Source organism: Triticum aestivum, chromosome 6B (assembly GCF_018294505.1).
Source record: "Triticum aestivum cultivar Chinese Spring chromosome 6B, IWGSC CS RefSeq v2.1, whole genome shotgun sequence".
Taxonomy (NCBI): Eukaryota; Viridiplantae; Streptophyta; class Magnoliopsida; order Poales; family Poaceae; genus Triticum; species Triticum aestivum.
In genome coordinates, this window is record NC_057810.1 from 485,618,546 (window position 1) to 485,690,634 (window position 72,089).

Genomic DNA, 72,089 nt, shown 5'->3' on the forward strand with positions numbered 1-72,089 from the left:
ATTTAGTTTATTTTATAATAATCAGGAAATTCCAGAAAATTGTATAAACTTCAATAAATCATAGAAAATTAACCGTAACTCCAAATTAAATGTTTTATATATGAAAAATTATCAGAAAAATTCAAGGAATCCATCTGTACCATTTTCATGCATGTTTGATCAATGTTTGTCCTCTGATTTGGACAAAACAAATAAAGGGCATTTAAATAATCATATATGGAGTTGGAATTTGAATCATGTATTCAAACCAACTTCATTTAAATCATAGCTAGGTGCATTAGCCCAAAACACATTCATATTGCCATGTCATAGCATGCATCATATTGTGCATTGCATTGATCGTGTTTCTTCTGTGTTTGCCGGTGATTGCCCCTTTCGATAGACGTGATACCGACGATGTGATCGATGACACCGATGAAGAGCTATATTATCTTCAGAAGTGCCAGGCAAGCAAACCCCCCTTGTTCATTCCGATAAAATCCCACTCTCTCGCTCCTGCTCTCTATTACTGCATTAGGACAACAACGATTCAACTGTTACTTGCTGCGGTAGCTGAACCCCTTTATCCTTTGCATGACCTGTCATTCCACAGTAAATAGATGAAAACCACTAGCATGAGTAGGAGTTGTTTGAGCCTTGTTGTCCCTACTCATTCATGTTTGTTTGTCATGCCTGCTACTGCTTAGAGTTGAGTCAGGTCTGATTCATCGGGGATGTATCAGAGGCGTGTGAACATGTCCTACTGTGTGTGAGCTAAGTGTGTGAACACGATTTGGTAAAGGTAGCGGTGAGAGGCCATGTAGGAGTACATGGCGGGTTGTCTCATTGCAGCCGTCCTCAGGAACTGAGTTCTGTGTTTGTGATCCATGACCGGCTACTACCACACATTGGAATGCTTAAGTGCCCCTCTCGACTTATTAATCAACATGATCTCTGTCCAGGAGTTGCAACTAGTTTCTGGTGTTTGTAGGTAGTGTTAGTAGTCTACCAAGTGGCACCCGGTACAGGTGGGCTTGGGACAGACTAGGCACAGTGGCCCGGTGTACCAAGTGGCACCCGGTTGGTGGGCTTGGGAACCCTGCACACATCGTTTGGGGCCGTAAGCGACACCCCGGCCGGATCTCCTTGCGGATGGAACCCGAATAGGCGATAAACCTGGACTAGAGACTTGTTCGGTTAGTCAGTTCGTAGCCGACTCCCTCGCCCGGTTTCCGCTTGAAGGTTGCCGAGGTACATGACGTGTACAGGGCGGTAAGTGGCGAGAGCGTGTGTGAAGAAGTACACCCCTGCAGGGTTAACATCATCTATTCGAATAGCCGGATTCCTCGGATATGGAAACTTGGACCCCTTGCATAGTTCATAGACAAGTGAAAGTGGATACTCTAAAATACGCAAGATAATCATGAGTGCTATGGATGGCGTTCTCGTAGGGAGACGGGAGCGGATCCATAGTGGTGTATTGATATGGCGAATATGTGGACTCGTGTGCGCCACGTCAAAAGAGTTACTTGCAGTCGTAGTTCAGGTTAGCCACCGAGTCAAAGCTGGCTTGCTGCAGTTAAACTCCACCACCCCCTTTGTTGATAATGATGCATATGTAGATAGATCCGATGTAAGTCTTGCTGGGTACATTTGTACTCACGTTTGGCTATTTTATGTTTTTGCAGAGAGACTTCAGTCTCACTAGTAGTTCCACGTGGACTTTGACGTTTAGCTTGTTACCTCAGCTACGATCTTGTGCCCTCGGCAGGATCTGGTAGATAGTCAGGCTTTCAGCCTTTTCATTTATAGATGTCTGTACTCAAACATGATAGCTTCCGCTTGCGCTTTGATTTGTATGCTCTGAGTGTTGGGTCATGAGACCCATGTTTGTAATATCTCGCTCCTCGGAGCCTAATGAATAAATACTTGAGTCGTAGAGTCATGTTGTGATGCCATGTTGTGTTTGCACATATCGAGCATATTGTGTGTATGTTATTGAAATGCTTGGTATGTGTGGGATCTGACTATCTAGTTGTTTATCCTTAGTAGCCTCTCTTACCGGGAAATGTCTCCTAGTGTTTCCACTGAGCCATGGTAGCTTGCTACTGCTCCGGAACACTTAGGCTGGCCGGCATGTGTCCTTCTTCGTTCCTGTGTCTGTCCCTTCGGGGAAATGCCACGCGATGAATACCGGAGTCCTGTTAGCCCGCTACAGCCCGGTTCACCGGAGTCCTGCTAGCCCAGTGCTACAGCCTGGATTCACTCGCTGATGACCGACACGTTCGATGCTGGGTCATGGATGCCTGTCCCTGTAAGTTAGTGCCACTTTGGGTTTACAACTAGCCATGTCAGCCCGGGTTCTTTGTCATATGGATGCTAGCGACACTATCATATACGTGAGCCAAAAGGCGCAAACGGTCCCGGGCCAGGTAAGGTGGCACCCGTGGGAATACCGTGCGTGAGGCCGCAAAGTGATATGATGTGTTACATGCTAGATCGGTGTGGCATTGAGTCGGGGTCCTGACAGTTTATGGCTCAATTTCAAAATCTCTCCACCCGAGGTAGACGGTGAGTGGTGGAATTAATTTCATAGTTTGCACAAGTAATTAGTACGCTCGTTTTTCTCAAGAAGTTATGTTTACCGAGGCATTAATTAGAATGAATGCATGCATGACCACTTAATTTCCATGAACTTTTACATGCATTGGTGAGTTTTCTCTTGAAACTGCTTGCATCGGGGATTTAACGTACCTCGAAATCCAACATGTGATGGTACTACTACTACTAGTAGAATTGAGACTTATAAAATGGAAGAATGATTTTTTTAGATGAGCCCTATAAACCGGAAAGGAGGGAGTAGTAAGTAGTACTACCTCCATAGTGGGTACGTACTCTATAAAATTAGATTTTCCCAAAACTAAGTCACTAAACCTTTATCTGCTTGTTACCCTTCCTGCCTCCTTGCCTCGAACAGACTATGCCAAACCCCCCTGCCTGCCGCATGGGAAAAGACCCGCCCTCGCCATTTTAGTCCGGGTTTGTATCGATGGATGGTGCAAAGCAGCAAAAACCAAGCTGTGTCTTGTACTCCTCCGTCGACGCTCGCTTTCATGAATTCTATACTTCCTCTCGCCGACATGTGGGACATATAGCAATCGGGTCGACGTGTCATGCACCAAATAACAGTGCAGAACAGTAGGGGGGACGCACCCCAGTCGTACCACCCCAGTAGTAGTAATGAGCAATGAGACGTCAAATCACAATGCCGCACCTTCCCAGACGGACGAAGCAACCATTATTTCACACTTTGCTTCACCATCATTTCCTTCAAGAAAACCACGTAGTATTGCATCTGCATTGTTCTGCCTCAAGAGGGACACGTGCATCGCCTTGGTACATCATGACATGTGGGACCGCATGACAGGCCATGCTCCCCCGCCCATCACTCGGTAAAATAACCTCATTTTTACTACTTCCTCCATATCGGTTTACAGGGCATGCACGTCGTTCTAGGTTGAGAATTTAACTGGCTATATATGTGATGAATAGTATATGTTTAGAAACTATATCCGCTCAAGAATCCAATGATATACTTTTTGTGACATAGTAACTCATATTTAGTTAGTCAAATGGATGACCTAGAACTAGATGCACGCCCTATAAACCGAGACGGAGAGGGTAGTACAGTACGTATCTTTTTAGATCAATATAGTCGGGATTCACCAAGGAGCAAAACCAAGTGGTAGGCTTCTCCTGTCGTGTTGGCGTAGCAACTCAAGCAGCGCCAGTCCGCACACGAAATGGCGACACACTTAACAGGACCCCTTTGGCCGACTTGTGGCTCATCCACCATCTTGTTCCACGTGCGATGCACCAAATTATAGTTTGGAGCAGCGGTTGGACTTGGAGGCACCCCGGTCGTAGTGCCGCAGTAGTAGTAAATGAGTGATGAGGCGTCAAATCACAAAGCCCCACCTTTTCCGCATTAAGCTCGATGGACGAAGCAACCATCATTTCACTCTAGGGCACAAGAGCATAAAGAAAAGAGAAAACCAATGATGCGTGCAGCAGCTACCTAGGGTACCCTAGGGTAGGGGCCTCCACTACAAATCCTTTTTTTGAAAGCACCTCCACTACAAATCCGCTTCTCCCTCGTCCTCTTGAAGAAAACCAATGATGCATGCGGCGGTAGGGTTTGTAGGAGTACTACGACATGTGGGTCCGTGTCGTAGTAAATGGTAGAGGGATTGAGTTCGAGTCGACGCCTTAATATGTGTGGGCCGCTTGGTTTTACAGGAACGAGGCAACATTTTGGGTTTGGGGACCAGTGGAGATATACGTACAAAAAATTGTGGACGTAGGTTCGACCGAAAGGCAATGATGCATGGGCCCTGCATTTTGATATACCCGCGGCCGCGTGAAATTTGCTACTCTACTCAAAACTAGTAAGGTACACATGCATTGAACGCATGAGATTTGGAAACCAAATTATGAATAAATACACACTATAGCATGTAAAGGTTTGAGTCATATATGCATGATGTAGATGTTCATTTGGTTCTTTTAGTTCATCTCATTCAAAATCAATTAGTTTTATAAAAATGTTAAGATTCATGGGGTTGTGCATTGTAAAGCATAAAGTAAAAAACAAATAATGGCAATTCATTTAGAAAAAAAGTTTGGGCAATTATGATATGGAAGATTCTAGAACAAAGGAGAAGTGCTTGTGTTTTGAGGTTTGTGCATTATGCTTAAGTTCAACCATGGAGTCTTCTAAATTGTACATGTGGCAGAATCTGGTGGAATGTTGATGATATCCAATGGCCAGTAGTGCTCGAATTTTCCATCTCTGCACTGTCAGATTAGCTTCATCCAGCGACCATCTTTCAAAGTTATTCACACACTATATAGGGGTATAGATAATGCAACAAAGTTCCTCCAAAAACATCTATAACTAAAGAGAAAAAATGAATTGAAGTTAAAAGAATGACATTTCTAACAAAAATGTGAATGTGAACTACATATGTGTGCAGGTGACCAGCACATACATTGCCAATACAAAATTTAATGCAAGAAATAACTTATGAGTAACATGCATGAATTGATGATGTGGTGCTTGCATGCATAGAGTACAAAAACAACGTGATTTATGACTTGCATGCATGACATGTTCTTGTGCCATAGTTGCATGTCTTGGAAAAAAGCTACTAGTGGGTTGTACTAGCTATTTAGGAATAGAAGATGTATATATGGAAGGTGTAAGGAAAGAGATGACATGGAGTATCTCCATTCCTATGAGTAGGGATTGGAAAAGAGATGTCATTCGTTCACATCATAGGAACTTTTCTATTGAATCTAGAGATGACATGTATCTCAATTCCTATGAGGAGGGATTATAAAAGAGATGTCATTTGGTTCACATCATAGGAACTTTTCTATTGAATATACGCTAATGTTTATTTTCCTTTGAAATTATGGGAGTATAGAAATCCATTCATATGAACCAAGTGGCTCTAAAGCTACAAAAATGATATCATGTTTATTTCCTTTGAAATGTGGAGTATATGATTCTATTCCTATGAACCAATTGGCTCTAAAGGAAAAAAATCCTATAAAAATCATATCATATAGAGTTCCTATGATATTCCTCCGCACCAAAGGATGGTTGAAATTGCTGCAGGTGTTACGATGGTCGTTCTTTGTAGATTCCTCCCCCATCTTTATAGTTACCTCTCAAATATGGATGAAATGATATATACTGGGTATTCTATATGTGCAATTTGGTACACGAAAACTCGGTAAAGTTTGCGAGGTTCGAATTTTCAATAAAGTCATATGCACTGCATTTTGGAATGGAGGGAGGAGCATACGACAGTTGCTAACACTCACATGGATGATTTGTGTGTAGGAGGAGTGGCTATTCTGTTAAATGACATGGCAAAGCTAACACTGTCGGATGCCGATCTAACGGTTCTTACGTCGTTCGTTAGGAAAAGGCTTGTGGCGAACGTTTGTCGGATAATGATTTATGGACATGTGCATTGCATTGATACGTACCCCCTCTCTCTCATGCACACACGCACCCTCACGAGTCATGACTCTCCCGAGTCCTCTCGCACCCACCCTCTATTTGCAGGTAGACGTCACACACATATGTGCTCTTCACACCCTGCCCTCAAAACTTCTAAAAAACAAAAGACGTCGCGCACATTTTATTTTAGCTCACATGTCACACACTTATACTACTACTCTTGTGGAGAATGTTCTTCATAGTATATTGTACTCTCACGAAGAGAAGTAGTGCATGCACGCACTAGTTTTCTCACACCCACTCGCGGGTACACGTGGGAGCGCATTTTTTTGAAGCTAGTACAACAAAATCACTCCACTATATATATAAGCAGGAGCCTTAGCGCTTGCTTTACTAGGGTTCCTCTTTTTCACTCTCTCATGCTCTCCAGATCAGAGCAAAACATAGGTGGACACACTCTCTTTGCTCATGGCTGGTCACATGCCGGACCACCTCGACAGGGGCAGGGGTGTAGGTGCATCGTTCACGTTGTCGTCAGCGGCGAGGGAGGAGACCAATGGCTGCCCATGCGCCCCGATCGGCGGCCATGACGTTCTCTCCGAGAGAGCGCTGGCTCGGGAGGGCCTCCGACCCCTTCTTCCTCCCTGCGGTATTATGGCCAAGATGCGGCCTCCCGACGTCGTCTTTGCCACATGCCGACGACCCTCAGGTATATATTCCTTTGAAACCTGCCTTGCTCTATTGCCCCAACTCCCCACTTGGCTACGTGTGGGTATTTTTCTACTTTCGTTGGCTATTCCAAAGCCACCTAGACTTTTACTATTATTATAGGTAAAGCTAGTTCATATAGTCGACTCTAAGAGTTGGTTCAAACAGGGAAGAAAGTGGGAAAGCTGTAGCATGAATCTAGGACTTGGTTCTAAGAGGAAACGGGGGAAAGTAGTAGATACTGGCTACCCAACCGGTCTCTTGGTTGAAAAGGCGAAGAAAGCATGGTGGATGGCGAAGGGTGGGGGGAAGTGGACCTGTCTCTTGGTTGAAAAAGGAAAGAAAGTGAGGGGTGTTGGGGGACAACGCAAATGAGAATGAGCAGGTCTAGATTTCCTGTGCTCACATAGGAAAATGTCTCCGAGGAGATAAAAAATGGGATAAATGCAGACATGCTGCCTGAGTGTTTGCCGCTCTCGGCAACCGCATCTGCCTCACCACTTTATGCCCCTGTTTTCCCTACGCCCATATCGCTACCGTTAATGTAAAATCACATTAAGCATTAAGCAATGCCACCTAATATCACTATAAGCAATGGTCTAGTGCTACTGATAAAGTGAAGCAATGCCACCACCATTTTATGAAGTGCTTCCGTCTTGCTTTATTTCCCATGAATTGTGTTTTTGTAGTTACACTTAAATCTAACACCGCGAACATTGCTTCATCCCAATGGAACTGCACAAATTTGATTGCACATTTACTTACCATGTGCTACTCTCATAACAGTAATACTAATGCTATTGTTCTACATGTTAATCTCGTGGTAGTGTTGATGTGATGTGATGCTACTTACTTAAGGGCACTTTCATACTGTCAATCTAGTGCCAATTATAACATAATAGATGCTGCTGTTAATCATACGCCACTGCAAATATCTGTCACTGTTTAAATAACCGTATTTCGTATTTGCGCAAACAAGGATGTCTATATCCATATCGTTTTTCTGTGCAATAAATAGTACACACCTCAGTTTTAGTACAACTGCACAAAATGAGATGGCTATTCCTAGCTGTCGTACTCTAACCACCAGTGTTCCAGGTATTCCTACATTGGTAGTAAATAGGTAGAATGACCAACACAATCTAAAAGAAGATGATTCGTACATTTTACTAACTGATTGTAGTGCAAGGACGAGCGAAAACAACTGCATCCTAGTTCGGAATGCACTTTCTACCAGTTCATCCATGGACCAGGGACTAGCTAGCACGGTTGCATGGTGGTTTTTGGGACAGGTGCGCAGACAAGAGGCATTGTGGTCTTCTTATTTCTGCAAATAGCAGTGCTTAAATTTAGTGGAATGCACAAGAATTTCAGCTGGTCAGTACACTGCATGGTTCAGTTCAGCATTCCAGCTAAGAACACAATTATAATTGGTTATTCTGGAATGAGAGAACCTAACCCTGGATGGTGGCAACAAGAAAAAACCAGAGTGGACTCCAGGAAATTTAAGCCTGCCAGGAGGCCCTTTGCTCAGAGAAGCCTTGCTTGTTTTTTCCTGATTTGTAAATCTTCTCACAACTTTGTCTTTTTCTGTGAACTGGTATATGTTTATTATGTTCTATGAATCATTGAGATGTATAAAATTTCTTAACTGATGCTTTTCATGTTTTATGAAGCCGAGTTTAATGTGAGTGTTCCACATGAACGCTGGACTAGCATGTGAATGTTTGGAATTTAAATTGTGGCCTTAGTTAACTGCATGAACCACTGTAACAAGATACATAGTTGCTTATATGTCAGACAACAGATTGTTGATTGTTAGATGGTCGATAGCTTAGTGTTGAAGCAAGCTGAGCCAATGTGCCTGTTTTGCACAATTGCTTACAAGTGGGGTAGCACCAATAGTGTTGACAAGTACTTGTGTATACATCAACACACAGTTCTTGAACGAGTACTCTATTTCATCAAACACACACTACTTGTATGATAAACCGTGACAAATTATATCTTACCATGCCATATTCATGAAAAAACTAGTGAGGATGCATCTGTTTTGGCAACAATTATGATGGTTCTCACATGATTCACGGGCACACAAAAGTAGCAGCAGTTCCCATAGATGGATTTAAATAGAGTAGTAGCCCTAGAGGGCTCGATAACAGGCAAGGTTCGGATAATTAGACACAATCCAAACTACTATTAAACACTAGCTGGGGCAACTATTTCATGCCTCGATCTAATTTGGGCTGGACACAAGACAAACCTTGCCATGAACATCATCGAGGACGTCCGGCAGCAGCTCAATCCGGTGAACCTTCATGAAGATAACCTTGTGGCCTTGCCACTCATAAACTTGTTTGTGGAGGCATGCCACGTCATCTTCCTGCGTAAGCTTGACAAGAACAGTATGCCTCACAAACGAACGTGTAGCTTTGAACTTCTTGTGCTTCAGTACACCGTGGACAACACGCCTGACAACAGTGAGGCTAGAATACAACTCGACATAGGTATAAGCACAAATGACTTCCAGGATCGAACAACCTAAGAACTCTGTTTTCCTAGTGCATATATTCAGGTCATCCGCCTCATAGCGAGTGACATGTACAACCACACAACCTTTGTCTGCATCAGGGCTCTAATTGAAACAGAAATAGATTCCGGATTACTTTCCAGTATAAGAAACACAAGTTATTTAAACCACTATGTATAGCATGGCATCGAAGCTAATAAAATTTTGCATTATTCATCACCACATACTTAGATGAAAACCACAATCGAGATCGGCAAAGAAGAAAATCACCTTGGACAGCTCAGTGGGGGGGGGGACACATCCTCGAAGGGGGAAAACTGCTCCTGCAGTGCCATGAGGGCTGTAACCTCAAACGGGGCATTGACCATCTCAGTAGTGGCCCTGAGCGTATCTGGGGTCGGCTCGGTGGCTGCCTCCATCTTCTTGGAGCTCTCTGTCTCTGGGGATCAGCCTCCCGCGTCTGCTCCAATATCGGTAGATCTTTGTCGGGTTCTCCTTGGTCCATCATGAAACTGACGAATACTAGGAGACCACTGAAAGGAAAACACAATCGCAATGACAATGGAACAAAAAAGAGAGTGAGGATCAGTTACTGTTTGCAAAATTTCTTTCTTTTTCCTGAACGAAGATATACCAACATCACGGATCCGCTTACCTTCCCTTCATTGGGAGAGAAGAACAGTGGCAGATGCAAGTGTTGGCTTTCTTGAAGATGGTGAGGGAGAAGGGGATTAGTGAAGAGTGAAAATATGGTTGCTTCGCCCGTCAAACTTAGACTGTGGGGAGGTGGGGTTTTGTGATACGATGACTCGTTACTGCTGCGCTATGACCGGGGTGACTCTCCGCCTCCATACTGCCTTTTAATTTGGTGGATGGCATTAGGGCCCGCGAGCTGCATGGCCCGCATGTCTGTCAGGACCCCGACTCAATGCCACATCGATCTAGCATGTAACACCTCATATCACTTTGTGGCCTCACGCACGGTATTCCCACGGGTGTCGCCTTACCTTTGCCCGGGACCGTTTGCGCCTTTTGGCACACGTATATGACAGTGTCGCTAGCATCCATATGATAAGGAGCCCGGGCTGACATGGCTAGTCGTAAACCCAAAGTGGCACAAAGTTACAGGGACAGGCATCCATGACCCAACATCGAACGTGTCGGTCATTAGCGAGTGAATCCAGGCTGTAGCACTGGGCTAGCAGGACTCCGGTGAACCGGGCTGTAGCGGGCTAACAGGACTCCGGTATTCATCGCGTGACATTTCCCCGAAGGGACAGACACAGGAACGAAGAAGGACACATGCCGGCCAGCCTAAGTGTTCCGGAGCAGTAGCAAGCTACCATGGCTCGGTGGAAACACTAGGAGACATTTCCCGGTAAGAGAGGCTACTAAGGGTAAACAACTAGATAGTCAGATCCCACACATACTAAGCATTTCAATAACATACACACAATATGCTCGATATGTGCAAACACAACATGGCATCACAACATGACTCTACGACTCAAGTATTTATTCAATAGGCTCTGAGGAGCGAGATATTACAAACAGGGGTCTCATGACCCAATATTCAGAGCATACAAATCAAAGCACAAACGGAAGCTATCATGTCTGAGTACAGACATCTATAAATGAAAAAGGCTGAGAAGCCTGACTATCTATCAGATCCTGCCGAGGGCACAAGATCGTAGCTGAGGTATCACGCTAAACGTCGAAGTCCACGCGAAACTACTAGTGAGACCGAAGTCTCTCTGCAAAACATAAAATGGGCAAACGTGAGTACAAATGTACCCAGCAAGACTTACATCAGAACTAACTACATATGCATCATTATCAACAAAGGGGTGGTGGGGTTTAACTGCAGCAAGCCAGCTTTGACTCGGTGGCTATCCTAAACTACGACTGCAAGCGACTCTTTTGAGGTGGCGCACACGAGTCCACATATTCACCATATCAATACACCACTATGGATCCGCTCCCGTCTCCCTACGAGAACGCCATCCATAGCACTCACGCTTATCTTACGTATTTTAGAGTATCCACTTTCACTTGTCTATGAACTGATATAAGCAACCCAGAAGTCCTTTTCCGCGGACACGGCTATTCGAATAGATGATGTTAACCCTGCAGGGGTGTACTTCTTCACACACGCTCTCACCACTTACCGCCGTTTACACGACATGTACTCGGCAACCTTCAAGCGGAAGCCCAACGTGGGTGTCGGCCGCGGCCTGCCTAAACACTCAAGTCTCTAGTCCAGGTTTATCGCCTATTCGGGTTCCATCCATGAGGAGATCCGGCCGGAGTTTCGCTCACAGCCCCAAACGATGTGAACAAGGTTCCGTGACACCAAACGGGCGCCCGGTTTACCCGGCCACGTGCCTACCGCATCACAGCCCACCCCTACAGTCAGCGCTGCGCACGGCCTCCAGCATACTACAAACACCAGAAACTACTTGCAACTCCTGGACAGAGGACAAGGGTGATTAAGAAGCCGAGAGGGTCCATTGGTTTCGGGCCCAATGCGTGGTAGTAGCTGAATCATGGATCACAAACACAGAACTCAGTTCCTAAGGACGGCTTCAATGAGACAACCCACCATGTACTCCTACATGGCCTCTCACCGACACCTTTTACCAAATCGTGTTCACACACTTAGCTCACACACAGTAGGACATGTTCACACACCTCTGATTCATCCCGGATAAATCAGACCCGACTCGACTCTAAGCAGTAGCAAGCATGACAAACAAGCATGAATGAGTAGGCACAACAGGGCTCAGACAACTCCTACTCATGCTAGTGGGTTTCATCTATTTACTGTGGCAATGACAGGTCATGCAAAGGATAAAGGGGTTCAGCTACCGCAGCAAGTAACAGATGAATCGATGTTGTCCTAATGCAGTAAAAGAGAGCAGGAGCGAGAGAGTAGGATTGTATCGGAATGAACAAGGGGGTTTTGCTTGCCTGGCACTTCTGAAGATAGCATTGAGTTTTCATCAGTGTCAACGATCACATCATCGGTATCACGTCTATCGAGAGGGGACAAATACCGGCAACATAGAAGGGAACACAATCAATGCAATGCACAATATGATGCATGATCATGACATGGCAAAATGAATGTGTTTTGGGCTAATGCAACTAGCAACAGATTAAATGAAGTTGGTTTGAATACAAGATTCAAATTCAAACTCCATATGTGATTATTCAAATGCCATTTAAATGATTTGTGCTAAACAGCATCTATAAGTTGTTCTAACATGCATGAAAATGGTACAGATGGATTCCTTGAATTTTTCTGATAATTTTTCATATATAATTTATTTAATTTGGAGTTACGGTTGAATTTCTATGATTTATTGAAGTTTAGGACATTTTCTGAAATTAATAAATCATTTCTGATTTATTTAAAAACTCCAGAAAACAATTACTGCATCAGCCTGACGTCATGATGACGTCAGCAGGTCAACTGGACTGGCTCGGGTCAAACCTGACGTGTGGGGGCCACACGTCAGTGACACAGGACCTAATCCCGGTCAAACCCAGCGCTGACTGGGGTTTGACCAGGGGTGGGGGCCCACTGTCAGTGGCTGTGGGTTTAATAGTTGGGTCATTAACACTAATTAAGCGTGCCACGTCGGCAGTCGCCGGAGTTTCGCCGGCGACGACCCAAAACGCGGCGGAGACGCACCGGGGTGGCTCGGGTTTCGTCTATACTGCACCGTTCGGTGCGCCCTTTGGCTCTACGGAGAGCTGGCGCGATGGCGCGTCGGATGGTCGTGGTCTCCGGGCCTGGGGTGGCCGGAGTCGACGGCGGCGAGCTCGCTTGCGGCCGCCGGAGCTCGGGTGAGACACGGGCGACCACTAGGGGGCACGAGAGGGCGAGCTGCGGCAGGCAACGGGCTCGTGGAGACGTTCTGAGCACGATGGTGCACTCAGGTGGGAGCTCCAGTGGCTCTGGCCATGACGGCGATGAGGCACGGCGGCGGCGAGCTTCGGCCGTGGTGGAAGATGGAGCTAGGGGACGAAATCAAGTGCGCGGAGTGAGGGGAAGAGAAGAGGAGCTCACGGGGAGTCGGACGAGACGCTAAGTGGGCTTGGGGACGTCCTGTCGGCGGCGAATTGAACGGCGGCGATTGCCGGCCGTGGCGATGGAGATGGCGGTGATGGCGTGGCTACAGGGCACCCGGCGTCGCATGCGTCGTGGGGGAGCTTCATGGGGTCGGGACGGAGCTCCTGAGCTCATCGGAAGGGCGAGGGGTGGCCGGTGGCTATGGATGCGACGGCGGCGCCCTCCGGTGGCTCTCGGTGGTGCTCCAAATCGAGAGAGGGAGAGAGCCAGAGCGAGCAGAGAGAGGGATAGCGGTCGGGGACGACTCCGTGGCATCGTTAGAGGGCTCGGGGAGGAAGCAGGAGGTGGCCAGGGGAAGCAGGAGGTGGCGCGCGCGGCGGCGTCGCGGTGTCTGTCCTCCTGGCAGGGAGGAAGACGACAGGGGGGGTGGAGATGGGCTGGGCTGGCCAGGTGGGCCTGGTGGGCTGCAGAGGTAAGTCCAGGTAAGGTTTCTCTCCTCTGTCTTTTATTTCTGTTTTGTTTTATTTAATTTATTTTGCCACTGTTTTGAATTTAAAATAATTCAAACAATGCCAAAAACTCCTCTGAATATTTTATATTGCTAGATGGACTCTTCCAAAAGCTTATAAAATATTTCAGGGGTATTTGAAATTATATTCTAATTATATGAATATAATTCAAATTCAAATAGCTAATGAATTAAATCCAAAGTCCGAAAAATAATTCCTTAAAAATGTTCAATATTTTGGTTGGGACCAGAACCCTTACCAAAAATTATCAAACATTTAAGAAGAGCATTTTGGAGCAATGAATGAGATTTCTAGGGTTTTTGCCCCTCCTTTATTTAAGTTTTTGAGGCTTCCAAAATTCCTCAGTTCAAGTTTCGAAAATATAGACATGATGCACACATGAAGCTAGCCTGCTAGGGATGTGACAACTCACCCCCACTAAACAAGAATCTCGTCTCGAGATTCAAGCGTAGGGTAAGGTGAAGGGTAAACGCAACTAGTATAATCTTCACGATCCAGGGTGCACTTCAGTTGAACATTGATTCATTCACCATCATTGTCTTGATGTCTTGCTTTGAGAAATCCTGCCAACATGACATGGAGGGAAGAAGGAGACTCTAGAAGGGTCGATCTTCTCGAAGATCGAACAACTCACGGAATGAGACATAGGACCATCTCTCGGGTTGAGACACGAGATACACATCAAGAGGGGTGGAAAGAAACGGATGACGAAGGTTCACTAGGTAGACAACAATTTCACGCTTAAGAAGGTGGTAATCGATTGTCAACGTAGCGAGGAGTTGAGTTGCCATGAAACCACAACGAGACACCTTCGGAACCGTGACTCGTAGATATCTCCCCTTAAGTGGCAAAAAGAATTACCTTTGATTCAGAGATCATTGAAACTCTTTAAACCAGCCTAAGACAATTCTCGAGCGATCGTTTGGAGGGGGTCGGTAGAATGGCATACTCAAACTTGGATGATGTGGATTACCTTGTTGAAGACAACGTAATGGATGATTTTGCTTATCACCGGAAATGGAAGAGACCCATGGTAGAATGGCACATTGGTGGTGCAAACTGGGAACAAAATGCAAATGATGGGAATGATTCTAGTAACTGGGGAGAGGCTCAACAATAGAGAGTTATCCCACTATTGGAATGGTTATAGCATAACCGAGGAAACTGAGAGCGCTATACAGTTAATGCCGACGATCAAACCTAGCACTTGCGCGTGCTCTCAAGAACTTGAGCAATTCCATAATCATCAAGGTTTTACCAACATCCGTGTCAAGGGTCCGGTAACACAACTTACTACCATGATGAATGGTGATGGAGGATGCAGATGCAAAGGAAGATAACACCTTCTCAGATTTCACCCTTGGCGGGGCCAAGGAAATAAAATCTGGATGATCGTCCGAGAGACATTTAGCACTCCGCTTCTAATGTTCTCCTTGATGTGCTAGTGTAACCCATTCATAGATATGGTTTGATATCTAGAACATCAAGTAAAAGGGTCGGACTTCGGAACACAGAAATCCATAGGGGCAACTAGGGAGTAATCCTACGAAATCCCTATGGGGAGGTGGCCAACTTCCTCAAACAAGATACTATAATAATAGGTCTACCGGATGGGTGTGTTGGCCACGACATCCACCTTGCCGGTTATTGAGAGACCAATATTATAATTCTTGGGAAATGTTCCAACCATCACATCTGCCTGAGATTCAGATCTGGTTGGTGTCAGGATATCCCAGACTCATCAAGTCTAGAAAGAAAAATGAAAGTTTGCAACACAAATCGATGAGATAATGTTGCGGGATTCTCGGGGAGTGAGCTACGATAGTAAGCTCCAAAACATTAGCTGGTTCTGCTACAAACATGCGAACACGTTGTCCCAGACAAGCATGGCCACGTAGCAGTCTTATAATTAAACACTACCGAGTTCAGGTGGAGAACCATCATCGAGGATATCGAAGTCTTTACGCAAGTCCATGGATTAGATCCCAAGCATAGACTTCTTTTCCTTGAACAAGTCAATCAGTGGCTTAGTGTGCTAGGGACACATATAGAATGAAGGTTGCAAGTCTCCAGACTACAGAATACTTCGCACGTCTGCATGACTGATTTGGGATGATTCCAAAGGAAACAAAACAATCTTTCTCAAATTCACGGCGGCAACTTTCACCAAATGCACGTGTATAAGAGGAAGTCACTCCTTTCATCAAACAAATACTTCATGAGCTAGCATGAAGAAAATGCTTTCAAAAGTTTCCAACACTAGCTTAATGTTCAACAACATCATGGAGGAGATAAGGATGTTGCCAATGGGCTCAACAACAATTCATCTAGGTTTCCTTTTAAAAGGAATTCCATAGTTAAGTGAACACGGTGATAGCATTGGTCAGACCAAAGATGTAATGGTGCATGCTCGAGGGATCAACCACGAATAAGACAACATTACGAGCATCGTTGGTACTGATTTGATTTGACGATAGCCCACACTCAAATCAAAGGATTGATAAGACAATAGGTCCAGCAACTGATCACAAGGACCAATCGATGAAGATATCATCTTTCTTCAGCACACACTACACAAGAATATCCCTTTGGAACGAACTAAGTCAGGCAAGCTTTTATCTTCCAACTCTCCAAGTTGTTGTCTAGCTTAACCAACTACCTCAGGGATATCTAACACCGATTTTTGGAGAGAAGGTGGTTCACAAGAACCCAACTTGATCACGAGATCAACATAGCGGTCAGGCGACAACCTGGTGATACTTCCAAGAAGAAATTTGGAATATCATGAACCACCGGTATGTTACTAAGCTCGAGAACAATCTTACTTTTCAGGGCAAGACGATATGATCAATTAAGCAAGGATTGGCACTATCCTAACTCACTGATCGGAGAGTGCACCAGAAATAAGGACTAGGTAGCACAATCAACCTTAGGGTGACGATTCCATAATCGACACGCTAAGAATGAGGTTATCGTCCATTTAACTACCAAGCAATGGAGTTGCTAGCAGTATTGATTTCACACGCCATGATTCATTTGTCGGCATTCCGGTTACAATAACACGGAAACCGAGAAATTATCAATGATGATCAGAAGTATTACTGCGTCAAGAATTCATAAGATGGTGTGCAATTCCCATGATATTCCTGATATAAAGATGGTAGTACTTCAAGGTAGAACAGACCAGAAGCTGGATTGGCATTTTGATCTGCGGAATACAATTGCTTTGACCCAATCCTAGATATGGATGAGATTCTGGAGTTTGTTTCTCCTATTCATTCTGAAATAGAATGGCTTGGCGGACCACAAGGGTAATAGGCATCGACGAACGAATGCACGCATACTCTTGACTATCAATTGATAGGCGAGGGTCGGAAACAACTAAGATGGGACAACTCAAAAGAACATATGATTTTCTGAGTTGTGGATGCATGGATTAGCATGTCGAACGAAGTTCAACATATTTCTTCCGGATAACCCATGCAGAAAGGTAGAACTGGCAGAGCCACAATATACAATGGAGAACTCATCAAGAATAATCCTGTTGTGATATTTCAGTTCAACGAGGAACTTCTGCCATAAGTAGTTCATGGTATTTGGAAGAAGAAGATACCACGGACTTCAAGGACTATCGCAAAGGTTACTAATATCCTAAAGGCACTAGCAATTACTATCAACATGAAGTAGGTAGAGTGAATCTCGGGTTCAAGAACCCAGGAATAGAATACCTATTACTAAGTAGCATCACGGGATGCTTCCGAGAATAAAGGCCAGAATCTCACACTGGGAACACAAAACATGGCTAAATTACTAGATGATCCCCTAAGACACCTAGGGTCATAATAATATCTCCAACATATATGTCAAGGTAACGGAGTACCTCAACTCACTGATTAGTGTGGTTAATCTGGCCCATGGGAACATTGAAACGGGAAGAAAGGATTTGCAATTGCATCAGACTACTTAGAAACCTGGGATGACTCGGACAGCATAACGGCTATAAATGCTCAGAAAAGATTTGAGACATTCACAAAAATGGTGGCATAACCACTCAGAAGCACAATATCAAGGTTTCGAGATCAACAATTAACATACGGAAGTAGTAGGAACTGAACTGAGACTTAAATCCAACAATCTTATAAGTCCACTGATAGTAACACGTGATCCTAATAGAAAGAGGAGAAAGCCTAGTTCCTTAACCCTGCAGGAAAGATAAGATGACTCAGATCAGAAGGGCATGAGGTATAAGGAGTAAAAGAGCCTTACGTTCCATCCCACAATCAATTCCCTTATATAACTAAAGAATTTCTAGACTCAACTTCGACCAGTTTGGCTTGGTAGTCCTACAGGCAGTCAACCTGGTTCTGATACCAACGCTGTCAGGACCCCGACTCAATGCCACATCGATCTAGCATGTAACACCTCATATCACTTTGCGGCCTCACGCACGGTATTCCCACGGGTGTCGCCTTACCTTTGCTCGGGACCGTTTGCGCCTTTTGGCACACGTATATGACAGTGTCGCTAGCATCCATATGATAAGGAGCCCGGGCTGACATGGCTAGTCGTAAACCCAAAGTGGCACAAACTTACAGGGACAGGCATCCATGACCCAACATCGAATGTGTCGGTCATCAGCGAGTGAATCCAGGCTGTAGCACTGGGCTAGCAGGACTCCGGTGAACCGGGCTGTAGCGGGCTAACAGGACTCCGGTATTCATCGCGTGACATTTCCCCGAAGGGACAGACACAGGAACGAAGAAGGACACATGCCGGCCAGCCTAAGTGTTCCGGAGCAGTAGCAAGCTACCATGGCTCGGTGGAAACACTAGGAGACATTTCCCGGTAAGAGAGGCTACTAAGGATAAACAACTAGATAGTCAGATCCCACACATACTAAGCATTTCAATAACATACACACAATATGCTCGATATGTGCAAACACAACATGGCATCACAACATGACTCTACGACTCAAGTATTTATTCAATAGGCTCCGAGGAGCGAGATATTACAAACAGGGGTCTCATGACCCAATATTCAGAGCATACAAATCAAAGCACAAACGGAAGCTATCATGTCTGAGTACAGACATCTATAAATGAAAAAGGCTGAGAAGCCTGACTATCTATCAGATCCTGCCGAGGGCACAAGATCGTAGCTGAGGTATCAAGCTAAACGTCGAAGTCCACGCGAAACTACTAGTGAGACCGAAGTCTCTCTACAAAACATAAAATGGGCAAACATGAGTACAAATGTACCCAGCAAGACTTACATCAGAACTAACTACATATGCATCATTATCAACAAAGGGGTGGTGGGGTTTAACTGCAGCAAGCCAGCTTTGACTCGGTGGCTATCCTAAACTACGACTGCAAGCGACTCTTTTGAGGTGGCGCACACGAGTCCACATATTCACCATATCAATACACCACTATGGATCCGCTCCCGTCTCCCTACGAGAACGCCATCCATAGCACTCACGCTTATCTTACGTATTTTAGAGTATCCACTTTCACTTGTCTATGAACTGATATAAGCAACCCAGAAGTCCTTTTCCGCGGACATGGCTATTCGAATAGATGATGTTAACCCTGCAGGGGTGTACTTCTTCACACACGCTCTCACCACTTACCGCCGTTTACACGACATGTACTCGGCAACCTTCAAGCGGAAGCCCAACGTGGGTGTCGGCCGCGGCCTGCCTAAACACTCAAGTCTCTAGTCCAGGTTTATCGCCTATTCGGGTTCCATCCATGAGGAGATCCGGCCGGAGTTTCGCTCACAGCCCCAAACGATGTGAACAAGGTTCCGTGACACCAAACGGGCGCCCGGTTTACCCGGCCACGTGCCTACCGCATCACAGCCCACCCCTACAGTCAGCGCTGCGCACGGCCTCCAGCATACTACAAACACCAGAAACTACTTGCAACTCCTGGACAGAGGACAAGGGTGATTAAGAAGCCGAGAGGGTCCATTGGTTTCGGGCCCAATGCGTGGTAGTAGCTGAATCATGGATCACAAACACAGAACTCAGTTCCTAAGGACGGCTTCAATGAGACAACCCACCATGTACTCCTACATGGCCTCTCACCGACACCTTTTACCAAATCGTGTTCACACACTTAGCTCACACACAGTAGGACATGTTCACACACCTCTGATTCATCCTGGATAAATCAGACCCAACTCGACTCTAAGCAGTAGCAGGCATGACAAACAAGCATGAATGAGTAGGCACAACAGGGCTCAGACAACTCCTACTCATGCTAGTGGGTTTCATCTATTTACTGTGGCAATGACAGGTCATGCAAAGGATAAAGGGGTTCAGCTACCGCAGCAAGTAACAGATGAATCGATGTTGTCCTAATGCAGTAAAAGAGAGCAGGAGCGAGAGAGTAGGATTGTATCGGAATGAACAAGGGGGTTTTGCTTGCCTGGCACTTCTGAAGATAGCGTTGAGTCTTCATCAGTGTCAACGATCACATCATCGGTATCACGTCTATCGAGAGGGGACAAATACCGGTAACATAGAAGGGAACACAATCAATGCAATGCACAATATGATGCATGATCGTGACATGGAAAAATGAATGTGTTTTGGGCTAATGCAACTAGCAACAGATTAAATGAAGTTGGTTTGAATACAAGATTCAAATTCAAACTCCATATGTGATTATTCAAATGCCATTTAAATGATTTGTGCTAAACAGCATCTATAAGTTGTTCTAACATGCATGAAAATGGTACAGATGGATTCCTTGAATTTTTCTGATAATTTTTCATATATAATTTATTTAATTTGGAGTTACGGTTGAATTTCTATGATTTATTGAAGTTTAGGACATTTTCTGAAATTAATAAATCATTTCTGATTTATTTAAAAACTCCAGAAAACAATTACTGCATCAGCCTGACGTCATGATGACGTCAGCAGGTCAACTGGACTGGCTCGGGTCAAACCTGACGTGTGGGGGCCACACGTCAGTGACACAGGACCTAATCTCGGTCAAACCCAGCGCTGACTGGGGTTTGACCAGGGGTGGGGGCCAACTGTCAGTGGCTGTGGGTTTAATAGTTGGGTCATTAACACTAATTAAGCGTGCCACGTCGGCAGTCGCCGGAGTTTCGCCGGCGACGACCCAAAACGCGGCGGAGACGCACCGGGGTGGCTCGGGTTTCGTCTATACTGCACCGTTCGGTGCGCCCTTTGGCTCTACAGAGAGCTGGCGCGATGGCGCGTCGGATGGTCGTGGTCTCCGGGCCTGGGGTGGCCGGAGTCGACGGCGGCGAGCTCGCTTGCGGCCGCCGGAGCTCGGGTGAGACACGGGCGACCACTAGGGGGCACGAGAGGGTGAGCTGCGGCAGGCAACGGGCTCGTGGAGACGTTCTGAGCACGATGGTGCACTCAGGTGGGAGCTCCAGTGGCTCTGGCCACGACGGCGACGAGGCACGGCGGCGGCGAGCTTCGGCCGTGGTGGAAGATGGAGCTAGGGGACGAAATCAAGTGCGCGGAGTGAGGGGAAGAGAAGAGGAGCTCACGGGTAGTCGGACGAGACGCTAAGTGGGCTCGGGGACGTCCTGTCGGCGGCGAATTGAACGGCGGCGATTGCCGGCCGTGGCGATGGAGATGGCGGTGATGGCGTGGCTACAGGGCACCCGGCGTCGCATGCATCGTGGTGGAGCTTCATGGGGTCGGGACGGAGCTCCTGAGCTCATCGGAAGGGCGAGGGGTGGCCGGTGGCTATGGATGCGACGGCGGCGCCCTCCGGTGGCTCTCGGTGGTGCTCCAAATCGAGAGAGGGAGAGAGCCAGAGCGAGCAGAGAGAGGGATAGCGGTCGGGGACGACTCCGTGGCGTCGTTAGAGGGCTCGGGGAGGAAGCAGGAGGTGGCCAGGGGAAGCAGGAGGTGGCGCGCGCGGCGGCGTCGCGGTGTCTGTCCTCCTGGCAGGGAGGAAGACGACAGGGGGAGGTGGAGATGGGCTGGGCTGGCCAGGTGGGCCTGGTGGGCTGCAGAGGTAAGTCCAGGTAAGGTTTCTCTCCTCTGTCTTTTATTTCTGTTTTGTTTTATTTAATTTTATTTTGCCACTGTTTTGAATTTAAAATAATTCAAACAATGCCAAAAACTCCTCTGAATATTTTATATTGCTAGATGGACTCTTCCAAAAGCTTATAAAATATTTGAGGGGTATTTGAAATTATATTCTAATTATATGAATATAATTCAAATTCAAATAGCTAATGAATTAAATCCAAAGTCCCAAAAATAATTCCTTAAAAATGTTCAATATTTTGGTTGGGACCAGAACCCTTACCAAAAATTATCAAACATTTAAGAAGAGCATTTTGGAGCAATGAATGAGATTTCTAGGGTTTTTGCCCCTCCTTTATTTAAGTTTTTGAGGCTTCCAAAATTCCTCAGTTCAAGTTTCGAAAATATAGACATGATGCACACATGAAGCTAGCCTAGAGCACTACCAGCAGCTAGGGATGTGACAATGTCGGTGAACAAAAGTATAACGACATTCAGTAGAGGGAGATGTTTCAATGACCTAGGAGGAGCCAGAAGCGGTAGTGTATCCACTGTACTAGTAGTAATTGTTTTTCTGGGTAGCTGTAGAGTGTCTCCACTGTACTAGTAGTAATTGTTTCTTTGGGCCCAAGACAAAACAGCCCATCCACCCTAGTAAATAATAAAATCAATTCAAAAGCCCATATTTTTAAGTGCCGCCTCCGCCTCCGACCAGCGAAGGGGGATCCACTACAGCCCATGGTCCCGATGGGCCGCCACGCTACCACTCCCAGGTGGGCACCTCGAGCAGGACTGCATGGCACATGGGGCACTACAGCGAGGCATTCGGGGCGGCGGCCCCGGAAGCGTATGTGCCCCACATGGTGGATCAAGGACACGCGTAGGAGGAAGACCATGGCTCGTTCCTCTGCCCAGGCTGGGGGGAAGAGACACCCGAAGCTGAGCTCTTTCAGGAGCCCAGGAAAGGCCTCATCGACCGCTCTGGAGGCAGTGACTATCGGGTACCACTAATTCCTCAGGAATAGGCATACGCTAACCATGGATCACAGGAGGTACAGGTCATCGCGGTGGATGGCCGACCCAATCCAGCAGCTTCCTACCCCTCAAGAGGAGGGCACCGGGGGCTGCAGGAGGGGGGCTGAGAACCGGCCTCGCCAAGGCGGCGCTCGGAGCAAGGCGTCCTTAGGAGGTAGGCCCTCTGCCAGGGAGGTGCCTCAGGGCCTACCCCCGGCAGAGGACCCGTGGTTGTCGGGGGAACCGCTGGCGACCGCTCTATCCAATCAGTGGCGTCCTCAATCTCCGGCCGTCGCCGATGGCAATAGAGTGTGGCGCAAGGCGGGGCCCTTGTCTGGCGATATGAAGCAAGGCTGGTACCTGTGAAGAAGGCCCAGTGCCTGTAAAGCTCGCCGCCCCGTGACACTCTCACGTAATAATGAGTGGGGTTGTACACGCCCCGGAGTCTCCGGAGAGCCGCCCTCGGGCCTCGGGGGCTCCCGCCCACGCCCAATGGTAGCACTTAGCTTCGCACTGGTGAGAAGACGTTGAAGACTAGACTAGGTGCCGGACGCGGCCTTTCTGGTCCTTTTTGCCTTTCCTTTGGTTGTCGTTTTCCCCCTGTTTGCATTTAAGTTGGATTTGAGCTTGAGACTTGCGTGTGGTCGGGGAAGGGGTGTTTAGTCTCATTCGAGCAATCTCTTGCATTCTGGTTACCACTTTGCGTCCATCTCGCCTCAGCTGCCTCCCCTCGTGAGCCCCTCGCGAGCCGGGCCAGGCCCAGTGTGCGCGCAGCCCGGACTGCCATCACCACGCCCTCTCAGGTGGTTCTCATTGCAGGTTCAATGGGCTCGTTCAGGAGGCACTCAGTACACCACAGCCCTCCGCAGGCTAGCTCGGGGCCCACGCGGGTCGAAGGTAAACAAGCCAGTCTACTCGTCACAAGACCAGCCGCTTGGCGTAGCCATACGGGTGATATCATGTCTACAAATGCGCTAACTTCAAGTTTTTACACGAGGGGCTCCTCCTCCCAAAATGCTCTTACAACCCTTAGGGCCAAGCCCGAACTCTCTCTGCACAGGGTAAAAAGCAGGAACAACACTGTCAATCGGATAAATCCCCCAATGCATCCTCAGGGGCACCTCCACAGTCGCCACTGGCATCGCTGGCCTCGCCGTCGCCTTCTACGCCGCCGTCATCAGCACCTGGGCCATTCACCACTCCGCCCTCATCAGCAGCTATGACCACACCATCGTCATCGGCGGTGAAGGCCCTAACAAGGGCGTCCACATTGTCTTCCACCCAATGCGCCAGACCGCCCCAGATTGCCAGGGGTACCAGTGCGATGGCGGCATCGAAGTCAAAATGGGGGTCCATGTTCTGGAGATGAATGAAGACGCGAGAAAAAGCACGCCCAAGCAGGGCACGGCTCTCTCCTCCACCAACCTGTCGGCTCTGCCCGACCGAGTCTCTAGCTGCGCCACCACATCGGTGAAGAACTCAAGGTTACCAGCATAGTTAACCACATGATGCTCCCCAATGGCTGCCTCACAGATGTTGCCCAAGGCCGTGTTAGCTCTTTCCCGGAGCGTGCGGAGAATAGGGCCATGCATGTGCTCCAAGGTCTGCCGCTAGCGTATCTCGTCCTCGCTCCGCTGCGTGACGGCCTCAGCCGTGTCCACCCTTTGACGGAGAAGAAGCACCTCAGCGCGGGAGGAAGCCAGCTCCACCTGTGCTGCACCAAGGGCGGCCCCGGCAGTGTCCGCACGCCGCGTCACTTCATCCAGCTTGTCCTTCAGGGCGGCGGTCCTGCCCTCTACTTCTACCTTGATCAACTCCAGCCTCTCCTCGAACTCGCGCTCGAGGTTCGAGCGGGCCGCCGCCACCCGGCGATCAACCTCTTCTAAGGCTCGGGCTTCCCTCACGGCAACGTCATCCTCCACCTGCGCCACCAGGCGCTCCCTCGTCTCCAACCGCTCGAGGTCCAGGGTATGCTCGGTGGCCTCCAGCGTCAGCGCCTCCTCACGTCTCTAGAGCTTCGCCATGTCGACCGAGGCCCCCTTCATCGACGCAAGGGCCACCTCACGCAACTCCACCTGCTCCTCCAGGGAGCTCCTCCAGGCCCGGAGCTCCCACGCCCGCTCCTCTGCAGCCCTGCATCGTTGGTCAGCCTCCTGGGCCTCCTCGACGGCCCGGGAGCAGGCCTCCTCGGCTTCCTCATTGTCGAGGTCACGCTGGTGGCACACAAGGGCAACGGCCACCTTCAGCTTGCGCCTCTCCTCAGCTCGGCGCATGCCCTTGGCCTCAAGGCGCGCATCCTCGTCAGCAAGCTCTACACCGAGGTGGCTCACTGCGTCAGCTGCCCTCCGGAGAAACCCTTGGTGAAGGGCGCGGTGCTCCCGAGCGCGCTCGAGCACGTCTTCCGCGTCATCCTCCGCCGCAGGCGCACGCGGGGGGCCATGAACCAGCACTCCCCCTCTGGGCAGGGGGCTAGGGGCTGGCGCCCTCGCCATGGCCGGACACGCCATGCCAGAAGCCTGGCCCAGAGCTGGTTCGTCCTCCAAGGAAGAATGCAAGGCCGACCTCAGCCAGTCGCCGTCCACGACCAATCAAAGAGCCCAAGGCAGGCTGGCTATGCCCTGGGAGGGATCACGAAGGAGGGTCGCAAGGTGCGCAGAATCATGATACATCACAGGATGGCTCACCTGTCCAACCGGCCTCACCACAAGGGCAGTGCTTGAGCTTGGGGCGCTTGGGGACGGTGGAGAGGGCGAGGCCTGGAGGGATGGCTCCTCAGCCGTCTTCGTGAACTCGGCAGGAAGGGCCCTGCAGGGCAATGATCAGCTGAAGCAACGGGAAAGTAAGGGACTAAGAAAGGGGAAGGCTTACTCATCAATGGCGAAGTACTTCCTGCACTTCAATAGGTGGCAAGGGTAATCATCACCCAAGGCCTCCTTTCTCTTTTGGAGAGCCTCGAAGTCCACGTGGAAGCGGCCTAGGAGCTCGGTGCAAGGGTCAGCCTGCGACAAGGAAGAAGCGCCAATGTGACCGGCGTCGGGGGCATCGCCCTGGCACACGCCGCCAGACGCCGCCCCGTGAAGGGTGGCCGGGGCCTCAAGAGCCTCTGCCACTGGAGCCGCGGGCCGCGGCTCGACACCTTCAGCCGCCACAGAGCGGGCCCCAGGAGCTGCCGCCTCAGGAGTTCCGCATGGCGTCGTCATCCCAACGGCGGCCCCCTCAGCCCCCGGCGGCCCTTGCCTCCCAGCTCCACCACTCGAGGAAGGGCCGCCGCGGGCAACCGGAAGGGCAACCACCACAACTGGGTTCTCACGAGGTCCCATGAGGCTTGCGGGGCGCAGCCCCCATTCGTCGAAGCTGGGCATCTGCTTCACAAAATCAGCTCTGCTTGAGCAAAGGTACAGCAGGGCACCCCCTTGCCGGAGGCTGCCAGGGGAAGGATCCCTAGTCAAGATCATGAGAACCTTCCTTAGCATTTCAGGTGTCAGATCTTCCTCCTGGAGCCTCATGTGGTCTTCACGCCCCCCGAAGGCCCACATCTGGCGGGAATGGCGTTGGAGAGGGGCAATGCAGCATAGGAGGAACTCCTTCACCACCTTGGGTGCAGTCACACCGAGCGCCCTCAAGTTCGCAAAGCGATGCCAGACGAAGACGAGCCGGGGGCTCGTGAGCGTCTCCTGGCCCCAGCCCGAATTGGGGATAGCGGGCAAGGTTGGCTCTGAGAGCAGGGGGTTGGGCACTCCGACATCCATGTACAGCCACCGCTCTCGGAACCCAGTCGCAAGCGGAGGAAGGCTGAAATCAATTCCTGAGGCCGCCGTTTCTGGTGCGGCGAGGAAGCTCACGCACCCCGAACATTGGGTTGCTGTCAGGACCCCGATCCTGAGTCACACCGATCTAGCATGTAACACATCATATCACTTTGCGGCCTCACGCATGGTATTCCCACGGGTGCCACCTTACCTGGCCCGGGACCGTTTGTGCCTTTTGGCTCACGTATATGATAGTGCCGCTAGCATCCATATGACAAAGAACCCGGGCTGACATGGCTAGTCGTGAACCCAAAGTGGCACTAACTTACAGGGACAGGCATACATGACCCAACAACGAACGTGTCGGTCATCAGCGAGTGAAACGGGGCTGTAGCAACTGGGCTAGCAGGACTCCGATAAACCGGGCTGTAGCAGACTAACAGGACTCCGGAATTCATCGCGTGACATTTCCCCGAGGGGACAGACACAGGAACGAAGAAGGACACATGCCGGCCAGCCTAAGTGTTCCGGAGCAGTAGCAAGCTACCATGGCTTAGTTGAAACACTAGGAGACATTTCCCGGTAAGAGAGGCTACTAAGGATAAACAACTAGATAGTCAGATCCCACACATACCAAGCATTTCAATAACATACACACAATATGCTCGATATGTGCAAATACAACATGGCATCACAACATGACTCTACAACTCAAGCATTTTATTCAATATGCTCCGAGGAGCGAGATATTACAATCATGGGTCTCATGACCCAACATTCAGAGCAAACAAGTCAAGCACAAGCGGAAGCTTAACATGTCTGAGTACAGACATCTACAAAAGAAAAAGGCTAGGAAGCCTGACTATCTACCAGATCCTGCTGAGGGCACAAGATCGTAGCTGAGGTAACAAGCTAAACGTCGAAGTCCACGCGATACTACTAGCGAGACTGAAGTCTCTCTGCAAAAACATAAATTAAGCAACGTGAGTACAAATGTACCCAGCAAGACTTACATCATATCTAACTACATATGCATCATTATCAACAAGGGGATGGTGTGGTTTAACTGCAGCAAGCCAGCTTTGACTCGGTGGCTATCCTAAACTACGACTGCAAGTAACTCTTTTGAGGTGGCGCACACGAGTCCACATATTCACCATATCAATACACCACTATGGATCCGCTCCCGTCTCCCTACGAGAACGCCATCCATAGCACTCACGCTTATCTTGCGTATTTTAGAGTATCCACTTTCACTTATCTATGAACTGTACAGGCAACCCAGAAGTCCTTTACTGCGGACACGGCTATTCGAATAGATCATATTAACCCTGCAGGGGTGTACTTCTTCACAAACGCTCTCACCACTTACCGCCGTTTACACGACATGTACTCGGCAACCTTCAAGTGGAAGCCCAGCGAGGGTGTTGGCCACGACCTGACTAACCACACAAGTCTCTCGTCCAGGTTTATCGCCTATTCGGGTTCCATCCGCAAGGAGATCCGGCCGGGGTGTCGCTCACGGCCCCAAACGATGTGAGCAGGGTTCCCAAGCCCACCATCCGGGTGCCACTTGGTACACCGTGCCACTGTGCCTAGTCTGTCCCAAGCCCACCTGTACCGGGTGCCACTTGGTAGACTACTAACACTACCTACAAACACCAGAAACTAGTTGCAACTCCTGGACAGAGATCAAGTTGATTAATAAGTCGAGAGGGGCACTTAAGCATTCCAATGCGTGGTAGTAGCTGGTCATGGATCACAAACACAGAACTCAGTTCCTAAGGACGGGTTTCAATGAGACCACCCACCATGTACTCCTACATGGCCTCTCACCGCTACCTTTACCAAATCGTGTTCACACACTTAGCTCACACACAGTAGGACCTGTTCACACACCTCCGATTTCATTCCCGATGAATCAGACCTGACTCAACTCTAAGTAGTAGCAGGCATGACAAACAAGCATGAATGAGTAGGCACATCAGGGCTCAAACAACTCCTACTCATGCTAGTGGGTTTCATCTATTTATGGTGGCAATGACAGGTCATGCAAAGGATAAAGGGGTTCAGCTACTGCAGCAAGTAACAGATGAATCGGTGTTGTCCTAATGCAGTAAAAGAGAGCAGGAGCGAGAGAGTGGGATTGTATTGGAATGAACAAGGGGGGTTTGCTTGCCTGGCACTTCTGAAGATAATATAGTTCTTCATTGGTGTCATCGAACTCATCCTCGGAACCACGTCTATCGAGAGGGGACAAACACCGGCAAACAAGGAAGAACACAATCAATGCAATGCACAATATGATGCATGATCATGACATGGCAATATGCTATGATTTGAGCTAATGCAACTAGCAGCAAGTTAAATGGAGTTGGTTTGAACCCTAGGTTCAAATTCAAACTCCACATGTGATTATTTAAATGCCATTCATATGATTTGTACTAAGCAGCAGCTATAAGTTGTTCTAACATGCATGAAAATGGTACAAATGGATAGATTGGATTTTTCTAATCATTTTTCATATATAATTTATCTTATTTGGAGCTACAGATAATTTTCTATGAATTTTAGAAGTTTTAGTTATTTTCTGGAATTTTCTGTGTAAGAATAAATCCAGTAAATGATTTATTGCGTCAACATCGCGTCACTGTGACATCAGCGGTCAATGGGGCCGGTCCAGTCAAACCTGACCAGTGGGGTCCATTGGTCAGTGATACAACTAACTAACCGAGTTAGTTAGTGTTAGGTTAAGTACTAATCTAGGTTAATTAGCACTAACTAAACCTAACTAATAACTAACAGGGGCGGGTCCACACGTCAGTGACTTAGTGGGTTAACTAAAAGTTAATTAGCACTAAGCTAAAATTAGCAGGGCTCTGGGCCCACCTGTCATTGACCCAGGGGAGGTCAAACCCCTGGTCAAACGAGTCAATCCCGCCGGCGTTGAGTCGCCGGCGAGGCCGAGGCGGGGGAGGCCTTCGGGTTTCTTGCTCCAGCGACCAAACGGACGGAGGAGGGGCTCTACGGATAGCTGGAAGAGTGCCTCATCTTCCTGTGTGAGTGGAAGAGGCTGAGACGGCCTGAGCTCGCCAGAACGGAGCTCGCGGCAGTGGCCGGAGTTCGGGTGTGGACGGGGTCGATGCTACGGGGCACTAGGGATTAAACTGGCAGGTGCTACGTGCTCCTGAGGGTTCACCGAGAACGGTGACGCGCTCAGGCGCGGGCTTCGGTGGCCCTGTCCACGGCAGCAAGGAACCACGGCGGCGGTGAGCTCTCCGCTCCGGTGGACATTGGCGTTAGCGGGAGGAAAAGAGCCAGGGGAGAGAGTTGATCGACGCAGAAGCTCATAGCGGATCGAACGAAGGGGTTGGCGAGCTCGGGGGCGTCCTCGTTGCTGCGAATCGAGCGACGGCGATCTCCGGCCATGGCGATGAAGACGGTGGTGATGGCGGCGTTGCAGGGGCTCCCGCGGTGTGTTTCTCGGCGAGAAGGAAGAGGTGATCGAGGCAGATCTCCTGGGCACTCCGGGTGGCCGTGAGGAGCACGATGGCTACAGTGAATGGCGTCGGTGACTACGACGGCGTTCGGCGTTGGGAGAGAGAGAGCGAGGGAGAGGGCGAGGGGAAATTGAGCGGCGTCGGCTCGATCCAGACGTCTGTGGTGAGGTCTTCCGTGGCGTCCACGCAAGCAGGCAGGCAGGAGGTGGCCGGGGCGCGTGGCCGCGCGCACGGGGCACACGCCCGGCATCCTACTGTCGCGAGGAAGACGACAGGAGGAGAGGCCAGTGGGCTGGGCCGCCAGCTGAGGTGGGCAGCTGCAGTGCTGGGCCGCACAGGTAAGTTAGCCAGGTAAGCCGCTGTTCTTTTCCTATTTTTATTTCTCTGTTTTGGTTTAGTAATAATGCTAAACCATTCCATAAAATCCTGGAAATAATTATGGGTGCTTTCTGAATTATTCCAGTGACCCTTAACAATTTCCAACATTTTTGGAGCATCTAAAATATATATAGCATTTAAATAGCCCCAATTCAAATATGTTTGGATTAATTCAAAGTCCAAATATGTCCTACAAAAATGTGAACCATTTTTGGTAGATGCTTTTACCTTGATCCAGAAATGATGAACATTTTTAAAGGGCATTTTGAAGTCACTTAAAAATATTTTGGGTGAACCTATTTGAATTCCTTTAATGCTAGGGTTTAGGCAATCCCCATTTCAACTTTAAAAGAATTTAAACATGATGCACACATGAAGGGCTAGCCTAGTGCATGCCAGGACTAGGGATGTGACAACTCACCCCCACTAAGCAAAAATCTCGCCCCGAGATTCAAGCATAGGGTAAGATGGAAGGGGAAACGCAAACTAATACAATCTTCACGAACCAGGTTGCACTTCATAAGAATGTTGATTCGATCACCATCATTGTCTCGACGTCTTGCTCTGAGAACTTCAACTAATCATGACAACGAGAGGAAAAGAAAGACTCTAGAAGGATCAATCTTATCGAAGGTCGAACAACTTAGGATCAACTCACGGAATGAGACATAGCAACATATCTCGAGCTGAGACACGAAGCACACATCTAGAGGGATGGAGTGGAGCAGATGACGAGGGTTCACTAAGTAGACAACAACCCCACACTTAAAAGGTGGTGATTGGTTGTCAACGTAGTGAGGAGTTGAGTTGCCATGATACAATAACGAGACATCTTAGGGATGGTGACTCGTAGATATATCCCCTTAAGTGGCAAAAGAATTACCTTTGATTCAGAGATCATCGAAACTCTTTATACCAGCCTAAGGCAATTCTCGAGCGATCGTTTGGAGGGGTTTGGTAGAATGGCATACCCGGATTAGAATGGATGATGTGGATTACCTTATTGAGAACAACACAAGGGATGATTTTGCTTGCGCGTGCTCTCAAGAACTTGAGCATTTCCATATTCATCAAGGTTTTACCAACATCCGTGTCAAGGATCCTAGCAACACAACATAGTACCATGATGGATAGTGATGGACGATGCAGATGCATAGGAAGATAACAGCTTCTCAGATTTCACCTTAGCGAGGCCAAGGAAACAAAATCTGGATGATCGACCGAGAGACATTTAGCACTCCGCTGCTAATGTTCTCCTTGATGTGCTAGCGTAATCCATAGATAATTATGGTTTTATATCTAGAACATCAAGTAAAAGGTCGGACTTCGGGAACACAAAAATCATAAGGCAAAACTAGGGGGTAAATCCTACGAAGTCCTTATGGGGAGGTGGCCAACTTCCTCAATCAAGATACTACAATAATAGGTCTTCCGGCTGGGTGTGTTGGCCACGACATCCACTTAACCGGTTACAGAGAGACCATTATTATAGTTCTTGGGAAACGTTCCAACCATCATATCTGCCTGAGATTGAGATCTGGCTGGTGTCAGGATATTCCAGACTCATCGAGTCTAGAAAGAAAAAGAAAGTTCGCAACACAAATCGACGATATGACGTTGCGAGATTCTCGGGAAATGAACTACGATAGCAAGCTCTAAAACATGAGCTGGTTCTGCTACACACATGTGAACACGTTGTCCCCGACAAAACATTATCACATGGTAGTCTTACAATAAAACACTACCGAGTTTAGGTGGGGAACCATCATTAATGACATCGAAGTCTCCACGCGTGGAAGTCCAAAGAGTTCACCTTGGACAGACTCCTTTATCTTTGAACAACTCAATCAGTGGCTTGGTGTGCTAGGGATACGTATGGAATGAAGATGATCAGTCTATCAGACCATAGAATACTTCGCACGTGCATGATTGACTTGGGATGATTCTAGAGGAGGTAAAACAAGCCTTCTCAAATTCATGGCGGCAACTTGCATCAAGTGCACATGAATTAGAGGGACTCACTTCTTCCGTCCAAGCATATTCTTCATGAACGGAACATGAAGATAATGCTTATAAAGTTTCCAATACTAGCTGGATGTTCAACACAAATCATGGAGAAGATAACAATGTTGTTGATGGGCTCAACAACAATTCATCCAGGTTTCCATGAAGATGGAATTCCATAATTATGTGAACAAGTGATAGCATTGGTCAGACCCAAAAGATATAATGGTGTATGCTCGAGGAAACAACCACGAGTAAGACAAGATTATGAATATCGTTGGTTATGACTTGATTTGACAATAGCCCATATGCAAATCAAAGGTTTGGTAAGACAATAGATCCAGCAATTGATCACGAGGATCAATCAATGAAGATATCATCTTTCTTCAACACTCACACAAGATATCCCTTAAAATGAGCTAAGCTAGGCAAGCTTTTATCTTCCAACTCTCCAAGTTGTTGTCCAGCTTAACCAACTAGCTCAGGTGTATCCGGCACAGATTCTTGGAGAATGGGTGGTTTGGAGGAAAACCAACATGATCACAAACTCAACATAGCGGTCAGGTGACAACCTAGTAATACTTCCGAGAAGATATTCGGAACATCACGAACCACGGATATGTTACTAAGCTCGAGAACAATCTTGCTTTTCAGGGCAAGACGATATGATCAACAGAGCAAGGGTTTGAATAATCCTAACTCATTGATCGAAGAGTGCACCAAAAATAAGGACTAGGTAGCACGATCAGTCTTAGAATGATGATTCAAGAACCAACACGCTAAGAATGAAATTATTGTCCTTTAACTACCAAGCAACAAGGTTGCTAGGAATATTGATTTCACACATCACGATTCACTTGTCGACATTCCGGTTGCAGCAACATGGAAACCGAGAAATGAATAATGATGGAGAGAGTATCACTGTATCAAGAGTTCATAGGATGGTGTGAAATTCCCATGATATTCTTGATATAAAGATGGTAATACTCCAAGGTGGAGCAGAGCAAAAGCTGGATTAGTATTTGATCTGCGGAGCAGAACTACTTTGACCCAATCCTGGAAATGGATAAGGTACTGGAGTTTGTTTATCCTAGTCATTCCGGAATAGAATGGCTTGACGAACCACAATAGTAAAAGGCATCAATGAACACGGATGCACAACTACTCCTGACTATCAATTGATAGACATGGCCTAGAAAACAACTAAAGAGGGACAACTCAAGGAACATGCGATTTACTGAGTTGTGGATGCATGGATTTGCATGTCGAACGAGTTCAACATATTTCTTCCGGATAACCCATGCAGAAAGGTAGAACTGGCAGAGTCACGATATAGAATGGAGAACTCATCAGGAGCACTCTGGTTGTGATCTTTCGGTTCAACGAGGAACTTCTGCCATAAATAGTTCATGGTATTGGAAGAAGGAAATACCATGGACCTCGAGGACTATCGCAAAGGTTACTAATATCTTAAAGGAACTAGCAAATACTAACAACATGAAGTAGGGTGAATCTCGGGTTCAAAACCCAGAAGTAGAATACCTACTAACTAAATTGCACCACGGGATGCTTTCGAGGATGGTGGCCAGAATCATCACACTGGGACACAAATCATGGCTAGATTACTAGATGATCCCCTAAGACACCTAGGATCATAACAATAACTCCAACATATATGTCGAGGCAATAGATTACCTCAACTCAGCAATTAGTGTGATCAGCCTGGCCCAAATGGACATCAGGAACATGGAGGAATGATTGCAAGTGCATCAGATTGTCTAGAAACCTGGGATGACTCGAACAGCATAACGGTTGTAAATGCTCCAAAGGATTTAAGACATCCTACAAAATGGTGGCATAGCCACTCAGAAGCACAACATCAAGGTTCCGAGATCAACAGTTATCATACGGAAGTAGTAGGAACTGAACAGAGGCTTAAATCCAACAATAATATGAGTCTACGGATTAGTAACACGTGATCCTGATAGAAAGAAGAGAAAGCCTAGTTCCTTAACCCCGCAGGAAAGATAAGATGACTCAGATCAGAAGGGCATGAGATATAAGGAGTAAAAAGAGCCTTACATTCCATCCCACAATCAATTCCCTTATATAACTAAAGAATTTCTAGACTCAACTTCGACCAGTTTGGCTTGGTAATCCTACAGGCAGTCAAGCTCTGATACCAAAGCTGTCAGGACCCCAATCCTGAGTCACACCGATCTAGCATGTAACACATCATATCACTTTGCGGCCTCACGCACGGTATTCCCACGGGTGCCACCTTACCTGGCCCGGGACCGTTCGCGCCTTTTGGCTCACGTATATGATAGTGCCGCTAGCATCCATATGACAAAGAACCCGGGCTAACATGGCTAGTCGTGAACCCAAAGTGGCACTAACTTACAGGGACAGACATACATGACCCAACAACGAACGTGTCGGTCATCAACGAGTGAAACGGGGCTGTAGCAACTGGGCTAGCAGGACTCCGGTAAACCGGGCTGTAGCAGACTAACAGGACTCCGGAATTCATCGCGTGACATTTCCCCGAGGGGACAGACACAGGAACAAAGAAGGACACATGCCGGCCAGCCTAAGTGTTCTGGAGCAGTAGCAAGCTACCATGGCTTAGTGGAAACACTAGGAGACATTTCCCGGTAAGAGAGGCTACTAAGGATAAACAACTAGATAGTCAGATCCCACACATACCAAGCATTTCAATAACATACACACAATATGCTCGATATGTGCAAATACAACATGGCATCACAACATGACTCTACAACTCAAGCATTTTATTCAATAGGCTCCGAGGAGCGAGATATTACAATCATGGGTCTCATGACCCAACATTCAGAGCAAACAAGTCAAGCACAAGCGGAAGCTTAACATGTCTGAGTACAGACATCTACAAAAGAAAAAGGCTGAGAAGCCTGACTATCTACCAGATCCTGCCGAGGGCACAAGATCGTAGCTGAGGTAACAAGCTAAACGTCGAAGTCCACGCGGTACTACTAGCGAGACTGAAGTCTCTCTGCAAAAACATAAATTAAGCAACGTGAGTACAAATGTACCCAGCAAGACTTACATCAATCTAACTACATATGCATCATTATCAACAAGGGGATGGTGGGGTTTAACTGCAGCAAGCCAGCTTTGACTCGGTGGCTATCCTGAACTACGACTGCAAGTAACTCTTTTGAGGTGGCGCACACGAGTCCACATATTCACCATATCAATACACCACTATGGATCCGCTCCCGTCTCCCTACGAGAACGCCATCCATAGCACTCACGCTTATGTTGCGTATTTTAGAGTATCCACTTTCACTTATCTATGAACTGTACAGGCAACCCAGAAGTCCTTTACTGCGGACACGGCTATTCGAATAGATCGTATTAACCCTACAGGGGTGTACTTCTTCACACACGCTCTCACCACTTACCGCCGTTTACACGACATGTACTCGGCAACCTTCAAGCGGAAGCCCAGCGAGGGTGTCGGCCACGACCTGACTAACCACACAAGTCTCTCGTCCAGGTTTATCGCCTATTCGGGTTCCATCCGCAAGGAGATCCGGCCGGGGTGTCGCTCACGGCCCCAAACGATGTGAGCAAGGTTCCCAAGCCCACCATCCGGGTGCCACTTGGTACACCGTGCCACTGTGCCTAGTCTGTCCCAAGCCCACCTGTACCGGGTGCCACTTGGTAGACTACTAACACTACCTACAAACACCAGAAACTAGTTGCAACTCCTGGACAGAGATCAAGTTGATTAATAAGTCTAGAGGGGCACTTAAGCATTCCAATGCGTGGTAGTAGCTGGTCATGGATCACAAACACAGAACTCAGTTCCTGAGGACGATTTCAATGAGACCACCCACCATGTACTCCTACATGGCCTCTCACCGCTACCTTTACCAAATCGTGTTCACACACTTAGCTCACACACAATAGGACCTGTTCACACACCTTCGATTCATTCCCTATGAATCAGACCTGACTCAACTCTAAGCAGTAGCAGGTATGACAAACAAGCATGAATGAGTGGGCACATCAGGGCTCAAACAACTCCTACTCATGCTAGTGGGTTTCATCTATTTACGGTGGCAATGACAGGTCATGCAAAGGATAAAGGGGTTCAGCTACCGCAGCAAGTAACAGATGAATCGGTGTTGTCCTAATGCAGTAAAAGAGAGCAGGAGCGAGAGAGTGGGATTGTATTGGAATGAACAAGGGGGGTTTGCTTGCCTGGCACTTCTGAAGATAATATAGTTCTTCATTGGTGTCATCGAACTCATCGTCGGAACCACGTCTATCGAGAGGGGACAAACACCGGCAAACAAGGAAGAACACAATCAATGCAATGCACAATATGATGCACGATCATGACATGGCAATATGCTGTGATTTGAGCTAATGCAAGTAGCAGCAAGTTAAATGGAGTTGGTTTGAACCCTAGGTTCAAATTCAAACTCCACATGTGATTATTTAAATGCTATTCATATGATTTGTACTAAACAGCAGCTATAAGTTGTTCTAACATGCGTCAAAATGGTACAGATGGATAGATTGGATTTTTCTAATCATTTTTCATATATAATTTATCTTATTTGGAGTTACAGATAATTTTCTATGAATTTTAGAAGTTTTAGCTATTTTCTGGAATTTTTTGTAAAAGAATAAATCCAGTAAATGATTTATTGCGTCAACATCGCGTCACTGTGACATCAGCGGTCAATGGGGCCGGTCCAGTCAAACTTGACCAGTGGGGTCCATTGGTCAGTGACACAACTAACTAACCGAGTTAGTTAGTGTTAGGTTAAGTACTAATCTATGTTAATTAGCACTAACTAAACCTAACTAATAACTAACAGGGGCGGGTCCACACGTCAGTGACTTAGTGGGTTAACTAAAAGTTAATTAGCACTAAGCTAAAATTAGCAGGGCTCTGGGCCCACCTGTCATTGACCCAGGGGAGGTCAAACCCCTGGTCAAACGAGTCAATCCCGTCGGCGTTGAGTCGCCAGCGAGGCCGAGGCGGCGGAGGCCTTCGGGTTTCTTGCTCCAGCGACCAAACGGACGGAGGAGGGGCTCTACGGATAGCTGGAAGAGTGCCTCATCTTCCTGTGTGAGTGGAAGAGGCTGAGACGGCCCGAGCTCGCTAGAACGGAGCTCGCGGCAGTGGCCGGAGTTCGGGTGTGGACGGGGTCGATGCTACGGGGCACTAGGGATTAAACTGGCAGGTGCTACGTGCTCCTGAGGGTTCACCGAGAATGGTGACGCGCTCAGGCGCGGGCTTCGGTGGCCCTGGCCACGGCAGCAAGGAACCACGGCGGCGGTGAGCTCTCAGCTCCGGTGGACATTGGCGTTAGCGGGAGGAAAAGAGCCAGGGAGAGAGGGGATCGATGCAGAAGCTCATAGCGGATTGAACGAAGGGGTTGGCGAGCTCGGGGGCGTCCTCGTTGCTGCGAATCGAGCGACGGCGATCTCCGGCCATGGCAATGAAGACGGTGGTGATGGCGGCGTTGCAGGGGCTCCCGCAGTGTGTTTCTCGGCGAGAAGGAAGAGGTGATCGAGGCGGATCTCCTGGGCACTCCGGGTGGCCGTGAGGAGCACGATGGCTATGGCGAACGGCGTCGGTGACTACGACGGCGTTCGGTGTTGGGAGAGAGAGAGCGAGGGAGAGGGCGAGGGGAAATTGAGCGGCGTCGGCTCGATCCAGACGTCTGTGGTGAGGTCTTCCGCGGCGTCCACGCAAGCAGGCAGGCAGGAGGTGGCCGGGGCGCGTGGCCGCGCGCACGGGGCACACGCCCCTCGTCCTACTGTCGCGAGGAAGACGACAGGAGGAGAGGCCAGTGGGCTGGGCCGCCAGCTGAGGTGGGCAGCTGCAGTGCTGGGCCGCACAGGTAAGTTAGCCAGGTAAGCCGCTGTTCTTTTCCTATTTTTATTTCTCTGTTTTGGTTTAGTAATAATGCTAAACCATTCCATAAAATCCTGGAAATAATTATGGGTGCTTTCTGAATTATTCCATTGACCCTTAACAATTTCCAACATTTTTGGAGCATCTAAAATATATATAGCATTTAAATAGCCTCAATTCAAATATGTTTGGATTAATTCAAAGTCCAAATATGTCCTACAAAAATGTGAACCATTTTTGGTAGATGCTTTCACCTTGATCCAGAAATGATGAACATTTTTAAAGGGCATTTTGAAGTCACTTAAAAATATTTTGGTTGAACCTATTTGAATTCCTTTAATGCTAGGGTTTAGGCAATCCCCATTTCAACTTTAAAAGAATTTAAACATGATGCACACATGAAGGGCTAGCCTAGTGCATGCCAGGACTAGGGATGTGACAAGTCACTGAGGCGCAAAGAGAAGAAGTGGCACAGCAAGGCAACTGAAGGAGGAATGCCCACCATCGCCTCACAAACAAAATCGAAGACGGCAAGAAGAGTAATGGATTCGGGACCCAAATGCATCATGTGGATCTGGTAGTGGGAAAGTACGACGTTGGAGAAATCGAAAAAGGGGGGAACCAGTCCCACCCATAGGGCGTCGGTGAAGTACCGGACCTCGGTGACTATCCTGTCAATGGAGAAGTGAGACGTGGGCCAGAACGTCGTCCTCCCACACTCGTTGAAGATGGTGGCAAGGGCAGAACTGACCTTGTCCAAGCCTTCTAGGTTGAGTATGATCGACTGATCGACAGCAGGAGCCGTCGACGGTGGCGAGCGGGGAGAGGGCACATGCTTCTGCCCTTTCCCCTTCTTCGTCGGTGCCATGGCGACAGGAAGGGGGAGGATTCGAGATTGGATTGGAAGCGGAGGCTGGAGCTCGAGAGGAGGAAGAGCAGGAGACGCGCGAGCGGCGAGAAGAGGGATGACAGTGTGCAACCGCGGGTCCGCCTACCTGGGCGCAAAATAAGGAGGCGTGGGGAAACAGGGACGCACACATCCAATCAACCGCCACGCGGCGCCCAAGGCCGCAGGCTATTGGGGCCCGCGGCGCTTCGCACTTGCCCCTTCGCTTCTCTGCTAAGCCAAGTCCAGGCGCGCCCTTGGCCCGGGGGCTACTGTCGGCGTTCTGGGAATGGGGGTACCCAGACTTGCCTGCCTGCGGCCTGCGGCGTGGCTCAGGGAGTGGCCCAGTACGACCCATCTTCATCAACAAATACTCAAGACCCTCGCGAGGGGCCAAGCCTTGCGGGGCGGACGCCAGGAGGCTTCCTCGGGCACAACCTCGTCAGGCTAGCTCGCGAGGAGGCGGAGAGATCAAGGCAGGGTACCTCACGAGGTGCCCATGATGCAAGCCATGACGACCAAGGCCAGGCGGGCGCCAGGCAGGTGTCGGATTTCAGGTTCCGGCAGACCCTCAAGGTTCGAACTCTGGGGTGTGCGTGGAGATCACTCCCCCAGCCTACCCGTGTCTCGAGGCCTCGCAAGGATCTAAAACTACATGAAGAACAACACAAGGGACACGAGATTCATACTGGTTCAGGCCACCATTGTGGTGTAATACCCTACTCCAGTGTGTGGTGTGGTGGATTTCCTCTGGGGCTGATGATGAACAGTACAAGAAAGAACAGCCTCGTGAGGGTATGTTCTTGGATGGAACGATGAACTGCTAGGGGGGGTTCAGTCGCCTCTCTCTCTCTATCTCCAGATGCCGATGCCACTACCCTGTGGGTGGATAGTCCTATTTATAGGCGGAGGCCCTGGGCCTCTTCCCAAATATTGAGCGTGAAGGGCGCCAATAATTTGCCATTTGAAGGGGAACATCTAGTACAGTTATCCTGACTAAAGTTGGTCCGCGCCTGCCAAAGACCCTGACGATGACGCCGGCTTGGGCTCCACGATGACCTCCGTTCTGTCGTCCTGCTGGTCTTGGTCTTGTTGCACCGAAATGGTTGCCTTTGCCTGATACCCTTGCCTGTGCTTGCCTCCTTTGCACCAAAGAGGAAACAAGGACTTTGCGCAGGCCGGCGCCCGCCTGGCGCCCGCTTGGCCTTGGTCGTCATGGCTTGCGTCATGGGCACCTCGCGAGGTACCCCGCCTTGATCTCTCCACCTCCTCACGAGCCAGCCTGACGAGGCCGTGCCCGAGGAAGCCTCCTGTCGTCCGCCCCGTGAGGCTTGGCCCCTCGCGAGGGTCTTGAGTATGCGTTGATGAAGATTGGCTTGGCCACTCACTTGGACCCTCGCGAGGCTTGGCCACTCCTTGAGCCACGCCACAGGCCGCAGGCAGGCAAGTCTGGGTACCCCCGTTCCCAGAATGCCGAAAGTAGCCCTCGGGCCCAAGGCGCGCCTAGACTTGGCTTAGCAGAGAAGCGAAGGGGCAAGTGCGAAGCACCGCGGGCCCCAATAGCCTGCGGCCTTGGGCGCCACGTGGCGGTTGATTGGACATGGGCGTCCCTGTTCCCCCACGCCTCCTTATTTTGCACCCAGCTAGGCGGACCCGCGGTTGCACACAGTCACCCCTCTTCTTGCCGCTCGTGCGCCTCCTGCTCTTCCTTCTCTCGAGCTCCAGCCTCCGCTTCCAATCCAATCTCGAATCCTCCCCCTTCCTATCGCCATGGCTCCGATGAAGAAGGGGAAAGGGCAAACGTCTGTGCCCTCGCCCCGCTCGTCGCCGTCGACGGTTCCTGCCATCAACCGGTCGATCATACTCAACCGGGAAGGCTTGGACAAGGTCAGTTCTGCCCTTGCCACCATCTTCAACGAGTGCGGGAGGACGATGGTCTGGCCCGCGTCTCACTTCTCTATTGACAGAATAGTCACCGAGGTCCGGTACTTCGCCGACGCCCTGTGGGCGGGACTGGTTCCCCCCTTTTCTTATTTCTTCAACACCGTACTTCCCCATTACCAGATCCACATGATGCATTTGGGTCCCGAATCCATTACTCTTCTTGCCGTTTTCTCTTTTGCTTGCGAGGCGATGATGGGCATTCCTCCTTCGGTTGCCTTGCCGCGCCACTTCTTCTCTTTGCGCCTCAGCGACCCCACCCAATGCTCGGTGTGCGTGAGCTTCCTTGCCGCACTAGAAATAGCGGCTTCGGGAATTGATTTCAGCCTTCCTCCGCCTGCTACTGGGTTTCGAGAGCGGTGGCTGTACGTGGATGTCGGAGTACCCAGCCCCCTGCTCTCGGAGCCCACCTTGCCCCCTATCCCCAATCAGGGCTGGGGCCAGGAGACGCTCACAAGCTCCCGGCTCGTCTTCATCTGGAATCGCTTTGCGAACCTGAGGGCGCTCGGTGTGACGGCGCCAAGGTGGTGAAGGAGTTCCTCCTGTGCCGCATTGCCCCTCTCCAGCGTCATTCCCGCCGTATGTGGGCCTTCGGGGGGCGTGAAGACCGCATGAGGCTCCAAGAGGAAGATCTGACGCCTGAAGTGCTGAGGAAGGTTCTCATGATCCTGACTGGGGACCCTTCCCCTGGCAGCATCCGGCAAGGGGGCGCCCTGCTGTACCTTTGCTCAAACAGGGCTGATTTTGTGAAGCAGATGCCGAGCTTCGATGAATGGGGGTTGCGCCCCGCAGGCCCCAGGGGACCTCGCGAGAACCCAGTCGTGGTGGTTGCCCTTCCGGTTGCCCATGACGGTCCCTCCTCGAGTGGTGGAGCTGGGAGGCAAGGGCCGCCGGGGGCTGAGAGGGCCACCGTCGGGATGATGACGCCACGCGGAACTCCTGAGGTGGCGCTCATAATGCCTGCCCTGTCGCGGCTAAAGATATTGAGCCGCGGCCCGCGGCTCCCGTGGCAGAGGCCCCTGAGGGCCCGGCCACCCTTCATGGTGCGGTGTCTGGCAGCGTGTGCCAGGGCGATGCCCCCGACGTCAGTCACATTGGCGCTTCTTCCTTGTTGCGGGCTGACCCTTGCGCCGGGTTCCCAGGCCGCTTCTGCGTGGACTCCGAGGCTCTCCGAAAGAGAAGGGAGGCCTTGCAGGGTCCTTCTTGCCGAGCTCACGGAGATGGCTGAGGAGCCATCCCTCCATGCCTCGCCCTCTCCACTGTCCCCAGGCGCCCCGGGCTCAAGCACTGCCCTTGTGGTGAGGTCGGTTGGAGAGGTGAGCCATCCTGTGATGTGTCATGATTCTGCGCACCACACAACCATCCTTCGTGAGCCCTCCCGGGGCATAGCCAGCCTGCCCTGGGCTCTTCGATTGGTCATGGACGACGACTGGCTGAGGTCGGTCTTGCGTCCTTCCTTGGGGGACGAACCAGCTCTGGGCCAGGCTTCTAGCGAGGCGCGTCCGGCCATCGCGAGTGCGCCAGCCCCCAGCCCCCTGCCCAGAGGGGGAGTGCTGGTCCGTGGCTCCCCGCGCGCGCCTGGGGCGGAGGATGACGCGGAAGACGTGCTCGAGCGCGCTCGGGAGCGCCGCGCCCTCCGCCAGGGTTTCCTCCGGAGGGCGGCTGGCGCAGTGAGCCAGCTTGGTGTAGAGCTTGCTGACGAGGACGCGCGCCTTGAGGCCGAGGGCCTGCGCCTACCTGAGGAGAGGCGCAAGCTGAAGGTGGCCGTTGCCCTTGCGCACCACCAGCGTGACCTCGATAATGAGGAAGCCAAGGTGTCGCTGGCGGCTTCTCGGGAGGCCTGCTCCCGGGCCGTCGAGGAGGCTCAGGAGGCTAACCAGTGGCGCAAGGCCGCAGAAGAGCGGCCGTGGGAGCTCCGGGCCTGGAGTAGCTCCCTGGAGCAACAGGTGGAGTTGCGCGATTCGGCCCTTGCGTTGATGAAGGGGGGCTCGGTCGACCGGGCAGAGCTTCAGACACGTGAGGAGGCGCTGACACTGGAGGCCACCGAGCGCACCCTGGACTTTGAGCGATTGGAGACGAGGGAGCGCCTGGTGGCGTAGGCGGAGGATGACGTTGCCGCGAGGGAAGTCCGAGCCTCAGAAGAGGTTGATCGCCAGGTGGCGGCGGCCCGCTTGGACCTCGAGCACGAGTTCGAGGAGAGGCTGGAGTTTAATCAAGGTCTAAGCAGAGGGCAGGACTGCCGCCCCGAAGGCCAAGCTGGATGAAGTGACGCGGCGTGCGGACGCTGCCGGGGCCGCCCTTGGCGCGGCACAGGCAGAACTGGCTTCGTCCCGCGCCGAGGTGCTTCTTCTCCATCAAAGGGTGAGTGCGGCTGAGGCCGTCGCGTGTCGGAGCAAGGACGAGGTACGCCAGCGGCAAACCCTGGAGCACATGCATGCCCCTATGCTCCGCGCGCTCCGGGAAAGAGCTAACACAGCCTTGGGCAACATCTGCGAGGCAGCCGTTGGGGAGCCTCACGAGGTTAACTATGCCGGTAACCTTCAGTTCTTCACTGACGTGGTGACGCAGCTAGTGACTCGGTCGGGCAGAGCCGATAGGTTGGTGGAGGAGAGGAGTCGTGCCCTGCTTGGGCGTGCTTTTTCCCGCGTCTTCAGTCACCTTCAGAACATGGACCCCCACTTTGACTTCGATGCCGCCATCGCTTCGGTGCCCCTGGCCATCCGGGGCAACCTAGTGCATTGGGTGGAAGACAACGTGGACGCCCTTGTTAGGGCCTTCACCGCTGATGACGATGGTGTGGTCGTGGTTGCTGATGAGGGCAGCGTGGTGAACGGCCCAGGTGCTGACGGCAGCGACGTAGAAGGTGATGGCGAGGCCAGCGATGCCAGTGACGACTCCGGAGGTGCCCCTGAGGATGCATTGGGGGATTTATCCAATTGACCGCGTGCTGTTCCTGCTTTTACCCTGCGCAGAGAGAGTTCGGGCTTGGCCCAGAAGGTTGTAAGAGCATTTTGGGAGGGGGAGCCCCTCGTGTAAAAACTTGCAGTTAGCGTATTTGTAGACATGATATCACCCGTGTGCCTGCGCCAGGTGGCTAGTTTCATGGCGGGTCGACTGGCTTGTTTACCTTTGACACGCGTGGGCCCTGAGCTAGCCTGCAGAGGGCCGTGGTGTCCTGAGTGCCTCCTGAACGAGCCTATTGAACCTGCAAGGAGAACCTCCTGAGAGGGCGTGGCGATGGCAGTCTGGGCTGCGCGCATGCTGGTCCTGGCCCGGCTCACGAGGGGCTCACGAGGGGAGGCGGCTGAGGCTGGATGGACGTAAAGCGGTAACCAGAATGCGAGAGATTGCTCGAACGAGACTAAACACCCCTTCCCCGAACACACGCCAGTCTCAAGCTCAAATCCAACGTAAATCCGAACGGGGAAAAAACGACAACCAAAGGAAAGGCAAAAAAGCAGAAAGGCCGCGCCCGGCACCTACTCTAGTCTTCGACGTCTTCTCACCAATGCGGAGCTAAGTGCTGCCACTGGGCGTGGGCAGGAGCCCCCGAGGCCCGAGGGCGGCTCTCCGGAGACTCCGGGGCGTGTACAGCCCCACTCAGTATTACATGAGAGTGTCACGGGGCGGCAATCTTCACAGGCACTGGGCCTTTTTCACAGGTACCGGCCTTGCTTCATATCGCCAGACGAGGGCCCCGCCTTGCACCACACTCTATCGCCATCGATGACGATCGGAGACCGAGGACGCCACCGGTGGGATAGAGCGGTCACCAGCGGTTCCCCCGACGACCACGGGTCCTCTGCCGGGGGTAGGCCCTGAGGCACCTCCCGGGCAGAGGGCCTACCTCCTGAGGACGCCTTGCTCCGAGCGCCGCGGGGGCGAGGCCGGATCTCGGCCCCCCTCCTGCAGCCCCCGATGCCCTCCTCCTGAGGGGTAGGAAGCTGCTGGATTGGGGCGGCCATCTGGTGCGACGACCTGTACCTCCTGCGATCCATGGTTAGCGTATGCCTGTTCCTGAGAGATTAGCGACACCCGATAGTCGCTACCTCCAACGCGGTCGACGAGGCCTTCCCTGGGCTCCTGGAAGAGTTCGGCTTCGTGTTTCTCTTCCCCCCAGCCTGGGCAAAGGAACGAGCCATGGTCTTCCTCCTGCGCGTGTCCTTGATCCACCATGTGGGGCACATACGCTTCCGGGGCCGCCGCCCCGAATGCCTCACTGTAGTGCCCCGCGTGCCACGCAGCCCCGCTCAAGGTGCCCACTTGGGAGTGGTTGCGCGGAGGCCCACCGGGTCCGTGGATTGTAGTGGATCCCCCTTCGCTGGTCGGAGGCGGAGGCGGCATTACCGGCAGCCAGGTTCCAACGGCCAGGTTGGCGTTGGAGTGGCCCTGGAATCCGTTCGGAGCTATGCGGGCACGCATGGGGCCTCTGTGCGGTCCACCTTGGGCCTGAGGCGGCAGCTGGGCGCCGAAGGGGTGAGCCCCCGAGGCAGCTGAGCCCAAGAGCTCCGCCACCCGCTCATGTAGCACGTCGTGGCCACTCTCCAGCAGCCTGCATTGCAGCAGCTCTCGGGCCACCGTGAGTGCGGCCCTTGAGTTTGCCTGTTCCCGCTGGGTGTACGGCGCCGTGGCCACGGCGTGGCTTGAGGCTCTTGCTGCCAACCGCACTTGCCGCAGCGTGAGAGCTATTGCCGCCTGGCCGTGTCGCCCACGGCCCGCAGCGCCCTGCGGACCATGGGCTGCCTGGGGCACAGGGTTGAGGTCGCCCTGGGCAAGTGGCTCTGCGCGGGCGGGCCAGGCTGCCCACGGGTCGGGATTGCCCGTTGGGTCGCCGGACATGATGATGATAATGATGATGTGACGGGCGGCGAAACATGAGGCGATGGAAGGCGGATTCTGGCGCACCCCTACCTGGCGCGCCAAATGTCGGATTTCGGGTTCCGGCAGACCCTCAAGGTTCGAACTCTGGGGTGCACACGGAGATCACACCCCCAGCCTACCCGTGTCTCGTCGCCTCGCAAGGATCTAAAACTACACGAAGAACACCACAAGGGACACAAGATGTATATTGGTTCAGGCCACCATTGTGGTGTAATATCCTACTCCAGTGTGTGGTGTGGTGGATTGCCTCTGGGGCTGATGATGAACGGTACAAGGAAGAACAGCCTCGCGAGAGTCTGTTCTTGGCTAGAGCGATGAACTGCTAGGGGGATTTCAGTCACGTCTCTCTCTCTCTATCTCCAGATGTCGATGCCACTACCCTGTGGGTGGCTAGTCCTATTTATAGGCAGAGGCCCTGGGCCTCTTCCCAAATATTGAGCGGGAAGGGCGCCAACAATTGGCCATTTGAAGGGGAACATCTAGTACACTTATCCTGACTAAAGTTGGTCCTCGCCTGCCAAAGACCCTGACAATGACGCCGGCTTGGGCTCCACGATGACCTCCGTTCTGCCGTCCTGCTGGTCTTGGTCTTGTTGCACCGAAATGGTTGCCTTTGCCTAATACACTTGCCTACACTTGTCCCCTTTGCACCAAAGAGGAAACAAGGACTCTGCGCAGGCCGGCGCCCGCCTGGGGCCCGCCTGGCCTTGGTCGTCATGGCTTGCGTCATGGGCACCTCGCGAGGTACCCCGCCTTGATCTCTCTGCATCCTCGCGAGCCAGCCTGACGAGGTCGTGCCCGAGGAAGCCTCCTGTCATCCGCCCTGCGAGGCTTGGCCCCTCGCGAGGGTCTTGAGTATGTGTTGATGAAGATGGGCCGTACAAGGCCACTCCTTGAGCCACGCCGCAGGCCGCAGGCAGGCAAGTCTAGGTACCCCCGTTCCAAGAACGCCGACAGCGGGCGCCGGCCTGTGCAGAGTCCTTGTTTCCTCTTTGGTGCAAAGGGGGCAAGCGCAGGCAAGAGTATCAAGTAAAGGCAACCATTTTGGTGCAACAAGACCAAGGCCAGCAGGACGGCAGGATGGAGGTCATCGTGGAGCCCAAGCCGGCGTCACCGTCAGGGTCTTTGGCAGGCGAGGACCAACTTTAGTAAGGATAGGTGTACTAGATGTTCCCCTTCAAAATTGCCAATTGTTGGCGCCCTTCCCGCTCAATATTCGGGAAGAAGCCCAGGGCCTCCCTCTATAAATAGATCTAGCCACCGCAGAGTGGAGGGAGGAGAGATTTTGGGTAGACTAGAGAGAGAGGCGACTGAACTCACCCAAGCAGTTCATCGCACCAGCCAAGAACAGCCCCTCGCGAGGCTTTTCTTCCTTGTACTGTTCATCATCAGCCCCTGAGGCAATCCACCACACCACAAACTGGAGTAGGGTATTACACCACAATGGTGGCCTGAACCAGTATAAATCTCGTGTCCCTTGTGTTGTTCTTCATGTAGATTTAGATCCTTGCGAGGCAACGAGACGTGGGTAGGCAGGAGGTGTGATCTCCGCGTGCACCCCAGAGTTCGAACCTTGAGGGTCTGTCGGAACCCGAAATCCGATAGTAGTGTTGTCCTTCTGGTCGTGAACGTGTACGCACATACTGGTCGATGTACAGGCGCGCACGTGTCGTAGTAGAGGCGCGCACGTAGCATGTACACGTACGTACATCAGCTAGGGTGCTAGAAAGTAAATACGGCCACGTACGTACATACGGGTGGGATCTCGAACGCCTACTCGCTCATACGTACTGCCATGGCTCGTGTACATGACTGGGTCAAAATGGAGAAACTGCATCGTCGTCATGGCTCGTGTTCATGGGGAGGCATCGCAATGCGTCGTGTTCATCGGGAGCCAATCGACTTGGACAGAACAGCCGATGGAATTGAATCTTGGCGTCTCGCAGAATGAAGGAAACGGCCTTGTGTTTGACAGGCTACGGCCGAAACGGGATCCTATTCATCGGGAGGGGTCTGGCGTACCGCAAAATGGAAAAAACAGACTTCTGTTGGACCTCCTACGATCGAAACGGGGTCCTATTGGTCGGTAGGGGTGTGGCATACCGCAAAACAGAGGAAATAGACTTGTGTTGGAGCGCTACGGTCGAAACGGGGGTCTTGTTCATTGGGAGGGGTGTGGCATACCGCAAAACGAGACTCCATGGGATACTTTTCATCTCCACCAGCGGCCTCCTCCAGCCTCCACGAGCTACAGTTCATCCACCATCGACCTCCTCCAGCCTCCACGTGCGACTGTTCATCCACGGGCTCCTGTTCATCCAGCCTCCATCGCTCCTCCACCGACTACTGTTCAACCATCCCTCTCCATGGGGTCCTGTTCAACCACCCCTCCACGGGCTACTGTTCATCCAGCTCTCCACCGGCTACTGTTCAACCAGCCCTCCAACGGCTACTTTTCAACCTTCCCTCCACGGGCTCCTATTCATCCATCCCTCCACGGGGTCCTGTTGATCCATGCCCAACCAGGTCGATCGATCGGGGTCCTGTTCATCCAGCGGCAACACCACTGGGTCCTGTTCATCCAACCCCCCACCGGGAACTGTTCATCCAAACCCTCCAACAATGCTCACTGTTCATCTAGAGGCAGCATCGATCGGCTTCAGTTAGCAGCAGTAGCAAAGGAATCACTCGATCCGGTTAAGTTTACAGCCATCGATCGATCGCTCTGGTTCAGTAACGCATAGCCTGTAGTGCAATTGCTCGGGTTTAGTAGTCGACCGCTTCACCCGGGTTCAGTTACAGCCCAACGCCTCGCAGCCACGTGCGTGCGTGTACGAGAGAAACACGCAAACCTCTGTGCATTGCTCGGCCCCGACCATCCACCGTAACCGGGAACACCCCGATATTTTCCTCGCCCTTGCTTCTACCACGGTTTTCTCCGTCATGGACAGCCCAAAGAATGTCATGCAGCCACGTCTCCGGCCCGCCCAGGACGAAAAGCCCATTTTCTATCATGATTTTTTGTCATAGAAGTAGGAGCCCACCAAATCTATGATGATACCGGGTTTTGTCACAATTATCGTCATATAAGTGTCATAAGCATGATAGAATGGCCCAAAATGTCATGGATGTGTCTTTTTTTTGTAGTGTATATGGTGACTCTGCTAGAATTACTTTTAGGTGAGGGGTGAAAGTGCATGTATCCCTCATGCGTGATTTTGGTAATTTTCATTTTATAAGCTGCATAATCTGCTCAGGGACGAGCAAACCTCTAAGTTTGAGGGAGTTGATGAGTCCAGTTTTTGTTTTTTTTTGCATCTCTTATTTCGTTCTGTAGCTATAGGATTGTTTGGATTTTATTGCATATGTGCACCTCTTTTATATGTTTTTGCCAGGTTGTCTCATACGGGGTCATATTAGAGTTGAAATAACATCAAGAAATGGTGATGAAATCACACTAATCAATGTGATATTACATTACCATAAAAGAATAAAGAATAAGGGAGATGACGAGGACATCACTACCATAGTTACACCCAGAACCATTGCTGCTACACATATTAGACCAATTACTAGAGCTCACGCATGCCAATTAAAATACCATGTACTTTCGTTCTTGGTAATAAGTCCATTGTTCATGGGAATATGATGTTGCCTAAATTGAATAAATTTGTTTTCTTACAAATGAAGGCCCTAGCATGGGCAAGAAGAATGAACATTGGAGTATGATTAAGCATGGAGATGAAGGCGCACATGAAGGAAGCAAGGATGGAGTTTCCGGTGGTGTTTTCTGCACTTTGAAGCCACCATGATGACATACAATGACTCGGACGAAATATACAAGATGGCCTTGCATAAATTTTGTCCATAGTTTATTACACGTGTTGCGACACCTTATTTTTGGGCCAGGGCGAGTAATTTTGAAATACCACTTAATAGGCTATTTTTAGAGTCCGTATTGTAGGGGCAACGACTCAGGAGGTGTTTTAGTCCCACCTTGCAAAGGGTGGACGAAATGCCTTCTTTCCCCCCTTTAAATACAACCCTTAAAGCATCATTTAGACTTGGTTTTTGTTGAGATTAAAGTTTGCCATAGTTGCAACTTGCGTATTTCGTTTTTGTCTGACGACCAGGCCAAGACATTTCAGAACCCCAAGTTCTTGAACAAAGCTTTCCTTTTAAATTCACAACATCCAGATTGCAATCTCAATTTGCTTCTTGTTATTCATTTGCCTACAGGAAATAGACCCTCGTGTTCATCTTGATCATGCTCTAGCGTGGTCAATAACCTCTCGGAGTTGGTTTAGCGATTGCTAAGGTGCGATGTTTTGGAATGTTAGTAGTCGGATCATCAAAGTCCACTCCATCAAAAATGGTAGTTTATCATCTCATCGAAAGACATGACACTTTCACCTATATCAGGAGAAGAAATAAGTTGTGTATGAGGCAACAAAGCGCTTGACGGCGTATGGTACGAGTGCAAGAGCTCATACCATTGGGTGTACCTCATAATGTCGCTGCCGCCTGGTCAACTATTTCACCTATGCACGATCTGATCTGGAATCAGAGACGCCTAGCCACCAAAAAGTCATCTAGAAAGGAGAACCTAGCCTCCGGAAGGATTCGGGAGGGGGAATTGATCAAAGGAATTGGCCCCCGCATCATCGCATCAAGAGGGCATCATCACCATCAGTGTTCGCCATCACCATCCCATCTCCACATATTTATAATACATTTGTTGGTGTGGATTCACTTTTTAGTTACTTTGCTGCCACCCCCATGTTCATCACGATTCATCCCATGATGGTCACACCCTCGATGTGCAAGTAGTTTCCCTAGTTCTCGGGGATATGGAGGAACCCTAGTATGTTTAAGATTGAATGAAAATAGGATGACATCCTCTTTATATAATTATGTTAATGATCTTCTTGATGTTGGGTGAAATCGACCATCCAACATATGCCTCCTCCGGAGGGAATGTTATTACTACTTGTGTGAAGGTGGGAAGCGGAGGTTGGTAGTGATATTTCTTATCTTCCTCCTCCAGGGATCATTGCAGTAGGGATAAATGGAGACCACCTCATCTGCATCCACAGGGAAACCCTTAATTACCATTTGATAAATGGAGTAGGGATGAATGGTAGTGGCATAGGGGATAGGGGTTGCTACATGTTGATACGTCTCCGACGTTCTATTTTTTTTAATTGTTTCATGCTATTAGATTATCAATCTTGTATGCTTTATATACCATTTTATATCATTTTTGGGAACTAGCCTACTAACTCAGTGCCAAGTGCCAGTTGTTGTTTTCTGCTTGTTTTTGGTTTTATGAAAAATCCCTACCAAACAAAGTCCAAACACAATGAAAATTTTTGACGATTTTTTCTGGACCAAAAGTGACCCTAGAAGCTTCGGGGGGAGTCCAGATGACAAATGAGGAGACGACAAGGTAGCAGGGCTCACCTAGGGGGGTAGGCGCGACATGCCCCCTTGTTGGCCCCCTGTTGCTCCGTCTGACCTAATTCTAGCACTATAAATTCATAAATATTCAGAAACCACCAGGGGAGCACCTGAAACAATTCTTCCACCGACGCAATCCTCTGTTTTCCATGATCTCATCTGGAGGCCTTTTCCGGTACTCTGCCGGAGGAGAAATCCATCACGGAGATTATCTACATCATCCTTGCTGCCATCCCCATGATGCATCATTAGTTCTCACATGATCTACGGGTCCATTGCAGTAGCTAGATCTCTCTCTGAGGAAGTCCTAGATTAGGGGGTCCTCGGACAGCCGGACCATGTACTGTGGTCGGACTGTTGGACTATGAAGGGACAAGATAGAAGACTTCGCCCCGTGTCTGGATGGGACTCTCCTTTGCGTGGAAGGCAAGCCTGACAATTCGGATATGTATATTCCTTTCTCTGTAACCGACTTTGTGTAACCCTAGCCCCCTCCGGTGTCTATATAAACCGAAGGGTTTAGTCCGTAGGACAACGATCACAACCTCATAGGCTAGACTTCTAGGGTTCAACCATTGCGATCTCGTGGTAGATCAACTCTTGTAATACTCATATTAATCAAGATCAATCAAGCAGGAAGTAGGGTATTACCTCCATAGAGAGGGCCCGAACCTGGGTAAAACATTGTGTCCCCGCCTCCTGTTACCATTAGCCTTAGACGCACAGTTTGGGACCCCCTACCCGAGATCTGCCAGTTTTGAAACCGACATTGGTGCTTTCATTGAGAGTTCCACTGTGATGTTGAAGATAGGCTTGATGGCTCGCCTTGTTATCAAGGACAACATCACCTCCGGGGGAGCCCTGGCTTCAGGCCAAACCCTCCGGCTGGGCGGCTTTACCATGGCCGCCTGCTCGGCCGTCGGGCTGACGATGACTTCTCAGGTCATCGAAAATCGCCTCCGCATCACCTCAGAATACTCCGAACAGATGGATCTGATGGAATTGTCATCTTTGAACGAGCTCCTAGATCGCTTCGTTGCCTTGGGAGTCGCTATGGACTATGACCGGATCGGGCTTAAACCCGATCAGAGAGTAATCGAATCTCCACCGATCATCCATCAGATAGCGGTAGTGGAGGAACAATGCGACAACTCTTCCCCTATGTTGAGGATGAACTATGTTCGGATCTTTGAGCTCACAGAGCCGGATACGCACCCGCAGGAAGGCATGCCCCGTACTCCGAACTTAGAATCAGACAGTGGGTCTAAAAAATTGGTTGATATCCCGGAGCCGAACTATTAAGCTCGGAAGTTTCTCAAGCTCCGGATCCCAGATTGGGTCAGGGTTCAGACCTAAATCCACCCACCCACCCGGATAGACGCGATCTCACCCACATCAGACAGCAGTCCCAAGAAACGGTGCATCACTTTTGGGCCAGATTCCTCCTTGTCAAGGACAAGATCAAAGACTGTTGCGATGAAGATGCAGTCTCATTATTCTGCAAAAGTTGCACGCACGAAGGAATCCTCAATGCAATCAATCGCCGTCATGTATCAGACTTCACTGACTTGGCAACCATAGTATATAAGTACATCGCAATGGAAAGCGCCTAGAAAACTCAGGCAACCTCTTGGGAGCCACCGGTTTGCATTAAACCCCTCGTCCGGACAAAAAGATTGCACCCTCGACGGTCGCCCGATCCAATAACCAAAAAATCAAAGCCCGTTACGGGGCGCGGAACCATTCTGGAGGGATGGCTCAATAGGCCATGCAAGATACACACAACACCGGATATCATTCCAACCAACAGCCTTAGGGCATGTTGGATACTCCGGCAGGTGGCCAAGAGCGGCAAGGATCTCCTCACCAAAAATACCGCAGAGCAACATCCTACGGAAGACAACAAACCCATAGTGCTGACAGTCTTTGAGACTTTCACCTCAAACAACAGGCGCAAAAGGGCACTCTGCGGTCTCGCCAAAGTCTGCCAAGTTGCAGCAATAAACCCCTGGAACGACACGGCCATAACTTTCAATGCCAGTGACGAACCAAAATTCAGAACAGTCCGGGCACCAGCTGCACTGGTCCTCAGTCCAATTGTGGACGGCTATGGGCTTACCAAAGTGCTCATGGATGGCGGTAGTGGACTAAACCTCATTTACGAGGAAACTCTCAACAAAATGGCAATAGACAGGAGCCGCATTGAGCAAAGTAGCACGACCTTCCGAGGAATTATTCCTAGTCGGGAGGCACGGTGTGCGGGAAAAATCACACTTGATGAGGTATTCGGCATGCCGGAGAACTATCGGTCCGAAGAGATAACCTTTCAAGTGGCCCCTTTTATGAGTGGATATCACGCCCTTTTAGGGCGAGACGCATTTGCAAGCTTCCAAACTATACCCCATTACGGGTACATGAAGCTGAAGATGCCCGGGCCCAATGGAATCATCACTCTTGCCAGTGATCCGGACATAGCAGTCAACGCTGAAAACAAAACCGCCGCCTTGGCCCTTGAGGCATTGTCTGAAGCCCTCATGGACGAAGAATTACCCGCATTGTGCTCCACGATGGATAGGGACGACGTGATACTTGATAAGTGATCCAAATCCACCTCCTTTAAACCAGCAGACGAAATAATCAAATTCCAGGTCCACCCAACGGACTCCACGAAGACAGCATCCATCGGGGCACAGCTGGACCCCACGGTCAACGCCGCACTGCGGGCGTTCCTACGCGAAAACTGGGACATATTTGCCTGGCACCCTTCTGATATGCCAGGAATCCCATGCAGGCTGGCCAAACATAGCCTAAACATATTGAAGGGATACAAGCCGGTCAAGCAAACATTACGGTGCTTTTCTGAACCCAAACGACAAGCCATGGGAGAGGAGCTAGCCAAGTTACTCGAGGCTGGATTCATCAGAGAGATAAAACACCCGGATTGGCTGGCAAACCTGGTGATGGTACCAAAGAAGGATAAATCCTGGCGCCTATGCGTTGATTTCAAAGACCTCAACAAGGCTTGCCCTAAGGATCCTTTTCCCCTTCCCCGCATTGATCAGATCATCGAGGCTACCGCAAGACATGATTCACTATATTTCCTCGAAGCATACTCCGGATACCATAAAATCAAGATTAAGGAGTCCGATCAAGCCGCAACGACATTTATCACCCCATACGGGCCTTTCTGCTTCAACACTATGCCTTTCGCGCTCAAAAACACTGGTGCCACCTATCAACGCAAGATTCAAACATGCCTGGAAAAACAAACCCGCAAGACATTTGAAGCATATGTGGATGATGTAGTCGTCAAAACTAGGCACGTCGAATCCTTAATAAACGATCTGCATCTCTCATTCGACAACCTCCGAACATATGACATCAAGCTCAATCCAGAAAAATGCGTTTTCGGCGTTCCCGCTGGAAAACTTCTGGGCTTCATCATATCCAATAGAGGAATTGAGGCAAACCCAGCTAAAATCCGAGCTTCGTCACAGTTTGCTACACCAACAGACCTTAAACAAGTCCAAAAATTATCCGGATGCGTGGCAGCTCTTAGCCGCTTTATCTCCAGATTAGGAGAAAAGGCATTGCCACTCTATTGCCTTCTCCAACGCAACGATCACTTCGAGTGGACGGACGCGGCAACTGCCGGATTGGAAGAAATAAAGGCTCTTCTAGAAAGCATCCCAATCCTCGCCGTGCCAAATGTCAGTGAACCCATGTTATTATACATATCGGCCATAAACCAAGTTGTGAGTGCGGTGCTCGTCATCGAACGAGAGGGGGACAGACACAAATTCCCGCTCCAGAAGCCGGTATACTACGTATCCACTGTCCTCACACCATGCAAATCCCGGTACCCTCATTACCAAAAAATAGCATACACGGTTTTTATGGCATCCCGGAAGCTACGACACTACTTTCAAGAGTGCTCGATAAAGGTGGCCTCCACAGTACCTCTCAATGGCATAATAAACAACTGCGACGCTACAGGCCGGATTACCAAGTGGGCCATTGAGCTCCTCCCATTCGACATATCATACAAACCGCGCCGGGCAATTAAATCCCAGGTATTGGCCGACTTCATCGCTGAATGGACAGAGGCCGAACTCCCTAAAGAGTACGTCACATATTCCAACTAGATCATGCACTTCGACGGCTCCAAAATGTTGGCAGGCCTAGGGGCAGGCGTCGTCCTAACATCCCCAACAGGAGACACTGTTCAGTGCATCCTACAAATATTATTCACGGACTCCAACAATGCAGCCGAATACGAAGCCTTATTGCATGGTCTTCGGATGGTCGTCTCCATGGGCATACAACGCCTGGAAGTGCGCGGGGATTCAAACCTCGCAATATCTCAAATAAATGAAGATTTTGATGCCAAAGATCCGAAGATGGCAGCTTACAGTAACGCTGTTCTCAAAATGTCAGCTCGGTTCGAGGGGCTCGAGTTCCACCATGTGGCTCGAGGAACTAAAAAAATGACTGGATACTGTGAGGCAAAAGCCCCACACACTACTAGAAAAACCGCTACTAATGGCGCACCTAATTTGGCCATTAATGGCGCATCACTGGTGCGCCATTACTAGCACGCCATTAGTAATTTTCACTAATGGCGCACCACTGGTGCGCCATTAGTATCTGGTATACTAATGGCGCACCACTGGTGCGCCATTAGTATAGGCCACGGTGCGCCATTAGTATGCCTCCCAGGGCCATGTATACCCAGGTGCTTTGGCCACAGTCCTTTATTCAAAACTCCACCAAAAGGTCCAGTACAAACTCAAACAAAATATGTACAGGAAATAAAAGGCTAAGCTAGGTCTAACTATAACTTACCTATTTACATACAACATGCAGCTATAAACAACCAGAAAATTACATCCAGCTATAGTCAAGGTAGTGCATCGATCCATTGCAACAGAAGGGGCTTCACAGCAGCCTTCATTTCGTGAGAGTGTAGAGTCATCTCATGAACGGACTTGGACTTCCAAGCTCCAAAGGTAGGCCTGATGTGCCTAAAGATTCTGTCATTTCTGGTTGTCCAAATGCCCCATACAACCAGGAACACTACCTCAAAAAAGAAAGGATGATGAAAACCTCTTTGAGCTAACAGTATGCATTCCCTGTTGGACAAACCATCTTGCCAAAATATTTGCAAATAGTTGCAAACTCTGGTACTGAAATTGCACTTAAAGAAGAGATGATCTCTATCTTCATGCAGCTGTGCAACACACATAGGGCATAGATTATCATCACCCTCAGATCTCCAATGCCTTCTGAGAAGCATATCTCTAGTGTTTAATCTGTCATTTAACATGAGCCAGGCAAAAACCTTTTTTTATGGTGCATTTACTTTTCCAGATCCATTTGCCAGGATCGTCATCAGGCAAAGAGGAATGGATGAGCACATGGTAACTCTTAACAGAGAAAACTCCTTTCCCAGGGGTCCATGACCAGGAATCAGGTGCATTAGGATCTCTCTCCAATCCCTGGATGTCTAGTTGCAAGGTTTGCAATTCATCCATTGCCTCAGGAGATAGTGGGATTTGAAATTCAGCTTGAATGTCCAAGTCATGAATAAAATCTCTTACAGAGATCTTATCATCCAGAGAAAAAGGAGAAAAGGCGTGGAATTCTCTCTTTAACTGGGTTGGAGCAATCATTGAAGATCCATGAATCATGCCAGAAGAGTGCAAAGTCACCTGAATTAATGACAGTAGTTGGATTTTCTCTATAAACATCATTAATTTTCATGATGTCTTTCCACCAGAATGATCCACATTGAACAGTTGCATGTGGGACTACACCATTATAATATGTGTCCCAAATTAGGGAAACCCATGGAATATCTGCCCTATTGTAGAATTTGTGGAGGTGCTTAGTGAGTAAAGCCCTATTCTGAATAGCCAGATTGATGATACCCATGCCCCACTTGTCCTTAGGTTTGCAAACCATAGGCCAAGCTGCTAAGGAATGCTTTGGGGTTTCGGAATTTCCTCTCCACAAACACTGCCTCATAATTCTCTCAAGTTGTTTGATAATTGCAGTAGGCAAATTGAGACTGCACAAAAAAAAGATAGGCATGGATGATAGAACTGATTGTAGCAATTGTAACCTTTCTCCTTGTGATAGGAGGGAGGAAACAGCAGACAATCTACTTTCCACCCTGTCAACAACAGGGACAATATCAATAATCCTGGGCTTAGTAGTTCCCACAGGTAGCCCCAGATATGTGAAAGGCAGTGATCCCAGTTGACACCCAAAAACTGCTGCAAGTCTGGTTGTTTCCTCAGGTGACACATTAATAGGCAGAATACATGACTTGTGGAAATTCACCTTCAAGCCAGTGGATTTATGGAAAGCAAGCAACATATCCCTGAGTGCCAGTAGTTGAGTCTCATTAGCTTGCACAATGAGCAAAGTATCATCAGCATATTGGACAATTGGAAATGCAGTGTCATTGGATGGAATGGGTAAGGCTACCAGGCCATCAGAGAACATTTTATTTACCACAGTATGCAATAAATCAGTAGCAATGACAAACAACAAAGGTGAGAGTGGATCTCCCTGCCTAACTCCTCTCTCGTAGTTAAACTGTTTCCCTGGCACCCCATTAAGCATGATAGAAGATGATCCAGATGACAAGAGTTCCTTAACCCAAGATATCCATTTGTCATCAAATCATTTGTGCTTTAACATCAATAAAATCAGGTCGTGTTCCATAGTGTCAAAAGCCTTTGCAAAGTCCAATTTGAGTATAAGAATGGGTCTCTTGGATTGGTGGCATTGATGAATGTATTCCAGACTCCAGGCAATGCAGTCCTGGATGGATCTAGATTTGAGGAAGCCATACTGGTTTTTATGGATACATGTGAGGATAACCTTTTGCAGCCTGTTAGCTAAAAGCTTAGTTAAAAACTTTAGACAGGTATTTGTTAGATAAATTGGTCTAAAATCATTCGCCCCTCTGGTGATAGGACTTTTGGGATGAGAGTAACCAGAGAACTATTAATAATCTGCAGAGAGATCTTGCCATGAAAAAATTCAGAGAAGAGCCTGCAAAAATCTTCTTTTATAATGTGCCAACACGTCTTGACAAACATACCAGTAAATCCATCAGGACCAGGAGCTATGTCTAGAGGGAGTCCCTTCAGTACTTCATTAATTTCCTCCTTAGTGAAAGGACCAGATAAGTCTTGTAGACCTGTGTCGGTGTTCTGGGAACGGGGGTCCCCATACTTGGCTGCCTGCGGCGTGGCTCAACGGTGGTCCAGTACGGCCCGTCTTCATCAACCCAAGTTCAAGACCCTCGCGAGGGGCCAAGCCTCGCGGGGCGGACGATGCAAGGCCTCCTCAGAGGCGGCCTCACCAGGCAGGCTCGCGAGCAGGCGGAGAGATCAAGGCAAGGGGTACCTCACGAGGTGCCCGTGACGCAAGGCATGACGATCAAGACCAGGCGGGCGCCAGCCTGCGCAGTGTCCTTGTTTCCTCTTTGGTGCAAAGGGGGCAAGCGCAGGCGCGGAGTACTGAGGCATCAAGCAAAGGTTTCTGTATCGGTGTACCGAGACAAAGATCAGCACGACGGCAGGACGGAGGTCACCTGGAGCCCAAGATGGCGTCATTGCCAGTGCCTTTGGCAGTTGAAGACCACCTTTAGTCAAGATAGCTTGTACTAGATGTCCCCTTTCAAAATGTCCGTTGTTTGCTCCCTTCCCGCTCAATATCTGGGAAGAGGACCAGGGCCTCTATAAAGAGATAGCCACCACAATAGGGAGGGATCGAATCCTTCCCAAGTAGAACACCACCACCACAAGAACACCCCTCGCGAGGCTATTCTTCCCTTGTACTGTTCATCATCAGCCCAAGAGGCAATCCACCACACCACACATAGGAGTAGGGTATTACACGACAACGGTGGCCCGAACCTGTATAAATCTCGTGTCCCTTGTGTTGTTCATCGTGCTAGCTTAGAATCGCGGCGAGGTTTTGGGGCGTGAATCGGTAGGGAGAAGATCTTCGTGCGCACCCTAGATTTCGAACCTTAAGGGTTTTGTCGGAACCCGATATCCGACATTTGGCGCACCTGGTAGGGGTGCACCGGAGCTCTCCCTTCCGTCGGCTCGCTCTCCACCAACGCCACGCTTCGCCCCCATGGCGGACAACGCGCCACTAGCTCTGGCGGCCAACGCCATCACTGGGGACCGGGGGCTCTGAGCTTTGGTCCCCGCCTTGCGGCAGGTGCAGTGGCCCAAAAAGTTGAAGCCAGAGACTTCGCCGCGCTACAACGGCGCGACGGACCCACTGGCTTTCCTGCTGGCGTATGAAGAGGCCGTCCTCTAGGCCATAGGCGACGACAAGGTCGTAGGCGTCCCGCGCGTTTGGCTGCTCCACCTGCCGACGGCTTCTTTGGCCTCCTGGGAGGAGCTGCAATCTCTTCCTCACCCACTACACTACGCCGGCGCCTCCGGTCGTTGTAGCTCTCCTGGGCGGCTCGCAGGCGCCACCCTCGGGCCGTCACGTCAAGTCGTTCGTCTGCAAGACCGGCGCCACCCTCACGCGGCACGGAGATCCTCCGGGTTGGGCGGCACCCGAGGCCGACCTGACCTTTAGCTCGGACGATCGCCCGGTCAACACCGCCTGCTCGGGTGCGCTCCCAATGCTTTGCACGCCCACCATCTGCCAGGTGGCCATCACTAGGAACCTCATCGACAGCGGTGCCGGCCTCAACGTGCTCTCGGTGGAGGCCCTCAGCCTCCTCCATGTACTGCTGGAACGACTCCATCCCAGCAAGCTCTTCTCAGGCGTCGGAGGCAGTTCCTCTGGCTCCCGGGGGCAGATCCGCCTCCCTGTGACCTTCGGCACTGACAACAACTTCCGCACGGAGCTGGTCAACTTCGACATCGCCCACATAGGCCTCCCGTACAACACCATCCTTGGCTACCCCGCCTTGGCCCAGTTCATGGCAGCGACCCATCCGGCCTACAACCTAATGAAGATGCCCAGGAGCAGTGGCATCATCACCGTAGCTGGAGATACCAAAGATGCTCTGCTGGTGCTCAAGCTCGCCCTCAAGACAGCCACAGCAGCACAGCCTGCCGGCACCGACACCTCCAAGGTCAATGGGCTGTGCCAACCAAGAAGAAGCAGTTGTTCACCCAGGACAAGGTGGAGACCAAGCAGGTACCAGTTGATGGGGGTGGATCCTCCGGCGCCACCTTCACCATAGGTGCCAATCTTGACACCAACCAGGAGGAGGCACTGGTGAAATTCCTGTGCTCGAACAAGGAGGTGTTCGCGTGGGAACCCAAGCAGCTAGCGGGGGTCCCAAGGCAGGTGATTGAGCATCACCTGAATGTGTGCCCTAATGTACGCCCCGTGAAGCAGAAAGCAAGGCGGCAGTCCACTGAGAAGCAGGACTTCATCGTCCAAGAAACCCGCAAGCTGGAGGCAGCAAGTGTTATCCGCGAGGTTCGCTACCCTGAATGGCTGGCAAACCCTGTTGTCATGCCGAAAAAAGGAAGGAAAAGAGCGCATGTGTGTCGACTTCACCAACCTCAACAAGGCCTGCCCTCAAGATTCGTTCCAACTCCCTCGCATCGACCAAATTGTTGACTCCACCACCGAGTGCAACATGTTGTGTTTCCTGGATGCATTCTCGGGCTATCATCAAATCAAGATGGCGGTAGAAGACGTGGATAAGACAACCTTCCTGACCCCATGTGGGGTGTACTACTACACCTGCATGCCAATCGGGTTGCGCAACACAGGCGCAACCTTCCAATGGCTGATGCACATCGCCTTAGGCCGGCAGCTCGGGAAGAACACTGAGGCTTACGTCGACGACATTGTGTTGAAGTCTCGGGAGGTGAAGACCTTGATCCAAGACCTAGAATAGACCTTCGTGAGTCTCCGCGAAGTGGACCTGCGGCTCAACCCGGAGAAGTGCGTGTTTGGCGTTCCTTCGGGCAAGCTTCTGGGCTTCCTCGTGTCCCACAGAGGGATCGAGGCCAACCTAGAGAAGGTCAAGGCAATCGTCCAACGCAGACCCTCAGAGAAATGCAGAAGCTCGCTGGATGCGTGACGGCGCTGGGATGCTTCATCTCTAAGCTGGGGGAGCACGCCTTGCCTTTCTTCAAGATGATGAAGAAGAAGGGCCCATTCGAATGGACACAGGAGGCCGACCAAGCGTTTCAAGACCTCAAGAAGTACCTGACCAGCCCTCCCGTGATGGTGGCACTGTGCCCTCTCGAGCCCCTGGTGCTCTACCTCGCCACCACACCCAACTCCACTAGTGCAGCTCTGGTGGTGGTTTGGGAAGAGCGCCAGATCAAGGCTGCGCCATGACCAGCCACGGCCCCGGCCATGACAGCACAAGACCAACAAGGCCTAGTGAAGACCAAGGCCTCGGCAGATGGTGACCAGTCCCAATAGGAAGGCGTCCCTAGGGTTGGAGAGGCCACACCAGGCGGCCAGGTGCCGGGGGCTCCGTCGACTCAGGAGGCGCCTAACCCTCCGGAGGCCATGGACCTCGTCAGCACACCCACCCTCATCGAGCATCTGGTGTATTTCGTCAGCACGGTGCTGCAGGACACAAGGGCACGATACCCCGTGCCTTAGAAACTCTTGCTTGCGCTATTGATGGCCTTGTGAAAGCTGCGGCACTACTTTCAAGGTCACCCCATCAAGGTCGTCTCTGCCTACCCATTGGAAAGGGTACTCAGGAGCCCCAACTCCGCTGGAAGGGTTGCTGAATGGAACATCGAGTTGCAAGCATTTTAGTTGGAATTCAGCACAACCAGGGTCTTCAAGGGAGCCGCACTTGCAGATTTTCTGGCAAAATGGACAGAGGCGCCAGGGCTCGAAGCAGGCGAAGATCGTCCAGTTTCCCTACGAAGCGAGGCACCAGACGGCTGGGTCATGTACTTCGATGGAGCATTCTCACGACATGGCGCGGGGGCTGGCGCAGTGCTTATATCCCCCACTCAGGACAAGCTCTATTATGCCGTGCAGCTCTATTTCCAGCATGGTGAGAAGGTCTCCAACAACATAGCGGAATACAGGGGCCTCATAGCAGGCTTGAAAGCGGCAGCAGCATTGGGGGTAAAGCGTCTCATCATCAAGAGTGATTCACATCTCCTCGTCAACTTCTCCAACAAGGTGTACGAGCCAAAGGACGAGCACATGGAGGTGTATCTTGCGGAGGTGCGCAGGATGGAAAAGCAATTTTGGGGGCTGGAGTTGCATCATGTGCCCTGCAGCACCAACCAAGAGGCTGATGACATCGCCAGGAGGGCGTCCAGACAGCTGCCTCAGGAGCCTAGTGTTTTCGAGGAACGACTCTTCAAGCCCTCGGCAGCACCGTCATTATCAAGCACAGCGCAACCTCGGGAGGAACTCCCTCGGCCACCTGCCACAGGAGCCCCGGCTTGTGGCCCGACCTCGGGAGCACGCTTGCTCCTGGCGCTGGAGCCTCAGGAGGGATGCTGGACTACAAAATTCAAGGACTACCTGATGCAAGGGACTCTACCAGAGAAGGAGGAGGACGCGGAACACGTGGCACGGTAGGCCACGGCCTACTGCATCCAAGACAGAGAGCTCTACCGGAAGTGGCCAAACGATGTTTCCCTGCGTTGCATCTCCAGGGAACATGGGAAGGAGTTGCTGGCTGACATACACGGAGGAGATTGTGGACACCACTCGTCATCACGGACCCTTGTTGGCAAGGCGTTTCGCAGCGGGTTCTACTGGCCTACGACACTCAACGACGCAATCGAGCTGGTGAAGGCTTGCGAAGCCTGCCAATTCCATGCCAAGCAGATCCATCAGCTAGCTCAGGTCCTGCAGACTGGCTAGATATATTGGGCCCATTTCCTCTAGCGCCTGGGGGCTACCGCTACCTCTGCGTCACCATCGGCAAGTTCACCAAGTGGGCGGAGGTGGAAGCCGTCCGCACCATCCCAGCTGGTTCTGCAGTCAAGTTCATCAAGGGCGTCGTGACCCGATTCGGGGTCCCTAATCGCATCATCACCGACAATGTTCCGTAGTTCACCAGCAATCTCTTCAAAACATATTGTGCTAACCTTGGAACGCAGATATGCTACGCTTCGGTGGCACACCCCCGGAGTAACGCCAGGCCGAATGCGCCAAAGCAGAGGTCCTGAAAGGCCTCAAAACCAGGACCTTCAAGAAGAAGCTGGAGGCCTGTGGCAGGGGCTGGTACGACGAGCTCCAGTCCGTGTTGTGGTCCATCCACACTACCACCACCAAGTCGACTGGCGAGACCCCGTTCTTCCTTGTCTATGGAGCAGAGGCAGTCCTCCCTCATGAGGTCAGGCGTCACTCTGCACGGGACCTAGCGTTTGACGAGGCGCAGCAGGACGCCATTCGGGGGATGGACCTCGTTCTGGGGGAGGAGCATCATCGATAAGCCGCACTACGAGCAGCAAGATACCAGCAGGTGATGCGGCGGTATCATTGTCGCAACATCCACCCCAGGACTCTTTAGGTAGGTGACCTCGTGCTCAGGCGGGTGCTCTCCAGGGAAGGGCTGCACAAGCTCTCGCACATGTGGGAGGGCCCGTTCAATGTTGTTCATGTTTCTAGGCCTGGCGCCGCATGCCTGGAGGCTCAGGAGGGGGTGCCCATCCCAAACGCTTGGAACATTCAGCACCTCCAGAAGTTCTACCCTTGAAGAAAGGCCCAGTGCCTGTGAAGAAAGGCCCAATGCCTGTAAAGAAAGCCCGGTGCATGTGAAGCTTGCCGCCCCAAGAAAGGCCCGGTGCCTGTGAAGAAGGCCCAGTGCCTGTAAAGCTCGCCACCCGTGACACTCTCATGTAATAATGAGTTGGGGTTGTACACGCCCAGGAGTCTCTGGAGTGCTGTCCTTGGGCCTCGGGGGCTCCCGCCCACGCCCAGTGGTAGCACTTAGCTCCGCGCTGGTGAGAAGACGTCGAAGACTAGACTAGGTACCGGACGCGGCTTTTCATTTGCTTTTTGCAGTTGGCTTGTTCTCCCTTGTTTGGACCTTTATTGGAGTTGCTTCTAGTGTTGTTTGCCATCCTCTGCCCCTGTTCTCTGTTTTTGGCTTTTGCCTGGCTCTCTCTCTCTCTCTCTCTCTCTCTCTCTCTCTCTCTCTCTCTCTCTCTCGCAAGCCTCGCGAGGGGGCTGCGCAAGCGCCCTCGTGAGCCCTTTCTCGCCTGGTTTTTGCGAGGCTCCCTTGTTCAAGTTCACAGCGGGAGCACCCCTCCCGGTCCATGCCCTACGGGCATCGCGACACAAAGCGCCGAGCCTAAGCCGGCAACCCTCGCGACCAAGATTCGGAAACTATTCTCCCAACTGATCTTTGCAGATCTTAAGACGCTCGGCGAGGCCTCGAGTGGGTACCTTGCTAGGCGAAAACTACTGCAAACATCATGAGCTAAGTTGTTCCTACGCGCAGACGCATAACCGCAACACCATAACACAGCACAAGGACAATAAATATAGCACAATAATAGGGATCATAGTCTATTGCATGCCCCCACGGGGCCCCATACTTCTCTCTCTCAATGCAGGAAAAGGAGAAAAATAAAATAAAAACGGCGCACACCCTGCGACAGCTCGCGAGGAGAGATCCGCGTCATCCTCCCGAGCTCAATCAGACCCCGCCTCGCGCTTCATCGGGGCGCGGCGACGGGAAACCCCGCTACCACCCTCGAAGCAGGCACGGTGACGTGGTGGCTGATCACGGCCACCGCTGGAAGAGCTGCCACCGGAGGAGGAGCCGCTGAAGCTCGGCGAGCTATGGACACCACCAGGAGCGGGTTCGCCTTCACCCTCGTCACGACTGTCGCCAAGGCCAAGCACCTCGTCACCGTCACCGTCTTCAGGAAAGCACCCAACACGGCGGCCATCTTCTCCGAACACCCTCACATAGAGGGTCACGTCGCCATCAAACTTGAAGTGGAGGGTGCACTGCTGGCCCAGGCCACGCGCACGGGCAAACGTGTGCAAGCCTCGGACCAGGGCCACGTTCCCGGCGACTAGATCTCCATCGCGACGCAGGAGGCCCTGCTACAGCAACCGTCCGCCTACAACTAGAGCCCGCCAGGGCCAGTGGCCGGCAGTTCGCCATCGAAGAAGCGAGGGAGCTGGAGCCAGTTGCCGGCTGGGTTGCTCGACCACATAACAAACTCCGGCAGCACCACTGCCGAATGGAAGCACGGCTGGGGAGGCCGCGCAGCCACGGCGCACCTTCCTTCACCGACTGGGCTGCCCCGATACGCGCGGCCTCCATCGCGCGAAGAGCCACCTTTGCGACCACGAGGAGCCGCGATGGTAGTCGCGGGATGCTTGCAGGGACGACCACGACCGCGCTTGGGCGGAGGAGAGCCAGGCCCTTCCTGGCGGGCCTTCCCTTTTTCCGCGACCGAGAAGCTCTTCACGGGCGCCATGGGATGCTGCAAGCAACCGGAGCGAGGAAGGAGAAGAAGCAGGCGAAGCAAGAAGAGATGGACAATGGGGGCTTCCGCCCCTCCCCATTTATAGCCCAAGGGAGGCCTACCGCCGGCCTCCACGATCACAGGTAATGATGACTCTTTTTGCATGCAGCAGGGACTCATCAAATCTGGTAGTTGCCAAGGCAGCGTGGGGAAGCGGAGACGCCCATATCCAATCAACCACCACGCGACGACCAAGGCCGCAGGCTGTTGGGGCCCGCGGCGCTCCGCACTTACCCTTTGGCTTCGCTGCTAAGCCAAGTCCGAGCGCTCCTTGGGCCCGGGGGCTACTATCGGTGTTCTGGGGACGGGGGTCCCTAGACTTGCCTGCCTGCGGCCTGCGGTGTGGCTCAACGGTGGCCCAGTACGGCCCGTCTTCATCAACCCAAGTTCAAGAACCTCGCGAGGGGCCAAGCCTCGGGGGGCGGACGATGCAAGGCCTCCTCAGGGGCGGCCTCACCAGGCAGGCTCACGAGGAGGCGGAGAGATCAAGGCAAGGGGTACCTTGCGAGGAGCTCATGACGCAAGCCGTGACGATCAAGACCAGGCGGGCGCCAGCTGGGCGCCAGCCTGCGCAGTGTCCTCATTTGCTCTTTGGTGCAAAGAGGGCAAGCGCAGGCGCGGAGTACCAAGGCATCATGCAAAGGTTTCCGTATCGGTGCAACGAGACCAAGATCAGCAGGACGGTAGGACGGAGGTCACCGTGGAGCCCAAGACGGCGTCGTCGCTAGTTCCTTTGGCAGTCGAAGAGCACCTTTAGTCAGGATAGCTTGTACTAGCTGTCCCCTTTCAAAATGGCCGTTGTTGGCTCCCTTCCCGCTCAATATTTGGGAAGAGAACCAGGGCCTCTGTAAATAGAGATAGCCACCACAGTAGGGAGGGATCGAATCCTTCCCAAGTAGAACACCACCACCACAAGAACACCCCTCGCGAGGCTGTTCTTCCCTTGTACTGTTCATCATCAGCCCAAGAGGCAATCCACCACACCACACACAGGAGTATGGTATTACACCACAACGGTGGCCCGAACCTGTATAAATATCGTGTCCCTTGTGTTGTTAATCGTGCTATCTTAGAATCGCGGCGAGGTTTTGGGGCATGAATCAGTAGGGAGAAGATCTTTGTGTGCACCCCAGAGTTTGAACCTTAAGGGTTTTCCGAAACCCGATATCCTACAAGCTAGGACACACTACAAAAAAAAGACACATCCGTGACATTTTGGGCCGAACGAATTTTTTTTCCGTCATACTTATGACACTTCTATGACGATAATTGTGAGAAAACCCGGTATCATCATAGATGTGGTGGGCTCCTACTTCTATGACAAAAAAGCATGACAGAAAATGGGATTTTTGTCCTGGGTGGGTCGGAGATGCAGCTGCATGACATTCTTTGGGCCGTCCATGACGGAAAAAACCGTTTTAGAAGCGAGGGCGAGGAAAATTTCGGGGAGTTCCCAGTTACGGTGGGTGGTTGGGGGCCGAGCGATGCGCGTTTCTCTCGTAAACGTACACTCGTGTGTGCCAGGCGTTGGGATCTAGCTGAACCCGAGCGATGTGTCGCCTAACTGAACCCGAGCGATGCGTCGCCTAACTGAACCCGAGCGATTGCACTACAGGCTATGCGTTACTGAACCCGAGCGATCGAGCGATTCCTTCGCTACTGCTGCTAACTGAAGCCGATCGATGCTGCCTCTGGATGAACAGTGAGTGTTGCGAGGGGGGGGGTTGGTTGAACAGTGAGCAGTGGGGGTGGATGAACAGGACCCTGTGGTGTTGCTTCTAGATGAACATGACCCCGATCGATCGAGCCGGTTAGGGCTGGATGAACAAGACCCCGTGGAGAGCTTGATGAACAGGACGACCCCGTGGAGGGCTAGATGAACAGTAGATGGTGGAGGGGTGGATGAATAGGAGCCCATGGAGGGGTGGTTGAATAGGAGCCCGTGGAGAGGGGTGGTTGAACAGTAGCCGGTGGAGTAGCGCGTGGTGGAGGCTGGATGAACAGGAGCCCGTGGATGAACAGTCGTAGGTGGAGGCTGGAGGAGGTCGACGGTGGATGAACAGTAGCCCGTGGAGGCTGGAGGAGGTCGACGGTGGAGATGAACAGTATCTCGTGGAGTCCTGATTTGCGGTACGCCACACCCCTCCCGATGAGCAGGACCCTTGTTTCGACCGTAGCGCTCCAACACAAGTCTGTTTCCTTTGTTTTGTGGAACGCCACACCCCTCCCGATCAACAGGACCCCGTTTCGACCGTAGGAGGTCCAGCACAAGTCCGTTTCCTCTGTTTTGCAGCACGCAAGACCCCTCTCGATGAACAGGATCCCGTTTCGAACGTGGCCGGTCAAACACAAGGACGTTTCCTCCGTTCTGCGGTACGCCAGGCCTCGTTTCCATCGCCTATTCTGTCCAAGCCGGTTGGCTCCCACGCGTTCTGTTGCCTCCCGATGAACACGACGCATTCCGTTGCCTCCCTATGAACACGATGCATTCCGTTGCCTCAACATGAACACGACGCCGATGCAGTTTCTCCATTCCGACCCATCCATGTACACGAGCCCTGGCCGTACGTATGCGCGAGTAGGCGTTCGAGACCCCGCCCATATGTACGTGCGTGGCCGTATTTACTTTTTTGCACCCTGACCATTGTACGTACGTGTACATGCTACGTGTGCGCCTCTACTACGACACGTGTGTGGCTCTACTAAGACACGTGCGCACCTCTACATCGACCAGTATGTACATACATGTTCGTGACCAGAATGGCAATGCTATGTACGCTTTGACCAGGTGGGTCCCGACTTTCAGGCACTTCCTTGCATAGGAAGATGTAGCTGGTGGGTACCAACAATCAGTGCGGTGGATCGTTTTTTTACCCGGACGCACTTCCTTGCGTGCGAAGATGTAGCTGGTGGGTCCCAGCAGTAAGGGGGGAAACGTTATTTTCACGAAATATGATGGCCCGTCCGGTGGGTCCCTGCTGTCAGCTGGAGGAATAATTATTTTGCACGTAATAAGGAGGCACTTCCTTGCGGCCGCTGTGGACCCAGCTATCAGTCTCTCCACATATAGTACTCTTCCGATGGAAGTCGTTCCTTGACCATGTTGACCACGCCGCGCCGAGAGAACCAGGGCGGTGGATGACGGCGAGGCTTAGGAAGGGGACGACGTGGAGCCGGGGAAGACGCGGCAGTGGAAGCCCGCGCAAAGAGGAGTACGAGGGTTCACTGGTTCGGCTGCGGTGTGAGGCTGTCGTTGCTGCAGAATAACAGGGGGTGTGGGTGAGTAGAGGGACGGCCTGGCTAGCGGTGGGAGTAGTAGGGGGCGGTGAGGCCTCCGCGGCATCACAGCCGGCCACGAGAGGCAGGAGCACGCGGCACGACCGGTGCTAGTTTGGGCGGCTGTAGCAAGAAGACCAGAGGTTGAAGAAGCACTACGGCCGTTGGATGGACATCGTACGGTCACTGGAGCTAGAATCGTTCATATTGACTAAGTTGACAAAGCCCTCCATCCCCGTCAACTCAGTTGGCCCACAAGTCATCCTCCCACTATGGTGGGTCCCAGCTAGGAGGATGGTATTCATTTTTTTGTGCGTAATAAGGAGGCACTTCCTTGCGTGCAAAGATAAAGTTGGTGGGTCCGACCTGTCAGCGGGGGGGGACGCTTTTTTCGCAAAATACGGAGGCCCTTCCTATGGGTCCTAGCTGTCAGGTGGAGGAATCATTATTTTGCGCGTAATAAGGAGGCATTTCCTTGTGTGCGGCCGTGGACCCAGCCGTCAGCCTCTCCACGTACATTCCACGTCCGATGGATGTCGTCCGTTGACCATCTTGACAAGGCCACTCTGAGAGCACCATGGCGGTGGACGACGATGAGGCCTAGGAAGGGAACGACACAGAGCCGGGGAGGACTCAGCAATGGTTGCCACGCGGTGGGGAGTACGAGGGTTTACTGGTCCGGCTGCCGTCGCCGAAAAATAACAGGAGGTGTGGGTGAGTAGAGGAATGGCCTGGCCAGCAAAGATGTAGGGTGGGGCGGTGCAGCCTGTGCAGCAGCACAGCCGGCCACAAAAGGCGGGAACAAGCAGTCCCAACGGCACTGGTTTGGGCGGCTGGAGCTAGAAGATCAGATATTGAAGAAGCAGCACGGCTGTTGGATTAACATCCAACGGTCACTACTGCTAGAATCGTTTGTGGACTAAGTTGACAAAGCCAAAGTACACGTCAACCTAGTAGACCCACAAGTCAGCCTCCAAATTTGTCCCAAACAGCATACAACCCGAAATTCTAGCCAGATTTAAATTAATTTTAAATCTAAATATACCTTAATTTAAATTCAATGAAATTTTACCCGCACAAAATAATGAAATTTAAAATATCAAAATCCGAAAGAAAATAGTATTTTGGAACTAATTGCCTGTCTGCTGTATTTTTTTATTTTACAGCCCATTTATTGTTACTTATAGCCCATTTCTTATTACTTATAGCCCATTTTCTGGGCAAAATGCATCCCTCCTCGTCTTGAAAGATTTTTGGCCCAGCAGGGCGTAGAAAAGCAAGTAGGCCTACGTTGGTTATTCTGCAGAAAACAAAATAGCTGGCTAGCCATTTTTTGAAAGGAAAAAAACAAACTGGGCTGGTCATGTGCTAAACATATGAAATAAAAGCCTAGGCTAGATGGGCCACGGGTCCTGGACAACCCAGTTGATACCCTTCTCCGTCCCGAAAAAACAAAATTACTACGCGCGCTGCTGGGTCCCTACTGTCATCCTCACCATGTACAGTCATCTCCTTATTCCTCTCGGTTGTTGACCATGTTGACAACACCAGAGGGCGGCGCCGCGGCGAGCGAACCAAGGCGAAGGACGATGGTGAGGCCTTGGACGGGAACGAACAGGAGCAGGGGAAGATGCGCAAAGTTTTAGGGTGCAATGTGGCCACGATGCATGCGCAGCAGCACAGCCAGACATGGGAGGTGGGAGTAGGCGGTCCCGCCGATGCTAGTTTAGCTTTGGCGGCTCGAGGAAGAAGAGACTGAAGAAACACGACAGACGTTGAATGTCAATCCAACGGTCAAGGTTGGAACAATCATTTGTTGACTAAGCCGACACCAAGTAGCATACTTTCTTATATATAGGAAGAAAAGAAAACCTGGACTCGTTGGCCTGATAACATTCCTGATACTGCGACCGTTCGATCTTGTGTCGCAACTAAAACTGCGAGGAAAAAGCGTTCGTCTGCCGTCCTCCTCCCAGGGAACGTTCGCCACATAAGTGAGTAGCACCCTTGGTTTTCAACCGAGAGGTCTTGGTTTCGAGTCCCAGGAACTCTCAATTTTGTCCTCCTTCCTTCCTCGCAAAAAAGGGAAAGAAAATCAAAGACTTGGGAAGGCGTACAGAACAAGCTAGTGTACCAGTAAAGAGACGTTGCCGAGTTTTAGAAAAAAAGAGAGACGTCCTCCTGTAGCTGGTTCGAATCCAAACCTAGTCTATGACTATATATGGTGCTATGCTACTCTGCAAGTAATGAAACCGACATATCCAACGTTTGCTTCTCCTCTTCTCTACTTACTCTGCCTAGCATCAGAAGCTCTGGCCGTAGCAACCATGTCTGCTGGCTGCTCGTCCACTTGCTCTTCAGCAGGCAACAACCAGATATGCACCAAGTCGCCACCTATACCATCGCTTGTGGGTCTCGTCACACCCACGCTGGCACGCGCACCGCAGCCGATTGCTCATCGCAACCCGCTGCCGTTGGTGTGGTGCCACTGCTGCAAATCACGCAGAGTCATTTGTCGTGTCTCAACCACAATCCTCGACCCTGGCGAGTCTTCTACAAATGCCCGAATCATGAGGTAATAATATGTTTAAGTGTTGTTCTGCTGCTTTCAGTTGCTGATTTTTTTAATAGTTTGGTTGATGATCTTCCAATTTGATTCATGCAGAAAAGGGAAGATTCATGTGATTTGTATTTCTG